The sequence below is a fragment of the Theobroma cacao genome, chromosome 10 (genome assembly GCF_000208745.1).
Source record: "Theobroma cacao cultivar B97-61/B2 chromosome 10, Criollo_cocoa_genome_V2, whole genome shotgun sequence".
In the NCBI taxonomy this organism is placed as follows: Eukaryota; Viridiplantae; Streptophyta; class Magnoliopsida; order Malvales; family Malvaceae; genus Theobroma; species Theobroma cacao.
The window spans coordinates 19,845,106-19,917,194 of NC_030859.1; the positions used below are offsets into that span (position 1 = coordinate 19,845,106).

The 72,089-nt window shown below is 33.3% G+C and overlaps 3 protein-coding genes across 3 annotated transcripts; all 3 read right to left on the reverse strand.

Moving 5' to 3' along the window:
- Positions 17,710-19,334, reverse strand: LOC18587299 (ribonuclease MC). The gene is made up of 3 exons (XM_007011012.2): positions 19,056-19,334; positions 18,736-18,922; positions 17,710-18,326 (listed from the first exon to the last, which is right to left on the reverse strand). The coding sequence occupies exons 1-3, from the start codon at positions 19,317-19,319 to the stop codon at positions 18,064-18,066; spliced, it is 714 nt and encodes a 237-aa protein (XP_007011074.2). The 5' UTR covers positions 19,320-19,334; the 3' UTR covers positions 17,710-18,063.
- LOC18587302 (ribonuclease 1) lies at positions 30,959-32,575 on the reverse strand. The gene is made up of 3 exons (XM_007011015.2): positions 32,231-32,575; positions 31,940-32,138; positions 30,959-31,459 (listed from the first exon to the last, which is right to left on the reverse strand). The coding sequence occupies exons 1-3, from the start codon at positions 32,501-32,503 to the stop codon at positions 31,203-31,205; spliced, it is 729 nt and encodes a 242-aa protein (XP_007011077.2). The 5' UTR covers positions 32,504-32,575; the 3' UTR covers positions 30,959-31,202.
- Positions 66,116-67,360, reverse strand: LOC18587304 (acidic endochitinase). The gene has a single exon (XM_018128715.1). It carries the CDS (start codon positions 67,319-67,321, stop codon positions 66,404-66,406), a length of 918 nt encoding a protein of 305 aa, XP_017984204.1. The 5' UTR covers positions 67,322-67,360; the 3' UTR covers positions 66,116-66,403.

Here is a 72,089-nt window from a genome sequence, read left to right on the forward strand (position 1 = left end):
GCATATGATGAGCTTAAATACAGTTATAAACTATGACATTATTGAAGTTATAGTATTTAGTATTAAATTTGTGTTTATGATTTACCTTCGAGTGGATTATATCTAGTAGTAAGATCTAAAGCTGCGACGAAATAATTACAAGGTTTATCAGGATAATCAGAACACATTACATGTTTTTCCCATTCTTGTCGCCAAAATTCAAAATTCGTATTCTTCTTCAAAAGGGCTGGCCAAAGTTTATCTAGTTTGCCTCGGATGGGTTGCAATTCATCCTATAATTTTACATAAACAAATGAATAAACAATAAAAGTTAAAATAACTTAAATAGGAAAGCAGATGTCGACTAATTTAACTGACATATCAAATATTTCAATAGTACATAAATTTGAAAATGAATTGCTTACCAAAATTCGTTCTGGAGCCATAGGTATGACATCGGTGCATTTTTTTTCATTATACGGAGGAATCGGCTGGTCATCTTCAACAGATTTTGGCCATAAACCATGGATTGTAAAAGTTCGGGGGATGGGTGACCGGCCTCGGCACTGGCACAAACTGAAGGTGGCCATTGGAGACTGAGTTTGTAGAAGAAATCAGGGTAATCAGTCTGACCAGTAACTAGCAAGCTCAATGTGGCTAAGACAGCTGCAACAAGTAAGTGCCTCTGCATTTTTACACTCAAGATCAAGATGCTAAAGTACTCTACATTAATTCAATGTCTGCAATTTATAAGTACTTTCAGTCATGGTATGGTCAGTCAAAACTTAAAAACCCAAAAAAAAAAAAATGACTACTTTGCCCATTATTAATTAAGGTTCAATAGAGAAAAATGATGAAAACCTCATCATTTTGCACCCATAAATTATATTTTGCCACACAGCCATATTGAATTTCTTTTGTTATCTTGGACCATGGAAACAACCAAATTAAAATGTTATCAGACTAATTTACTAAAAGACAAAATTTCAAACATCAAAACCAGGGGTAGAGTTAGAGCATTTTTAAAGGGGGTCAAATAGAATAAGACACTAAACAATAAAAAATAACTTTATATATAATTCAATTCTCATTCATCTAAAAGATTAATTAAATAAAATTCACAAGATATTGGACATACAAAAAAAATGCACATTAACAATAATGATATGTCATATATATATATATATAACTGAATGAAACTATGAAAGCAGTCTCTCCCACTTACTATGTGCAACATTGGAGGGGAAAACAATTTTTCATACTCAAATAAATTGCCTCTTTACTTCGTTTGCTCTTCATGAAGTGGGTAGCTTTCTAAGGAAGCTCTTCTCTTGTTTTCTATTTGTCTCTTAAATTATTAATTAACATATTAGGTTATTGGGTTGAACTATTGAGATATAATATGTTATGATAGGCTATTGGGTTAGACTGTTAAAATATAATATGCGATGATAGATTTAGATTTATATTAAAATTTAGTGGATTTGGGTTAATAGGCTCACTTTTATTTTTTTTTTAAAAATTGATAGGCTTTACATATTAAGTCAGAATTCATTTGATGGGCTTAATTAGAAATATTCTAACTATAATGACTCTAATTCCATCAAACGGTCTGAAAAATAAAAATAATTTTTATATATATCCTTCTTACTTAAAGTTTACAACACACATGCCATAACATATTGGTTAATTTGAATAAAAAATGATACATTGATGAAATTTTAAGTAATAGTGCAACACTGTAACTTATATTTGAAAATTACTTAATAATTTATTGATTTTTAGAAAATTAAATAATAGAAAATAAAATTCACATGACAAAGAAAAAAAAAGAACATGAAAAGTAAAAGATAGAACCTATATATGACATAATAAAAAAGAAAGAAAAAGAATATTACTGATGGTTTGTAGAAATTTGTGGAAGAAAATCTATAAAGATTTAGGATATATGGATAAATAGAATAGAAATAAAAAAATAAATAAAAATAATAATATAAATTAAAAAATTAAAAAAATTTTAAAATTGAATCAAACATATGGAATCATTTTGTTAATCTTTATTTGTATTAATTATTAAATAAAAAAATATTTTGAAAAGGCCACTAAGAGAATTTATAAAAAAGTTTAAAAATTTTATATAACGTGAAAAAAATTTTAAAAATTTTGGGGGACCATGCCCCCATTCCCTTAAGGAGGCTTCACCCTTGAATTCAAAACCTCCATTGTTTCTCTTTCACCCTTAAGACAAAAAATAATTAGCTAATATCAGGACTATAATGTGAAAAACGAGTTAATGAAAATCCAATAGCAATAAGGTTAAGGAATAATTATATGATGGAGATATCTACAAAACATTGGCACCAAGACAACAATTTTTATGTGTTTTCTTTCTAAATTTATCTCTTTTCTTGATAGTACCAAAACAAATGATATATAGGACATCATTATTCTCTTTCAAATTTTTTAGGGCATTGAAGATCAAGTGCATTATTGTTCATAATTTCAGGTGTTATTTTATATATTAATGGCAAAAGCTAAAGAAAACTTTAAAGCTTGAAATACACAAAATTCTCTCTCATATCTTATAAACCTTGTCTTGAATTTCATTCTAGATTTAGACCAAACTTTCAATATTAAGTTTTTAAGTTTTAACTGCTAAAACATAATGCAGATACCCTAGAAAAACTACAGCTTTTTTTTTTTTTTAATCTCTCATGAGAAACGGCATGCAAGTAAGATATGAACACATTTTCAACAAATTGTCTACACCATGGACATAGCACATTGGCTACAAATTGTTCAAAGAAGATTCCTCTAATCTTAAGAAAATTCCTTGTGGGAACGCTTTCCAACATTACCAACCAAAGAAAAAAGCATTGAACTTTAGGCAGAACTAATTATTTTCCAAATAGAAAAATACCAAACCTTATGACATTTCTGTGAGATTGATCTCCTAAAACACCCATAACTTATCGTATCTGTAGTATTAACTGTCAAGAGCGCACATAAAGATAATTATTTATAGTATATACTATAAAGTTTTTGACTAAATTTAGTTGGAATTCCCCCTTCTTTGCAAATTAAAAAAAATATAGAACCCATATACTTATAATATAATAGAAGAATTTATGATTGAGGGTTCTCATTTCACTTTTCCATGTCTTTCTTTCTTTCCACTAAGAACCCACATACTTATAACAAGTCTAAATACATCAAAGAGGTTCCCCCATCTCCTGTTTCAATTAAAGATATTAAACATAACAAGGTCGCCGATAATTAAGGTAGAGACGTCATGTCCTTAAGTTAATTATGATAGAAATTAGGTATAACAGTTTTTTGGCCATTAATTAATTAAACATATACAATATATTTTGGTACACCTACTTTATGAGGATGGAAGAGAAAAAGATGGTGATTTAAAAAATAATTATTGAAGTTGTATTCTTCTTTTTTTTTTATTTGTGAAGAAGGGGGAGTTCCAACCAAATTCAGTCAAAAACTTTGAAATAATTGTCTTTATGTAGGTTCTTATTAATTAATATTATATAAATAAGATAGAAGTAAAAGGAAGCTATGGGCTCATTAGGAGATCAATCTCATGGGGGATGTCATAAGGTTTGATATTCTTCTATTTGAAAAATTACAGTTTTACCTAAGGTTCAAAGCTTTCTCTGATTGGCAACGTTGGAAGGCATTCCTACAAAGAATTTTCTTACGATTAGAGGAATCTTCTTTCAATAAGCTGATGATGTTTTATGTCCATGATGTAGACAATTTGTGAAAGAATGTGTTCGTATCTTACTTGCATTCTGTTTCTCATGGGAGATATGGAGCTTGGTATTTAGTTGGTAGGGTTTTCAGTGGGTCGACGTTCCTTGCTCTATGAAATCTTTAGTGGAATTCCGTGAAAACCTTTTTTTGATTAACACATTGAGAAAGAGATGGATGTCACCGGTGGAGGCCAGAATGTAGTATTTATGGCTTCCTCGAAATGATTTGGTTTTTAATAATAAGAGATAAGAGAAAGATGAAGTGGCTTCTATATTAAAATGAGAGCTAAGTATTGCATTAATGCATTTGAAAAGAAGGATGCCATTGAGGAAATAGGATGGTGTAATATGCCTCAAAAGCCTAATAGACTCCATATAGAGAATAACTCAAGAATAGGGATGGTGTGGATTTCCCCTATGGAGGGTGAATTGAACTATAACGTTGACGGTTCTGTTGGAGGGAAACTTAGTTTGGCGGGTTGTAGGGGAGTTCTTAGAGATTGTTTTGGTAATGTAAGGCTTTCTGTTTGGTCCTTTGGGTGAACAAGAGTTTAATTGTGCTGAAATTTTAACAATTTGACTTTACATTTTTATATTAATTCTCCATGAAAAGGTATGAAATCTTTGGTTATTGAGTCAGATGCTTGTGTTGCGCTTTCATGAATTCTTAACTCAAATACTAGGCTATCTGCTTTGCAGAAGGTTTTTGCTGATATTAATAGGTTATAGAAGATGGTTGGTGATATCAAATATAAATAGATTTGCTCTGTGGATGCTCTTGCAAAATGGGAGTTGCTTGTCTCAATATGTTCAATGCATGTTTTTTTTTTTTTTTTATAATTGGGGGAAAGGGAATTCGAATCCTACACTATAGGCAGAGAATCGTGCACTAACCAATGAGCAAAATGAGAGTTGCTGGCCTCAACACGTTCAATGCATGTTGGTGATTGATTTTATTTTACTTTTTTGATAAGCTATTGGAAATTATAATAATAAATGAGGCTTATCTCAAAACTGTAACCCACCATAGAAGTACAAACAATCAGTTTGCCATCTTGAGATTCTTGTAAAAAAAGAAAATTCCCACCACTGAACCCCTATACAAAAATCTATCATCCAAGCCGAAATATCCCAAAACCCGACCCTGCCTTTGTCCTGTACAAACCACCTAACCCTTCCATGACCTGAAAGTGTCAGCCTAATCAAAAACCACATATTCTTTTTCAATGATAAAGTAATTCAAGGTCTCGTTTCAATCCATAAAGCAAAAGCCATAGTTACCAAAAAAATCAATAAACCCAATGACCTAAATCATTCAACAAAGACAGGCCCCGAATTCTTTCTATCTTTGTCGAATAATTTGTCCATTATTTTGCCGACCCTTGTGCTCTACTTAACCCAAGCCGGGAAATTCTTTTGACACGTTACCTGCTAGATCATTCCACATCCTATATCCTCTCTGCCTCAAAGAAAGAATCCTATACAGAAAACAGAACCACTAAAAGACGTTTTTAGCACAGAAAGCATCAAATTCGCATTTGATCATTCACTCATCCTAACCTCCCCAGAGACTCCTAATTACAAAATTCACAGCAGAGATAACTAACATCAAGCTTGATCCATAACAACAGTTAATATCAAATTTCATAGTCCAATTCCTCCTACTTCATTATTACAAAAATTTTTGCCTTTGCGTTTCCTTAGCTTTATTTTTGCCATTGCTTTGATCCCCACCATCTTACTCAATCTTTTCAGCACCTCTTTATCCCCTCTTACCGCTACTATGCCCAGGGATTTAGCAACTTTCCAACACTCATCCGCTGCAGACTAGATGATATTATTTTGATTTATCACATCACTGTCTGTTAATGACTCATTAACCACCTTCTCTTCGCCTTTTTCCTTTTCAATCTCTTTCTTGCTCTTCCTCCCCTTACTTTGTCCTTTGCTTCTCCCCCTTTTCAGTCCACCTAGCTTTAATTCAATATCATTTATTAGTGACTCAGCAAGTTAGCGTGAAAACAAAGGTTAGCACCCGACTAAGCCTTTAAGATTGATAATCAAGTTTCAAAAGCAGAAACTTAAACTCAAAATTCAATGTTTCCAATAACTAAACTTAAACAAGGTTGTAGCGTAAATGATCTCACTTATCGGGGGTTTTAGGAGGAACTTCGAACCTCTTCAGTAGGTAGTCCTCAATCAGCCTTCATACATAGTGACCCCATAAGACATTCCAATCGTCAATATCCTCAACCAAAGCCAATAGCCAAAGTGTCACCTGTCTTCAGTAGTCTTAGCCAAATAAAGTATTATTCACCATTAAGACAAGTGCCATCTTTGTTGCGTGCCTTAGTTGCTTAAAGTTGCCTCGTTGAAATGTATCAATCACCTCCTGCAAGTTCAAATTGGGACAACTATTCTAGTATAGCGCATGAATGCCTTTAGGGATGACCTCATATGGTCGAAGGAACATATTTGGCAATTGACCGAATTTTAGTCCTGTAACAAGGCAGAACTCCTGCTTGGAGGACTGCGCCTTTGTTTTCCCAATTTCAAACCACAACTCATGCCCTTGAGATTCAGGTTCATTGATTTGACGAATCATGATGTTCTGCATGAGACCAGCGCAGCAGTATCCCTGTGGATGGACGTTCAGCAGAAAGCCAAATCATGTACACTTCACTTCATCATATTCATTCTTATGCTGTCAATGTTGTTGTTGCCTTCATGCCATCGACTGGTAGTTTTCGTGCGCTTCGCTCGACTGCCTATTTAGGGATTTTGATTTTCACTTCTTTTCGATGAAACTCATCTAGTTGAAATGATTATAAAGCGTTCAGCTCCCTTTTCTTCGGATCAATTCCAGCCGTAAGCTTGACTTAAACATCATAATTTCAAAATTCTATGCCTAGGGTTTCATATTGCCTTTTCTTCGATTTTTTTTGGAAACAAGTGTTCTTGATTAGGGAAATAAGGTCTTCTTTTATAAAAACGCGTTAGACAATCTTCAGTCGGCATCCACTCCCCAACAAAAAAAAAAAAACAAAACAAAATTGCATGCACAAAGTTGAGATAATTCTAAACTTTGCTTTGCGGTTTGTTTTCAAGATGTCCCCTCAATGTCTTAAAAACCCAATGCAGAACTAAAATTTTATTACATGATAGTCTAACTTATTACAAGCCATGTAGGTATATTCTCCCTTGCTACATACCAACCTAATGGTATTCAGTTGGAACACGCCATGCGTCATAACGAAGTTACTACACGACTCGCGTAATCACTAAGTTCGGTTAATTTTAAACTACCGATAGGAGACATGAAGATTAATCAGTAGGACTTTTACTCCATTTTGGATTGTTTCTCCTAGATACTATGTATTGATTTTCCATTGCACTAGTTCATTGATTTTAAGTAGCAGGATGTTGTTCGGGAGACTGGCTCGTAACAAACCCTTCGGGATATCTTGTTCCTCATTTTCCTCCTCCTTCTTTGGACTCACCGCAATAACAGGGATATTTGCTTTCACCTCTTCCTCTGTTGGACTCACCATGACCGATACCACCATTTGTTTCACCTTAACATTCTTGTATTCTCTGAAATCCATCTACATCAAAATATTGTCTTGCACATGTAAGCTAGACGCATTGAACAATTAACCAGAGAAGCGCCATGACATTTACAAACATATTTCTTTTGTTACACGCCCTATATAATTTCTATTTTCTTACACACCTTGACTAATTTGTATTTTGTTACATGCCATACCTTTAATCCAATTTTTGTTCTATGCTATTTCTAAATTCATAACATTTTGAACGTAATACATTTTACAACATGATGTTACATGCAATGCCTCAAATTCATTGGTTTCAACACACCATATTCATGCAATCTGTGAAATCACCGATTTGTTACGTGCCGTACGCATTTTCTCTACAGATGCTGTAGCATTCAATCCAAATGGAATTTTTTTGGCCCTTTAATCATTTCTTTAATGACTATTTCCCCTTCAAATCTACCTTATCGCTATTGGAATTTTTTTGGCCGTATTGCTAATTCGTTTTTCACGTTGTAGTTACGAATAAAAAAGGAAATGTGGACGTTGAGTGTTGGAGTAGAGTAGTTGAGTTTTAATACGACTGACATGATTGTCTCAACACAGCAACTATCTGCCTTCCTTGTGCTTCTCAGTTTTCTTATTTTTCACAAAAAATTATGGATGATGTTGATTCTACATACCATAAGGATAACTTACAAAGTGGTCCTTTTGGTTTTTTGGCCGTAGCCAGACAAATTCAGAGTTCCTATCTTAGAAAGCCTTGTATACATTGAATTAATGTAAAAAAAATTGGGTGGTAAGCTTAATTGTTAGCATATTTCTTAATTATATTGGCTGCTATAACAATGCAAATGAGACATTTACTTGCTGATGCTGCAACAGTGACCTTGGTATGAAAATAAAATGACGGCAATGAAAAAAAATATTTTTATAAATTTGAGTGACCACACACCAGTATAGTTTACTTGTAAACATAAATAGATGCTCAAGTCCTTTAAAGTATTCAAAATCGAATATGATCATAAATTCTAAAATGGAGGAAATGAGGTTAATTTATAAGATATTGAAAATTTTTTTCTTATCCTGTAGTTCAAGACTCAAGGTTTGGGTCTTAAAAAAAATTGCAAATTTCTTTAGTTTCTGCTATGAATATATAACATGTGAAATTATGAAAAATGCACTTGATCATCAATATCCCACGACTTGAAAGAGAATAAATGATGTTAAAGAGAAGAGTAAGACTGACTTTACTGTACGGTCAAATAATAAAATTCACAACTGTTTACTGATTTTAATTTTAGATTTTTGTTAACGATTGAAATTGAATGTTATAAATCTAAAAAATTATTATGCAATGATCTTACAATAAGGTCAAATTTCATGACCTTACTATAAATTCATTGATAAAGAAGACATAATATATGTAGGAGTGAGGTATCTAATTAATTGTCCTTTATAAGTTTTCTTTTTGTACTCTCAAGACAAGGGAGAAGAACCACATAACTTTTTGTCTCGTGGATCAAAAACATGAATAAGTTAGATAGGTATCTCCATAATAAATAAATTTTCCTTAACCTTATCGCTACTTGATTCATTCACTTGTTTTCCACATTATGGTTGAGGTAGGGATGAATCTAGAAAATTTTTTGAATAGTGTCATAACTAAAATAATAATAATAATTAAAAAATTTTTTCCTCAGTTCAGGATCTGCCGAAAGAGCACTTAGATCAAATTTAACACAACTTTGTTTAGAAATTGTTGAATACCATCATTAGTTGAATTATGTTGTTGCTCACGATCTGAGTTTCTTGAGACAATTTTTTATATTTTAAAATATCTCTTCTTTTATTTTTTTTAAAAAAGCATATGTGTTTTATTGAATAGTACCTGTACATAAACAAAAAAGGCCAACCAATTTGCTGCTTGTACAAAGTAAAGGGGTCAGCATGACCACCCTTTTCAGCACCCAATAATCTTAATTTTCCCTGGTACAAAACTAAACAAACAATGGAAGGACATGATCTATACATTTCAATCACATGCCATCCATAAACAAAAATTCCCCAAAAAAAAGTTGACTATTAATTTAACAAAGATAAGTTTCAGATCATTCAACATCAACATTTGCCACAAATGACTCATCAATCACAATTCCATTATCCACCCTAGGAAAACATGCAAGGTAGTCACAATAGCAACCATCATTGTCACACAGTTCCAGAATGCATTCAAACTCACAAGAATCACAATGAACTCATCAATCATGTTCCACATCAGTCATCCTTGGGTTGAAAGTGGTTAGCTCTGGTGTGATCCACAGCAAGTTACTTGTCCTTTGAACCCCCTGTTTAGCAAGCTCGTTAGCTTCCTCATTGGATGACCTAGGAATGTGCTCAATACCCTAGTGCTGAATTTTTTTTAGGAAATTTAAAATCAAAATGGCAATAGGCCTCATTCTCCAAGGTATATCAACAGGGTTAGAAATTCATTTTGCCACGTTGTAAGAATCACATTAAAGAAAAATAGGGTGAGATAGTCATCAGTTAGTAGTAGCATAAATTAAGACAGTGTCCTTAAGTGCTAAAAGCTCTATCAAATTGGAATCCAAGTGTCTAATAGATTTTGAAAAATAGGCGAGTGTGTCCCCTTGATCATTTTGAAGAATGCCACAAATTCTAGAATCACCCGGGTTGCCTTTTGAAGCACCATTTGTTTTGAATTTAAGTGCCCCTTGTTCAAGTTTCTCTCACAACACCCTTCTCTTAGCCTTTGGAAAATGCCCTGCTACTTTTATTTGGCTGTATTACTAGGTCATCTATATATAGGTTAAGATCAAGCCACTTGGCATTCATCCACCAAGCAACTCTAACTTTCATAAGCTCGAAGACTTGGCAGCCATCCCATTGTTTACCCTCATGAACAATACCATTTCTAGCAGTCCAAATTGTCTAGATGTTGGCATAGCACACCATTATCCCATTTAAGTCATTTTTCAAAGATTTAGCAAACTCAAACCATAAAAGGAAATAGGCTAAAGGCTTATGGTGGGAGACCCAACTCACATTCCATATAACTCCCCATTGCTACCAAAGAGTCAATGTGTTATTGTATGAAAAGAAAAAGTAGCTAACAGTTTCAATTTCCTTACTACAAAGTGGGCAATTGGTAGTTTGCTCATCAATGATCCTTTACTCACCAATGCTGCCTTGACAGCTAATCTGTCTCGCACTAGCTGCCAACAGAAGATCTTGATTTTAAAAGGAGCAAGATCGGACCATATGAGTTTTCAATGGGGTGGCATAGGTTGTATTGGCATGCATAACTTGTCTACAAAAAGATTTAACTGTGTAATCCCCACTAGTGCTGCCCTTCCATATTAACTTGTCTTGGAAATGTTTATTGAGTGGTTGGTTCTCAATAAGACTAATAAAAGCACTCAATTTTTCATTCTCTCAAGCAAAGATATTTCTCCTACGTTCAACATTCCAAGTCCATTCATCCTTATCCCAAATGCCATAATCATTAACTTTCCCATCCTTTTCACAGCTAAGGCATAAATTCTTGGAAACTCAAATCTAAAGATGCACCCATCAATCCATTCCTCATCCCAAAATTTAATTCTACTTCCATTACCTAACGACACAACAAGACCCTCAATAATGTAAAAACTAAAAGTATCACCTCCATATAAAAAGTTTAACAATGTTTCTCCAAATTTCGGACATTCTAACATTATTTTGGAGACTAGGTGTTAGACTTCTTTGACCCAAGCCTAATTTTTCAGCCACAATACATCTCCAAAGGCCCTTAGGTTCATTCTCATAGTGCCACAACCATTTGTTTAACAAAGCCTTATATTTTACCTCAATGTCTACTAACCTAAGGCCCCCAATTCATAGTAATTACGGATAGATTCCCAGCTTACATGATGTAATCAGCATACAAAATTCGACCCTCCCTATAAAAACCTTTTCTGAATTTTCTTAATTTCATGTTTGACCTTTTTTGCCATCTAAAATAAAGACATGTAGAATAGCGGCAAACTACTTAGAACTAATCTTAGCAAAGTAAGTGTGCCACTCATGGACAATGTCTTGGCTTTCCACATGTATAGCTTGCCTTCTGATCTGTGAATAATAGGCTGCCAAAGGCTGGTGGAATGCAGTGCAACCCTTAAAGGAAGCCTAAGGTAGGTAGTAGGGAGGTTGCCTACTCAACACTTAATAAAATCAGCCTACTGGTTTACCAAGCTTTGATGGATTCCCACACCATAGATATAGTTCTTATTGAAATTTATTTTGAGTCCGAAAATAGCCTAAAAACATTTCAGTAGACGTTTAATATTGAAAAGATAATTGGAATTTGGTTGATAGAGAATTATCGTGTTGTCCGCATATTGAAGGTGGGAAGAAAACATTCCAGCCAAGCCAATGACTATTCCTTTAAATAGTTGTCTGTCAGCTGCTTTGTACACACATGCATTGAAGGTTTCAACCACAATAAGGGGGGAGGGGGCACATAAGGGACTACCTTGCCGAAGGCCTCGACCCATCTTGAGCTTTTTTGTAGGGGAACCATTAACTAGCACAGATACAGAGGCGGCAGTGATACATGACATAATCGACATGCACCATTTGTCACTGAAACCCATTGATTTCATGACAAAATGAAGAAAGCTCTATGCAACACTATTAAATGCTTTTTTGAAGTTAATTTTAGAAATAATGCCTCAATTACCATTCTCTTTCATAGTATCCACTAGCTTGTTCGTTGTAAATGCACAGTCAACAAGCTGCCTCCCTTTAATAAAGGCAAATTGGTTGATACCCACAACCTCATCAATAACTTTTTGCAATCTCAAAGCAAGTGCCTTAGCCACAATTTTGTAAAGGCATCTGACTAAACTGATGGGCAATATTCATTTAATCCACTTAGATTGGCACACTTCAAGACTAAAGTATGGAAGAGGCATTTATCCCTTTTATCAACAACTTCGAAATTTTGACACTGTCACAAAACGCATGACATCCTTTTTAATGACTTCCATTGGCTCTTGAGGAAGCTAAAATTGAAGCCATCTAGTCCCAATGCCCTGCTGCCATCACTATTGCTAATAGTATAAAAAATCTCCTGCTCAGAGAAAGGAAGTTCAAGTGATTTTGCATACCGGTCCAAAAGTTTAGCAATCCCACAGTTCAAATTATTGAGCCTAAGAATCGGTGTGAACTGATAAAGAGTTTTGAAGTGTCGTGCAACCTCTTTTTTGATCTCTATAGGATCCTCAATTGTCTGACCATGGCTGATAATTTTACCAATGTAGTTCCCTCGCCTACTTGCAGAAGCGACATTATGGAAGTACCGCATAATATAATCCCGCATAATATAATCCCCTCTAAGTGCCATTGACTCAAGCTTTTTGTTACCACTAACGCTTTTCAATTCCTAAAAGCTTCCATATCTTACCTTTTAATCTTGTTAGAGCTTTACTTTTGTCTGCATCATGACCATGTTGCTGAATTTCCTTAGACATATGATGTACTTCTAGTTCCAGTTCTATAATTTTTACACTAACACACCATAAACTGACTTTTGCCAAGTCTTAATATTGTTTTTAGTGTGCCTCAGTCTATGCCAAATTGTCACTCTTCTACTGCCAAGATTTTCTATGCCTTTCCAAGTTTCCTTAAACATTTGTGCCTAACTTAGAAGTGGAATGGCTTAAGACCCTAATTTTGTTCCTTAGAACCAAGTAACATAGGGTTGTGGTCAAATATTGAAGCTAGGAGACATTTTTACACAAGATTTGAAAATCTCTCTGTAATTTTCACTAAGATTAAGAACCTATCCAATTGGCTAAACGTAGCATTCTCCCTATGGTCGCACCAAGTAAATCTACCTCCCATCATAAGCATGTCAACGAAACCAATGTCCTCAATAAACCCTCCAAAATGCATCATTGAGTTATCAATATTAGTGCAACCCATGCATTCCTCGATTGACCTTATTATGTTAAAATCTCCCTCCAAGCACCGTAGGACGTCCCATTGATTGACTTTGTCACAACCTAAACCCCGGGGTCCGTGATCGATGCACGAGCCCAATAGCCAAGCCCATTAGACCCGAGCAAATCTCAGAGTTATAACACAAAGACAAGGGATTCCATAATCAAATGTTCACAATAAAACCAAATATAATATATCATCCCTGGCACATAATTCATAAAAATGTTTATAGGGCCATACGTTGGCCTTCCAAGTAGGTTCATACATAACCACATTTACATAAGTCAAATGGCACATTGTGCCGACATACATCGCACCCAACCATATGCGTACGCTTGTGATGGACTCAGAGGAGTGAAAACATCAAAATGGAGACCTACCAAATGCCAAAATCAGTCTATCGCGAGGTGACCTTTACCACATAGCTCTGTGGCCTATTTATCTATACATGGCCTATTTATAAATATTACACTCTCGATGCAACCAGATAATCCAACAAACATCTCCAAACATAGGGCATATCATTGTCCTTGAAATCTCCAATGTGAGGGTATATCATCATCCTCAATGTCTCCAAAAGTCATCATACATACCCTTGAAGCCATCAAAGTTATTCAAACCATTCTCCGCAGTACACTCTAGTTGCTAGAGTATCACATCAGAATCATATCATATTTGTCTAAGCCTTTTACAGCTATCTCACGTCATATATGAATGAGTCAACAAATGGTCCTCCCTTTTACACAATCAAATCATGCTAGGTGGTCAATCGACGGAGAATCAAATCACGCTCAGGGCAAAGCTACTGGCGAAGAAATAGATTACATGCTTGCCGAAGTAATGGGCAGAGAACAAATCACACACAACATCCAAGCAACTAGCAGAGAATCAAATCATAGATCAAAGTAATCTCTTGACTGTTAGCATCACCTGAAATATTCTCAAATGGGTGGCATCAAAGCACTATAGGCGGGAATCACAGGTGGGACTAATACCACTATTCCTACTTATTACCATCCCTATAAGCACACACATAGTCACAAGGGGATGAAACTTCACTCATCCATAAACCAGATCAACGTTCGAAATTCATCCCTTAGACCAAAACACAAATCCACAAATAAGGCCATCATGCTTTTACCATTCACATTTTCATTATCGAACCTCAATTCACATTTATCGAGCTTCAATCGTCTTTAAGCTCAGTTAGGTTCTAAGTGCCTCTGAATCTCCAAGGCATCATTGGATCAATTTCTATTAAAAAGTCCTTCGCTTGTGGAGATTTACTTATAAGGTTCATTATAGCCTCTAGATGCTCTAGTTTAGGTACTCATAACATAGGCCACCATGTGGCTCAAATCTTATCACACAAACACCCATTCCATAGTTTGATTCTCTAGCCTAGGCACTTACATCTAGGCAATCATATATATATATATACATACACACATTCTAGTACCACGGTAGTGCCTTCATCAAGGCATCATGCAACACATGCATTTTAATTCAAACCCACTCACAATGACAAATTAGAATTAATCCTAGCCAAGCTTCGGTTTTTAGCCTCCAATCATCTTTTAGCTAGTCAATGAGTTGTTTTAACTTTGTTTCCCCCTTTAAACACATTATAACATCAATATATTAATCATTCCTAGCTTTCAAAAAATGCTAGCTTTTCCATAGTTAACCAAATCTTAGCAATCTAACTATTTAAGATCAAATCCATCAATAATGAGCTAAACCCATACCTTGTAAGTTGGATTGCATGAATCATGGCTCCAAATTCCAACCAAATCAAGGGAGATTCACCAAAGCTGGAAAAATTAGATTTCTTAGAATCTAACTAATTAAATTGAAAAATAATCAGTAAAAATGTTAAATCTTACCTCTAAAGGTGTTTCCCAAGCTCAGATTAGCTCCAAATAGCTCCAAGAATCTATTTGGGGCTTAAGGTTTTGAAATGGTAGTGAGAAAAAGAGTTTAGGGTTTTTTTAAGGGTCGAATGGCTTAGATCCCCTTTTTATTTTGCCTTTTTTTAGTGATGTATCAATACATTTGGCAATGTATCGATATATTTGCCCATATTTCGACTAATTGTATTGATACATGGGGGCAATTTATTGATACATTTTAGGCAAAATGTTTTTGGGTGTTCTTTGCTTCAAATGTATTGAGACATTGGGACAATACATGTTCATCATATTTCCAAATCTATTGATACATCCTTAAATGTATCAATAGAATTCCTCTAGAACACTTCATATTGTTCTTCTTGTCAAAAATGTATCGATGCATGAAGGGATGTATCAATACATCTTCCTCTGTAGGCAGTTTTAAGGTTCCAAAACTTTCAAAAATTCAAGTCTAACACTCCAATATAATTTCCTGTTGATATCATCTCTCAAATCATTCATTTAACTTAATCCCATATACATATATTCACAAATGTAACGTCAAACTTAGATCAAAACATCAAACTATGGGATTTATCACATATTTTCTCAAAATTTTGCCTAAGTGTCAACATATACACTCTCAAACACTTGGCATACACAGCGTATCATCAAAGTCCTCAAAGTACCATATATTTCATAATTCATTCTCAATTAACTTAATTTACACCAGAAAGTGATGGTGTTACAGATTACAACCAACAGTTCTTCCTAGAAAGACACCTTTTTCCCCTTATCATTAAGAACGTAGATGTTGCCAATGCCATAGGTTGTGTTGCTATCTCTACAACTACCCACTAATATATTGTACCACCTGTTAACTAATGCGTGGGCAACTTGTAAAGTATTATTGCACTAGCAATTTAACAATCCCTCAAAGGCACCAACAGCATCTGTAGCTAGCATCCACAACCCCCTCTGCCCCACAAGGCAACTTGTAAAGTATTATTGCACTAGCAATTTAACAATCCCTCAAAGGCACCAACAGCATCTGTAGCTAGCATCCACAACCCCCTCTGCCCCACAATTTCTCAGATTTTTTTGCAAATTCCAATCCTTTTGTTTGGTTTTTGAATCATCAAAAAGGTTCTCTTGTGCTCCACTGATAGATTTCTTATCGCCTTTTTCTTCTCTAGCCTGTCCAATCCCCTTATATTCCAAGAAATAATGATCATCAGAATAATTAAAACATCACAAAGAAACACACATGACACTTACCTCCCAAAATTGGGCTACATAGAAAACTTCACGACAACCCATTTCTAGATGCTTCCATCGCCACAAAACATTTATCCGATCATTGTCATTGTGATCAAAGTTCATGCCTGCCTTTCTACCCATAACCACTGTGTCCTCCGCCTCATAGATAATAACCGCATTACGCTGGCTATGTCTTCATCATTTATAGGGTCGTCCACCACTTTGACATCCTCATGGGCTTTCTTACTGTTTCTAGTGACAGATCTGCTCTTCTACCCCTTCTACTCTTTGCTTTCCCATTTGCGTTACCTTTTTAAATACTTACAATTGAAACCTAGATGAGTTGTTTTGAGAGAGTGAAAAATACAACCAAGGATTGAGAAGAGGAAGCATTGCAGGTCTCAAAAGTAGGAGTTGGGTTTTTGGAGAGGGAGAGTGAGAGTAGTTTAGGTTTTGACTTTTTTTACCAAAATCTTAAATTACAGAAGGAAATTTTTTTTATCTTTTAGTATTTAAATATTAATATATAAATTACTTTTTGATAAATCTACTTTGACTTGGTGTCTTTGACCCCACTCCCTACAAAATAGTAAAAAATTTAGTGAATTTATTGGTGTCATTAACCATGTAAAACTGTAGATAAGCAGTATACTTAGTATAGAATTTTAGCAATTTTCCGCCCCTGAGTTGAGGCCATTTATAGTTTTTGTTTTTGTTTTTTCTTTCTAAGTGTAGTAGAGGAATGTGGATGTTGATTGTCAAGGATTTTAATAATAACTTTGAATGTTATGCTTATGAAAATTAAAAAAAAAAAAAACTTTTTTTTGCTTGAATAAGTACATTTTATTAATAAAAAGTAAACTTCACAATCCAATATTTGAACTGGAAGAGAAAGCATAACTCACCTGAAACAACACTCAAAACAAAAGGGCTTATAGGAATTCAGCTTTCTAGAATGTCAGATAGGCTTAATGGAACAAAGAGACTTTCCGTAATGTGGTAGGTTGCATTGATTCTTTGGTCAGAGTGGGTGAGGAAACCAGGAAACTGAAATCCTTTGATAGAGTTTTTCTGCAAGTGCTAACCGAAGATGACAAAACCATTCAGACATTGATAGAACTGTGTGAGCTGTACTAAGCTCTTTATTTAATGAAATGACACTCTTGTTTGAGCAGGACATCCAAAAGTGTGATGAGAATGCTTTTAATCTGAACATCAAATTAAATAAATATTAAAGACAATACGAACTGCAAACATAAAATACAATAAGTTTTTATTTAGACAAGTAGAGCATATGTTTATTTATCGATATTAGCAAATGATACAGGAAGGACGTCCAAACTCTCCTGTAGATAAGAAGAGCATCTCTTGTCGTTTCTGCGTAGAGCCTCCCTAAACCACCATTTGTAAACTAAGATATACAGCCAAAAGACAGCATTCTCTCATCCACCACTACGTATACCAGTACGTTCTCCTCTAAGCCATGATCTACCCTAAGTAGAACATTTATTCTTTACAATATTATTTAAGAAAGCAAGTACATATTTAGCTTGCCACATTTATTCTTTACTAATTCCACCCCGCCATTAGCTACATACTTTAAAATTCTAACACTCCACTAGTAGCTGGAGGAAATTTTTCTTGGTTATCGTCATCAGAACATTGATTCGAGTATTTCGTGGGACAGTCTCGAAGGACGACAGGCGGCTTTGCCCTTTCGAAGCATAAGCGGATCTCCTTCAATTGGATTGTGTTACTAACTTTGCCACATGAGATTTCAGGATATTTTCCCAGTTTTGCCTTGATAGCTTCACGTATCTCTATTGCTTTATAAGGATCTTGTCGAGGCTTAACTTCTGTACCTGTTTACAAGACGAAAACAAACATATATAAAACCAGAGCTCTCCTTCTATTTATTCAGAATTTTTGTTTTTTTTGATGAAAAAAGGGTTTAATAAATCATTTTCAAATGAAAACTTTATAAGAGCGTATGGTGATATATGTTTCTTACAATTGGGTTGGGACATGTTGAAATTATTTCAAATAATTTAAATTGTTTGCAAATTTACTTGGACAGAGTTTTGCATGTTCACCTTTATATACAGTCACATATAATCAGTGTTTTTTTTTAATGGAAAAAATCCAAAAAGATTAAGTAGCTTGCAAATTAACTTCAAGAGAGTTTGGCATATGATGAGCTTAAGTACATTTATAAACTATGATATTATTGAAGTTATAGTATTTAGTATTAAATTTGTGTTTATGATTTACCTTCGAGTGGATTGTATGTAGTAGTAAGATCTAAAGCTGCGGTGAAATAATCATGAGGTTTATCAGGATAATCAGAACACATTCCATGTTTTTCCCATTCATGTCGCCAAAATGCCACATTCGTTGTCTGCTTCAAAAGGCTTGGCCAAAGCTCATTTAGTTGGTCTTGGATGGGTTGCAATGGAACCTGTGATTTTACATAAACAAATCAATAAACAATAAAAATTGAAATAGCTTAATTAGGAAAGTAGATGTCAGACTAATTTAGTTGACATATCGAATATATCAGTAGTACATAAATTTGAAAATGAATTGCTTACCAAAATTTGACCTGGAGCCGTAGGTGTGACATTGGTGCATTTATTAGTTGTTGGATTATAGGGAGGAACCGGTCTGTCATTTGTAACAAATTGTGGCCATAAACCATGGATTGTAAAAGTTCTGGGGATGGGTGACCCGCACTGGGAAGGGCCACAAACCGAAGGTGGCCATTGGAGACTGAGTTTGTAGAAGAAATCAGTCTGACCTGAAACTAGCAAGCTCAATGTGGCTAAGACAGCAGCAACAAGCAAGTGCCTCTGCATTTTCACACTCAAGATCAAAATGCTAATAAGTAGTTTACATCAATTCAATGTCTGCAAGGGTTTTTATAACTACTTTGAGTCATGGTATGGTCAGCCAAAACTTAAAAAACCCAAAAAAAAAAAAGGAAATGACTACTCTGCCCATAATTATGAATTAAGGTTCAATAGAGAAAAATGATGAAAACCCCATCATTTTGCACCCATCAATTATTTTTGCCACATCAAAACTATATTGAATTTCTTTTGTTATCTCAGACCATGGAAACAATCAAATTAAAATGTTATCAAACTAATTTACTAAAAAACAAAATATCGAATATCAAAACCTCCATTATTTCTCTTTTACACATAGACAAAAAATAATTGGTTAGTATGTCGACTACAATGTGAAAAACGAGTTAATGAAAATCCAATAGCAATAAGGTTAAGGAATAGTTATGATGGAGATAACTACAAAACCTACTCTTCTTCTTGGTACCAAGACAGAAATTTTTATGTGTTTTCTTTCTGAATTTATCTCTTTTCTTGATAGTACAAAAACAGATCATATGTAGGACATCATTATTCTCTTTCAAATTTTTGAGGGCATTGAAGATCAAGTGCTTTATTGTTCATAATTTCAAGTGCTATTTTATATATTAATGACAAGAGCTAAAAATAAGTTTACAATTAGTTTTAAAGCTTTAAGACTTGAAATACACAAAATTCTCACTTATATCTTATAAACCTTGTCTTGAATTTCATTCTAGATTTCGACCAAACTTTCAAGATTAAGTTTTAAGATTTAATTGCTAAAACATAATGCAGATACCCAGGAAAAATTAATTTTGAGAAGAAAGGAGATGTTTTTAGTTTGCCATTGACCCTGTTGAATATTAAGAGTGTGTTTTTTTATTTGGTCTCTGGTGTGGAAGCCTAAGGTTTTGGCGATGTTCTTGTTTCCAAAAGTTAAGAAAATTCAAAGCAAACTAACAAAGAAAGAAAGAACTATAAGAAAATTATTTCAGCCATTACTGACTGAAATTCCGTCAGCTATTTGGTTCATAAATTTATTGTGTTATCAATTGTATGTTTCGTTGGTAATTTCGTTAGTATATTTTGTCAGTAGGAATTCTTATTGACAGAGTCTTTTGGTTACTAAAAAAATTGGACTTAATGCATTAGTGACATCCATGTCACTAATAAAAATTTGAGTTTTATTGACAGATTTAATTTCGTCGATAATGATCTGTCAAAAATCGTCGATGGACTATCAATCGATTTTTGATCAAACTGTGACATGCACACTACCAACAGAAAAGTTTCCATTATTAATAGGTCGATAATTCTTACTTTTCAAATATATATATATATATAAATTTTTGGTACACAATGAATAGGGAAGATGCAAAGAATGCTGACCAAAAGACTCCAAATTAATTCCATAATATGTAATGATATAAAGAAGACAATAGGTGTACTGTAACTGGTTTCATCATTAGTTAATAACATGTGAAATTTATGGATGCTCCACAAATTGTATAGAGATTTAAAGAAGACAATAAGATTGTCATATCTAATTAAAATACGTTTGTCTTTGAATAAAATGGGCAGAAACAAGGAAACTGTTTCAAACTATGAATATTATATTTTAAACTATCAATTTCATTAAATCTTCAAACAAGGAAACTGTTCTTGCGTATATGAATATTATATCTCCAATTAAATTCTTCAAACTATCAATTTCATTAAGCATATGTGATTTGTCTCATGACCTTGCTGCTTCGTCACATACCCATAATAATGCCATCCAAATCTATAGTGAATAAGGGTGCAAATAACATTGGGTTTCCATAGTTCCATCTACCAACCTATTTCATCAATGGCGTCATTTCCTTCACTAGTTTCGATCCAACATGGATTTCAACATAATAAGGAATGCAATTTCCTTTTCATCCCAAACTTTTTCATTAAAAATTGTATTTTTAAAAATATTAATAACACATATAGACAGGCACTTAGACAGACCTGAACATGTCTATCAATTTGTAGTCTTGGTGGCAAAGTAGGATGGCTCCTTATAATTTCTTGGTGAAATTTTGCTAGACATGCTCCTAATTATACCTGTTAAAATGGGCCTGGCCCAATGGGCCAGCTCATTTTTCATTTAATATGAAGTGGATTGGATCTGAAAATTTAAGTTTATATTTAAATCGAGCCTAAATGGGCCAGCCCACCAAATCAGTGGGTTGAGGTGGGCTGGGGCGGGTCAGTCCTATGGGTCAAAAAAATTAATAATTTTAATTAATTAAATAATTTTATATATTTAATTATATAAAATTAATAATTTAATTATCAATAATATTACTTATTTTATATATTTTAATGTGTTTAATCTTTATTTATCAAATTAATAATTTTAATTTATGAATTAAATCATAAAATAATTTTATTAATAAAAAATTTATTAAGTAAAATTATAAAAAATGAATTTCTTTTTTAAAAAAGAAATGAGCTAGCTCAACCTAGCCCATGGGCTAGCAAAGGGTGGGCTGGGTTGAGGATTTCACAACCCATATAAAAAATGGACTGACCCAACTCGGCCCATATTTTTCAACCCACAAGGGCTGGGGCCGGGTTGGCCCATATTGACAGGTCTACTCCTAATGGTGGTGGCTCCGTGTTTTCCTTTCACTGATGCTCGGTGGAATTAGGATTAGTTTTTGGATATTTTGCATTCGTACTTAACAATTTAAGTTTTTTTTTTGAAAAGCATATGAGAATTTCACTAAGAGAAAGATTTATAAAAACTACCTTGTAAAACCGATAGTAATGCGAAGTCTATATAAGAAGAAATATAAAACCCTTTCTTAGTTTAACTTGCGCATAAAAAAAATAAAATTAAACCAATCCGGTTGCAATGAGATCAAACAAATGCTGAAGGTAATCTCACAAAGTTCCCCTTCACAGGATAAAAATGATCTTGTGAAATAATATCAAATGATCCAAAATGTGAATCCAAATTACTTTTATATACTAAATTAACAATTTTTTATTTTGTTTTATTCACATTTACATAGGTCAATGAGTGATTAATTTAAAACCTTCTAATGCAAATATATCACCTACTAATTTAAATCCTTTAAGAAGAGTAGTTAATTTTACATTAATTCATGATATTATCTAATTGCTTTTTAAAATATAAAAAGATATTTTTTCCCCAATGCAATAGGGCAAACTAAAATTTAAACTAAAATTTTGAATAGTATTACAACATATGATTTTAGGTGGCTAAAGGATAATTATAAAAATAATCATACTATATATATCAAATTTTATACATATATAATAAAAAAAATTAAAAATTGAGGAGTGACGGCTTCGTCGCTACATTCCATTAAGAATAGTTGGTTTTGATATTTTAATTTTTAGTAAATTTGTTTGGTAACATTTTAATATAATTGTTTTGACATCGAAGACAAGAAAAAAAATTAATTATAATTGTGATGTGGCAAAATATAATTGATGGGTGTGTAAATGATGAGGTTTTCCATATATCAACTTCGCCTTCCACAACAAGCTCATAAAAATTGAATTATAACTTTCAAAAAAAAAAATTGAAGTATAACATGTGAAAATTAGGGATGCTCATCAAATTAATTCAATATATGAAATGATATAAAGAAGACAACAAGAGTGTCGTATGTAATTCATCCATGTGAATATATGAATTACCAAGATGCAAATCATGCATTTTACTTAATTTATCATTATAGAATTTACACACACATGCACACTCTTTCTTCGAAAACAATATTATATGAGTACTCTTATCATTACAATTTTTTTTATAAACGAAAACGTGAAATTTTTTGCTGTGCAATGAATAGGGAAGATGTGAAGAATGCTGACTAAAAGACTCCATTGGTAATGGTGCACACTGACTACATACACCGACAAAGTTATCGGCAGAACATACGACTAGTAATATAATGAACTTATCGACCGAATAGTTGACAAAATTTCCATCAATAATGACCTTTTATCCCTTGGTAATATATCTTTTAATAAATTTGTTTGGTAACATTTTAATATAATTGCTTGTATGTCGAGGACGACAAAAGAAATTCATTCTAGCTGTGATGCGGCAAAATATAATTGAAGGGTGCAAATTAAAATGATAGGTTTTTTCCATCATTTTGTTAACTGTTACCAACTTCGCCTGCCACAACAAACTCATATGATTAGAATTCAAAATCTCCAGTTGAAGTTAATCCAATTAATTAAACACGAAACTTTTAGACATTTAGTTAAGTTTAGAAAGGTAGTCAGAGGTTTTCGAGAGAGATCTTCTTTGAGGGTAGTCAACATTTCCTGAGCCATCTCGTGTCAGATTATATTAATTCAAGTAATGATAACATGTGAGATTTATGGATGCTCAACAAATTGTATAGGGATATAAAGAAGACATTAGCATTGTCCTATCTAATTAAAATGCGTTTGTCTTTTTAAAAAATGATCAAAAACAATATCATATAAAAATATCTTTAAACAAATTTGCTAAAATACAAAAATATCAAAAATCAAACTCTACTCGATGTTCGACATCCCCATTTCCTCTTTTACAGTTAAAAAGGGAACTATAATTAGCTGTACCTCAACTTCAATGCGAAAAACGAATGAATGAATCCAATAGCGAGAAGGTTCAGGAAGAATTAATTATGATGGAGATATCTTCTTTAACATCTTTATTTACTTTTCAATTTGTAAGGCATTGAAGATAGGGTGCATTTATTCAAAATAGTATCAAATAAATTTACAATGGAAAGTATTCCGGATTTGAATTTTGAGATGGAATGAATAAGGTCTACAGTCTAAAAAATAGTAGACGCCTTTTTCTTCTCCATGTTTTTTGCTTTTGGACGTCAGATGAGACAATAAAAAAAGGAAAGTAAGCTCTTATTGATGAATCTCATTCTAAAGTGCTTTTGATTGAGTGTGTCAATCTAGTTTGATTTAATGAGATTGACAAATTCAGAAATGATATCGATATGGTAGAATAAGTAAAAGTTAAAATTGCCCTATGATATGTATAATAATAAACAATTTAAAAGAAGTTATAAAAGAAACATAAATAAGCAAAAGTTCTCCTATGTTAAAATTTTGAAAAGGTTATATCTAATAACTTCGAGAAAGTTTCTAGTTGAGAGATTTTTTTTGAATTCTGCCATGATTATTGGAGCATCTAAGAAACATTTCGATTCAGAGGATTTTTTTTTTTTTTGGGTTCAAATGGGGTTATGGCAACACTTTTTGAGATTCTAGAGAGAGAAAGAAAGAAAGACAAAAGAGCAAAAATGGGAAGCAACTAAAGAGAGAGAGAGAAAGAAAGAAAGAGCAAACGAAGAGAGAGATATAAAAGGATTTTTATTTATTTTAAAATGATAAAATAAAATAATTAAGAAAAATTAAATTGAAAGTAGAGAGATAGAGTCCACTTAATAAGGCTAAAAAGATAACACATAATTAATTAGGTAACATTTTGAATGGGCGTTGTAAGAGTGCTAATACCTTCCTCACACGTAACTTTACTTCTAAACCTAGTTTGTTTTGAAAACTGGACCTTATTTTTTTCTAGTGAACCTAAGTCAAGCCTAAAACCTCATTAGACAAAGATCGATTCATCTAGGTGGTCAATCGCACCTAAACAAAAAATATTGATTACTAATCCTCTTATGTCAAATGGATGAGTTTTAAGACTCACACTTTGTGACAACTTGGTGACTTCACTAGAGGCTTTTGAGAGTTGAGCCAATAATTAATTATATGTTATCCTAAGCTTTAACTAATTGATTCTAATTCAATATTTTGTTTAATTTTCCTTAATATTGATTTCGATAACTTTGTTTGTATATATGTTCATTATTTAAGATTGGTATGTCCCCTTGCACACACTACACCTTTGCGTACATGCACGAACCCTCTACCTAAGCTTTGTCTTTTAAGAAAGATGTAAAGTACCCAACTCTTCTAAGGTAAAAACTTTCGTGTGGGCTTGCAAAATATTTCTACTCAAATTGAGCCTTTTCGTCAGTAACCTATGGTGGGTGAGCACTGAGGAGCCTTAGTAGTCTAGAATGAACAGCAGTGAAGAACAATTTCGAAACCTTTGACTTCATGTGAGACTATACCCAGCATATGTTAAAACCGTAAAAGGCCAAATCTAAGCAGAGCATGCCCAACCCATTGCATAAAAGAGCACCCAAAGTTAGGTACACATGATAATTAAGTACCATGAAATGCATTCATTAATGCTTTATTCATAAGCATGCATGCTTATTCATTTTGGGTTTGTAAACAGTTCGATAATTGTTAAAAATGAAATAATCATTTTATGGCAAAAGCACATTCTGAGCCATGTTTATGGTAATAAGAAGGTTAAAAAATAGCTTGACCACTGAAAATCCCGAGCCAGCTTGCTCATCATTCATATAATACTCAATTGCTGGATAAGATCAGAGTCATAGAAAACAAAAAATCAAGTAGAATAGATACAGTCGAGAAAACTCAAGAGAAGAAGATGGAAAAGTTTACAAGATTAACGAAAATGATGACTTCCATTGAAGGAAAATAAGTTGTTGAAGGATCTTCTACTCAAAATACCTTTCAATCTCAAGATGAGGTTAGAAGGGAGCCTTTATATCTACCAAGACTCACTCCACCCCAAGTGCATTTCCTTCAATAGACATACCAGATGCCGAAGCCAGCTAGTGGAACATATCCATTCCTTAGAATGCAACCATTCGTGGGACAATTGCCAACCCAAAGGAATACAATGCCAACTCCAAGCACAAATCCTTGTGACCTAATTTCGGTGCCTGACTTGGATGATCCTATAGAGCAAGAAATATTGACAGTAGCCTGAGTGGCATAACAGAAATATGACCACCTAGAGGAGCATTTTAGAGCTGTTGAAGGCTTGGATTTCTATACCACAACTGACGTTGTAGAATTATGTTTAGTTTCCGGTGTGGTGATCCTATCCAAATTCAAAATCCCAGATTTTGAAAAGATGATATTATTTAGCAACATCCCAACACTCATCCGCTGCTGACAAGATGATATTATTTCAATTCATCACATCGCTGTTTGTTAATGAGTCATTAACCACCTTCTTTTCCCATTTTTCTTTTTCAATCACTTCCTTTTGCTTATTCCTCCCCCTATTCCTTCTTTTGCTTCTCCCCTTTTTCTGTCCTCCTAACGTTAATTCAATATCGTTTATAAGGCCATGCTTTTTGTTTCTTTGCTTTGGCTACCATGAGATTTTTGATAGGATGTGCCCTTCTTCTATCTTCTCATTTGTTGTTGCAATAGCGACACATCTCTCTTTCTCCTTTTTTTTTGGTTTCTCCTTCTAACCTCCTTTCTTTCCTTGGCTTTTTTCTGTCTACCTTCATTTTCTTTATTCTGGCCTTCTATAATTTCTTCAACTGGGCCTGTATCTTCCTTTCCCAATCCACTTCCTTTACTGACCTGATTAATGTTTGACCGTCCCTCTTCTAATCCATTGGTTCTAATTGTTGGACTATCCCCATTTCCTTCTCCATCCATTTGCTCCTTCTGGCCCATATTTTATTAGATCATTTTATCTCTTTTTTGTCCAACATCCACCAAGTCCACTTATTCTCTGTCCAATCCATGCTTACCGTTTATTCACCCCTTACCCCATCATTTTTTGTATTTTTTCTTACTCTCATGTTTTCTCCGCCGACACAATGTCACGTTCCCCCCCTTTTTCTTCTTCTTCATTTCTGTGCTTTACATCTTTTTCAATTACTACCTGCTCACTTCTCTTATCTTTGTTTGGAGGTGATTTTGAATTTAAATGATGCCCCTTTCCCTCATGTTCTTCTTGGCTTTTCTCTCTCTCTTCCTGCTTTTCACGTGTTACCACATCCACCCACGTTTCTACCCCACTTGCCACTTCTGCCTGCCTTCCTGCCATGTCATATCCCATCTCCACATTACCCCTTTCTTCTTCCTCATCCTTGCAACTCGCCGAGCTCTATGATGGAAAATCTTCCCATTTTCCTACTTCCTTCTATTCCTCATCTTTGCTTTCGTCTGTCTTTAGTTTTCTATCCACCAATCCATATGAACTTCATTCACCCATAGTCGAAAGGTTTTATCCTCCACCTTCGTTTCAATAGTTTCTTCTATTCTCCCTTCCACCATTGGTGATATCATCAACATGCATTGTTTATAATTTTGTTTCTTCAAGCGTATTCTCCTTCACTTCCACCAATTCTGCCCAACATTTTACTATATTTCGGAATGTCTTGTAGCACCAAAAGGAAGTTGGTAGACACCTCACTGATATTCATTTTTGGTGCTGTAGACACCTCATTTTGTCTTAATATTTTATTTGTTTTTTCCTTTATTTTATTTATTTTCTATCTAAAAGGCTATTATTGAACTTAATTTTCTCAATCGCCATCATAATTCTTCATGCACCTTATCACTAGAATTCTTTTGGCTGTATTGCCAATTCGTTTTTCACGTTGTAGTTGAGAGACGCGTAAAAGAGGAAACGTGGACGTTGAGTATTCGAGAATAGCAGTTGGAATTCTTAGGACGCGAAAAATAAAGTGGTACTTTTGGTTTTATGCCCAAAAAGGGGTTTGATGTCTTTATGCCTCAAGTTGTAATTAGGCATAATGACCTCAAACCTCCACAAGCATCTGACCTGTACATGAAAATGTCCAGACACAAAATAAGGGCCTGACTCCTCAGCACAACTAGACGACCCCATCTCTATACATATCAAACCAAATGAACCAGCCCCAATTATGTTGCGTGACCACAGCAGCAGCCCAGCAAGAACCATGACTATACAGACCATCATTCGAAGAAAAAACAGGAAACAATGTTCATACATCAAAACAAATGACTTAGTCGTTAGGCCGATTTTCTTCACACAAGACCAGCAATTGACAATCGAATCGTTTTTGTTTTTTCTCAGCCAATCCTGGTAAGTTCATTAAAATAAAAGGAGTGAAAACAAGAAAGTTTTCCCAAAAAATATTAGGGAGGAGCAAAGATAAAATAAGCATCCTGCGGCTCAACAGATGAAGTGCATCAGATCAGCAAACTGATGCAGAGTAACGGGAAGAATAAAAACCAAACATAAGAAAACAAAGGACAATCAAATCACTTCATCACTTGACTCACCAAACACAGTCAGCAGGCTGGTGGCACGTTGTACCCTTGTTTTCATCTTCCAGCAACTGAATTGGCCTCTCTAAGTGTGTGAATCACCTTCCAGCTCTTCAATTGGGTTTTCATCACCTGAATGTGGTTTATCCACTTTCGGACTCTCCAAGGGGCACTTTCGGCTAATGATAAGAGACGTGTGAAAGAGGAAATGTGGACTTTGAGTGTTCGAATAGAGTAGTTGAGTTCTAAGACGACTAACATGATTGTCTCAACACAACAAATATCTGCCTTCCCTGTGCTTCTCAGTTTTCATATTTCTAACAAAAATTATGGATGGTGTTAACTTATGAGGTTACAAAGTGGTCCTTTTCGTTTTTAGGCCGCAGCCAGACAAATTCAGAGCTCTTATGTTGGAAAGCCTCGTATTCATCGAATTAATGTAAAAGAAATTGGGTGGCAAGCTTAATAACTAGCATATTTCTTAATCATTTTGGCTGCTATAACAATGCCAATGAGGCATTTACTTGCTGCTGCTGCAACAGTGACCTTGCTATGTAAATTCTTGATAGAATTCCATTAGTGATTAAACGACATTGATCGAGAAACGTTAAATTTTAAAAACGTTAATATTTATCAAAACTTAATTTCCAAAATGATGGCAATGAAAATAATATTTTTTTATAAATTTGAGTGACCATATATCGGTATAGTTTACTCGTAAACATAAATTGATGCTCAGCTCCAGTTCGGTATTCAAAATCAGATATTATCGTTATGCCCCATTATCATCTACGATGACATGTTAATATACAATATAAGCATCATAAGGACATAAAATGACAATTGATATTTTGATTAATAACAATTAGTTAATTAATAGTCATAAAAACTTTTTTGACTCAACACAAAAATACAAAAGTTTAATAGAACATAATAAAAGAATAAAGGTTTATTTGATTTTTTTAAATAGTTAAAAAACTTTGTTTTAAGTATTATGCAATGAATTTAAGGCACAAATAAAAAGATACCTTTGATGCTCCTAGGATTAGTATTTGTTTACATAATTTTCTCTTCCTAATTACTTACTCTAGTTGTAAGTACAAGGAAATTCTTGTTCCTTGGTTATTGTAATGAAAATTTTACCTTACAAAAAAAAAAAAAAAATTGGCTCCAATACAAAAATGTTGAGTATGCTTCTCTACGCTCACAGTGAGGTACCGGTCTATAATTCCTTATCTCTTCTCAGATACCTTTTAATTCTATGAAATAAGCATAAACTATTCTGGTTCCTTGAGTGTATTGAAGATTACATACTCTAGTATCATCAAGTTGAGCAAAGTTCTGTTTAAGAGTGTTCCACATATCATGAGCAAACTCCGTATAAAAAATCGTTGATGCTATTGGTTGTAAAACAAAATCAAGCAACCACGCTACAATAAGATTATTGCAGCGTGTCTATGACAGAAAAAATGGCTCTCCAATCTCAGGTTTATTTATTGTTCTATTGATAAAACCAAGCTTGTTCCTAATAGGAAAAGCAAGAAAAAATAATATGCTCCAAGCCACATAATTATCTGTGGTGAATTTAGGGTTAATGGATACTAAACCAAGATGATCTATGTGGAGTAGATAATAAGGTGATTGGCGATCAACTATAGGTGGGATTTGATTGACTTGAATAGTGGTTTGTGTGGTGGTCCGTGTAGTTGCTTGTGATGGTCTTGACTCAGCTGATTCAACCATAGCTCAAGTAACAAGGAAATACAGTGATGAAGATGAAAAGAAACAAGTACTGATAAATTTAAGATGAACTTACTAAGTAGTAGAGAGGTAACAAACTCGATTTCCTCATTTCGTAAGAAAATGATGTTGATATTTCACTGTGCCCTTGAATTGAATGGTTCTAATACCATCAAAAAATATGGTATAAAGAAGAAAGGCGGTGTAGTACTGATGAGAGAATGATTACAGAATTCTCATTGAAAACTATAATATAGGGTGTAGTTCTAGTGTTAGAATATATATAGTGATTATAAGTGAAAAACTAAGAAGGAAAACAAGTTTAATTCTTAACTAATAAGGCCTAACTAAATTAACTAACTTTCAATCAGGCTTATTAACCAAAACGGTGTGTTTCACACCCACATGTTGTTTTCTTCTTGTGTTTAGTGAGATGGTGCGTTTAAGGCACTATCTATCCTGCTTATGGCCTCTGTTCTTTTTCAACCTTAATCTTTGCTTCTTCAAGCTTTAGCTCCTTCTGCTATTTATGATCTTCACTGGACTTATTCATTCTTCATTTCTGATGATACAAATTTTGACGTTTTTAAATTATGATTACGTGTTTTCCTGATGTGCAATAACGTTTCATATAACTTTTTTTTTTAAGATGTATTTCTCATCCAACAAGTTTGCGATGTCAAATACTTAATAGAATTGAATAAGATCCAACAATAAACACACGAAATTTCATTAAAAGTGCATTCGAAATACAGGTAAAGTGATTCGTACTGCCAAGCACCAGTGGTAGTAAAGCCAATTAGATAGCTTTTAAGGGTGTGACAGAGTTTACGAAATCATTGCTAGAAAGCAACTTACGTACATAGCTTTCCAGGTTTATTTATTCTTACTTACTACTTCACAACATCCCCACTAGCTTGGGAACTAGCTAGTTCTACTTCTCATTTAGCCAATTAGGTGAGGAACGAACGAGATTTCGTCAGTGCCATCTGAACATTTATAAGCATATCTTATGGGGCAGTCTTGAAGGATGGATGGTGAGTTTTCCCTGTCCCTTTTAAAGCATAACCGGACCTCCGTCAGTTGGACTGTTCCGCCCACTTCGTTACAGGCAATTTGAGGATACACACCAAGCCTTTCTTTGATGGCATCTGATATATCTTTTGCTATATAAGGAACTAGTCGGGGTGTGATTCTGGTGCCTGCAGGTTGGAAAGGAGGAAATATAACATGTGAAAGTTATTAGATTTCAGTTATGTAGAAAAAGGTAATGTCCTCCCATTTCATATAATGAAATTTTAAATTCTAACTATTAAAATATCTCGTTATCAATAGATTTCGTTGAAATACATTGTCTTATGATATTGGGCTACATAATATATAGGAGATAACCCTCTTCCATTCTCTGAATATCACTTCATCATCTTAGAATTTGAGTTTGAGACTTTCACTATGGAAAACATGTTTTAATGGTGAAATTTCAATTTTTTAATTTAAAAATTCCAAAAATTTTAAATAGCTTGCAATTTAACTTTGAGAGTTAGGTATATGGTGAGCTTCAAGTCCCCTTATCTATTGTCATGAACCCTCAATTAAATAAGGTTATATATAAATAATTAAAGTTATAATTAATAATTTATAATTATCGGCATATTTAGTATTAAATTGTGTATATACTTTACCTTTGAATGGATCAATGTACTTGATGCCGAGAGATACAGCGGTCCTGAAGTAACTAAAAGGATTGTCAGGATAATCAGAACACATTCCATGAAGTTTCCATACATGTTTCCAGAAATTCTCATTCAATGTCTCATTCTGATAGTCTTTATAGTTTGGCCAATATTTCCTTAATTCCTCTATGAGGGGTGTTATTCGCCGCTACAAGTTTGAATAAACCAATGGATAAGCAATAAAAACCAATGGAAAAAATATTAATGAATACATCAAAATCCAAAAACAATTTAACTTACGAATAATGGGTCTAGATCGGTCACAGGAATGACATCGGTGCATCTATTTGTGTCCGGATCATAGGGAGGCACCACTTTGCCATCGGCGAATTGTGGCCATAAACCATGGATGGTAAAAGTGTTGAGAACGTGAGGTTTACATTCGAAGCTTGGTGCATCACAGTGAGCAGGTGGCCAACGCAGACTAAGTTTGTACGTGGCAAAGTTAGTCTCACCTGCCACTAGCCAGCTCACTGTGGCTAAGACAGCAGCAACCAGGAAATACCTATGCATTGTTACAGCCAAAGAGAATATGCTATTAAGCTTGCCAAGTACTCTCCAATTTTTGCATTGATTCAATGAACATAATCAAGGGTTTTTATAACAACTTTGAAGCGTTCTCAATCCTAATTTTGGTAAAAAGTGCCAATAGATCACCAATAGGAAAGTATTGCCGCATTAGGAGTGATTGCTAAATCCACATTGCTGATATTTTTGGGTTGTGGTTTCCACTTTCCAGGTGGTAGCCTCATTGTGCTCCACTATCACGTCAATTTTATACTCCCTTTCATCTCATTTTTTTCTCTTTATTTAATTTTCATGAAATTTAATTTTATTTATCTCTGTTTAGTTTTCACCAAAAGATACATATAATCATTAGTGGTCGAAAACAATTACAATTTACATACTATTAGAAAAATAAATTCTTTCGCAGATTCTCTAGTCAAATTTGGTGCTGATGGATAAAATATATTTTATACTTGATGGTAATTTCAGAATGAAAATTATATATTTTGTTTCGATTTTTGTATATTTTGGATAAGTTTATGACAATGTAAACTTTTTTCTTTAACTGTCTGTGTATCTCAATTTTATTGAGATAAGAACAAGTGTGTCAGTGTTTTGGTATTAATAAAATTATTTTTTAAAAAAAGCATATGAGATTTTATTAATTAATAGATTTACAAAAATTACTCGATAAAATAGTAATGGTACAAGATTGTATAAGAAGAGACATAATTCCTCTTTCTTCACTTAACTGACATATATAATAAAGAACAAACCAATTTGATTGCAATGAGATCATACTACAACTAAGACAATCCCACAAAGTTCCCCAACTCAAGAGTTAAAGGAAAAAACCGAACCATCCCACCACATCCAGAGTTGAATCTTCGTGTACATAAAAACAATTGCAATTTGCAAGAGTATATAAGTTAAAAGTGCCAATATTCAAATTATTTCAAAGCACAAGTTTGCAACTTCCAATCATTTTCAAGCAAAGTCCCCGTTTAACTGCACCAATTGAAACCTAGCCAATGGAATTACCGCACTAGGACTAGTAGTGATTGCTGCATATATATGTATCCACATTAACTTTTACTGTTCCTTCCACATGGGCTGGTGGTTTCCAGGTAGTTGCCTCGTCGGTCCTCCATCATCAAGCCAATTGTATACCATCTCCATACCATTCATTTTGATATCTCTTTTGCTGTGTAAAGATCTTCTATTGCAGTTCAAATCCCATAATTAGGCGCAGCCAATGCATTCTTTATTTGAACCAACAATATAATTAGGCACAGGTATGGGCCGACCCATGTTGGAGAATCTTAAAATGTTGTAATTTTTATTCTATTTATCTAGAATGTAAGGTAGTCAATATCCTAATGAATCCATTATTTCTTTTACAATTTTATAGAGAGTTGGGTCAAAGACTTCAACTAAAAATGATTTATCAAAAAGTAATTTATGCATTAATATTTAAATACTATAAGAATAAAAAATTTCTTCTATAATTTAAGATTTTATTAAAAAAGTCAAAACCTAAACTACTCTGTCTATCTAAGAATTCAAGTCTTTTCCCTACTCGGTCCTTGGCTGTGTTTTTCACTCTCAAAACAAGTCATCCAAGCTTCAATTGTAAGTAATTTTCAACTCAAATTACGTTTTTAAATACTTCATGTCTAAATTATTTTTTGATTAGTTTGATAATTTGGGTTCATAATTATAATCTAGTTAATAAAAAATAGTATTGCATGTCAAATAATATATTGAAATTAAGAGTCTTTTTTTTTTAATTTACTTTGTAGATATATTATTTGATTATTTGATTTTTGTATTTAACTTTATATGGTTTGTGGATGATTGTATTTAGTTTTGATCAATGAAGAGAAAATTGTCATATTATTAGTTACTAAACCTGATAATTTGCTATGTAAGGTCATATTTTATTTAATTTTAATATTTTAATTCATACTAATGAATAGTAAATTTTAACAAGTTTTATAATTTTAGATAAATAAACCATGAGAAGATATTTAAAAGAAAAGAAATTGTCTCATTAGACTCAAATTCCAAGCAATAACAGCAAAATTTTACTAACAATGGTACTCAATAATATTCTTCTAAACAAAATTGTATTGAATTTGATCTAAGTACTCTCAACAAATCTTGAATTAAGAAAAAAAATTTATAGAATATCATCTTAATGATACCACTCAGAAAAATTTTTGAGTCCGCAACGTGACCACAGCAACAGCCCCACAAGAACCATGACTATACAGACCATCATTCAAAGAAAAAATAGGAAACAATGTTCATACATCAAAACAAATGACTTAGTCGCCCGACTTTCTTCACACAAGACCAGAAAAGGACAATCAAATCGTTTTTGTTTTTTCTCAGCCAATCTTGGTAAGTTCATTAAAATAAAGGGAATGAAAACAAGAAAGTTTTCCCAAAAAAAAATAGGGAGGAGCAAAGATAAAACAAACATCCTGCGACTCAATAGATGAAGTGCATCAAATCAGCAACTGATGCAGAGCAATAGGAAGAACAACAACCAAACATAAAAAATAAAGGACAATCAAATCACTTCATCACTTGACTCACCAAACACATTCAATAGGCTGGTGGCATGTTGTACCCTTATTTGGAAGGGTTGTCAATAACTAAATTGGCCTCTCTAAGTGTGTGAATCACTTTCCAACTCTTCAATTGGGTTTTCATCACCTCAATTTGGTTTATCCACTTTTGGACTCTCTAAGGGGCATTCTTGGGTTGTTAAGATAGTCTTGAATTGTAGTTTGATTAGGATTGTTTAATTCTAATTAAACTACTATACCTTTTTGAGATGACCTTTAAATATAGTTAGACTAGAATAACATATCCTAATTGTATTAGGATAAGGTTATTGTATTTGGCCCTATAAAAGGATCCTATGTGGTTAAAGAATGGTCATCACCTAGATTTAGAGAGAGTGACTTTGGTGTGTGTGGGATAAAGGTTGTGAGTGTGGGATTGTTTTGGTAATCTCTTTATTTTTCTCTTAGTGAATCTTTATTTGTTACTATGCTTGTGGACCATCAAAAGACCGAAGTACGTAAATTCTTGTGTTATTGTGGGTGTGCTTGATCTCTTTCTTTCTTTATTCTATTGATTGGATAAGATCTTAGATAACTCTTTAAAGATAATTTCGTAATTTTCACAATAAACTAGAATCAGAGCTTTAAGGTCTTGAGTCAATTTGAATGTTGCGATGGTAACTTCGTCGACCAAGTATGAGATTGAAAAGTTTAACGAAAAAAATGATTTCGGCCTGTGGCATGTTAAGATGCACGCACTGCTAGTGCAACAAGGACTGTTGAAGGCATTGAAGGGAAAAAACCATATTCCCTTGAATTTATATGATGGGGAGAAAGATGACCTTATTGAGAAAGCACATAGTGCTATTCTCCTAACTTTGTTTGATGAGGTGCTAAGAGAAGTCACGGATGAAGAATCTGTTGCTGCAATGTGGCTTAAACTCGAGAGTATTTATATGACCAAATCCTTGACGAATCGGTTACTTTATATGAAGTAATAATTGTATACTCTTAAGATGTGTGAAAGTACGTCCATTAATACCCACATTAATGAATTTAATAGAGTTATTCTTAATATAAAGAATATCGATGTTAAAATTGAGGATGAAGACCAAGCTTTAATTCCTCTATATTCTTTACTTCCATCATATGAAAACTCTATGGATACTAAGTTATATGACCGAGACACTCTCACTTTCGAGGATGTAAGGGCATCTTTAAATTCCAAAGAATTGAAGAAGAAATTGGCGGTATCCAGAATGAAAATCAAGCAGAAGGCCTAAATGTGAAAAGAGGAAAAGATAGAGAGAAAAGCTTAAATAGAAAAGGTAAATCTAGAACAACAAGGAGCACTTGCTAGAATTGTGGTCAAAAAAGGCACTTTCGTCAAGATTGTACCAAATTCAAGGATGATGAAAAGATCAATAATTCTGAGAATATTACAAATGTGGTTGGAGATGACTTTGATACTTTTAGGAAAACTGATAATGTTCTTGTAGTTACTATTAGTAACCTGATGGATACATGGATCTTAGATTTAACTTGTTGCTTCCATATATGTCCTAGGCGTGATTGGTTTACAACTTATTAATCTATTGATATGGGCACTATATAATTAGGAGATGATTTCTCTCTTTCAGTTGTTGGGATTGGTACAATTCAAATCAAAATATTTGATGGTATGATAAGGACACTTGAGGTGATACATGTTCCAAGCATGAAAAAGATTTTGATATCTTTGAGTTTGTTAGATAAAAAAAGGCTACAAATATAGTGGCCAAGATGGTGTCTTGAATGTATCTAAAGGAGCTTTAACTATCATAAAGAGCCAGTTATCTAAGGACCTTTATCGTCAGTGGGAAACACGGTCATTGAAACTATTATCATAGTCTCATCCAATGATCTTGATGATGATGTAACACGTTTATGGCATATGAGTTTGGGTCATATAAGCGAAAGAGGGATTAAAAAACTGAGGAAGCATAGTTTGCTATGTAGTCAAAAGACTGGAAAGCTAAATTTATGTGAGCAACATACAATGAAATTTAGCACTACAACTCATTGAACCAAGTGTGCAGTAAACTACATCCATTCAGATTTATGGGATCGTTTTCCAGTGGCATTAAAAGGTGGATCATTATACATGTGGACCTTTATTTATGATTTTTCAAGAAAGGTATGGACGTATTTTTCAAAGGCTATGAGTGAAGTGTTGACCACCTTTTTGCATTGGAAAGCATTGATCAAGAAGTAAACTAAGAAATGGATTGAGATCTTTATAACAAACAAGGCTTGGAATTTTGCAAAATTGAGTTTGGTTTATTTTGTAAGAATGAGGAAATCATTAGACATCGCAATATCGTTAACACATCACATCAAAACGGCGTTGCAAAATGGATGAATAGAACACTTTTGGAGAAAGTAAAATACATGTTCTGTAATGTTGGCTTAACCAAAGTATTCTAGACAAAAGCTATCAACATGGCTTGCTACTTGGTAAATCGATCTTCATCAACTGTAATTGAATTTAAGACTCCCAAGGAAGTTTCGTTTGGTAAGCCTGCTGATTACTCTATATTGAGAGTATTTGATTGTCTTGTTCATGCTTATGTAAGTGATGATAAACTTAAGTTGAGAACAACAGAGTGCATATTCCTAAGCTATGCATATAAGGTGAAGGGTTATTGGTTACGGTGTATTGGTTGTAAGTCCCCCAAGTTTATAGTGAGTCTAGATGTTACCTTTGATAAAGCTATATTACTTCATGGGATAAAGTCTAAAATTGCAAACACATCAGACCAGGAAGTTGGCAAACAAGTGGAGCTTGAAATCAACGTTCCCGAGACAATGTGGGATGATAGTGAAATCTAGAATAAACTGCAAGAGGTACAAGAATTGATATCTCAACGAAGTATTACTTGTACCAATGGTGATTTTGATTTTTATGTTTTATTTGTAGAAGTAGAGATTGATGAACCTTACTTTTATCGTGAGGCAATTACATATACTGAGTCTTCTAAGAAAATTGAGTCTCTACACTAGGATCAAACATGGAGCTTGTGAAACCACCTAAAGGTACTATAGATGTTGGCTTAGTGTGTAAAGTAGGTGCAAACAGTAGTTGTAATGTGATTAGCTTCCCCAATTCAGATTTTGTTGGTGATCTAGATAGTAGAAGATCTTGAATGGGGTGTGTGTTCATTTTCTAAAGGTTTGCAATCAATTGGAAAGTAGTAGTTGCTTCATCTACAACTGAAGCTGAATATATGACGGTGATCAAGGTAGTGAATGAGGTTTTATGGCTTTGAGGCATGGTTAGTAATCTTGGTTTTGGACGAGCATATGTACTTGTATTTTGTGATAGTCGAAGTGCCATACACTTGACAAAAAATCACATGGTTCATGAGAAAATCAAACACATCCAAGTCAAGTGTAACTTCATTTAATAGACTGTTTCTAGATGCGAGATTGTTGTGAAAACAATAGCTACAGCTGAAAATCCAGCAAATTTGTTGACTAAGTCAGTTTCTAGGATAAAGTTCAAGCATTGCTTGGACTTGATCGGTGTTTGTAGTTCTTGAGGCCTTTTAGGGCAATGGTGGTGTCGACAGAGATTGGTTCGTAAGGTGGAGCTTGATGAGTTCAAGCCTAAGGTGGAGATTTATTAGGATAGCCTTGAATTGTAGTTTGATTAGGATTGCTTAATTCTAATTAAGATATTATACTTTTTTGAGATAGTCTTTAAATCTAGTTAGACTAGAATAACATATTCTAATTGTATTAGGATAATATTATTGTATTTGGTCCTATAAAAGAATCCTATGGGCTTAAAGAATAATCATTACCTAAATTTAGAAAGAGTGATTTGGGTGTACGTGGGATAAGGATTGTGAGTTTGAGACTATTTTTGTAATCTCTTAATTTTTTTCTTAGTGAATCTTTCTCTGTTCCTATACTTGTGGACATAGGTCATAAAAAGATCGAATTACATAAATTCTTGTATTCTTGTGGGTGTGCTTGATTTTTTTTATTCTATTGATTGGGTAAGACCTTGGACAACTCTTTAGAGATAATTTCACAATTTCTACAACACTAGTAATAATAAGAGACGTGTGAAAGAGGAAATGTGGACGTTGAGTGTTCGAGTAGAGTAGTTGAGGTCTAATACAACTGACATGATTGCCTCAACACAGCAATATTTGCCTTCCCTGTGATTCTCAATTTTCATATTTCTGACAAAAATTATGGATGATGTTGATTCTACTTATGGGTTTACAAAGTGGTCCTTTTGGTGTTTTGGCCGTAGCCCTACAAATTCAGAATTCCTATGTTTGAAAGCCCTGCATGCATTGAATTAATGTAAAAAAAAAAAATTTGGGTGGCAAGCTTAATTATTAGCATATTTCTTAATTATATTGTCTTCTTTATATCATTACATATTATGAAATTAATTGACGAGCATCCATAATTTCAACATGCTATAATTAATTAATGGAAAAAACTATTACGCCTAATCTCTAGTATAGCTTGAGTACACAACGTTTACATTGAAACATCTTTTACGTACTTTAGTTAATATAATCAATCAATCAATTACAGGAAATGTTCACTACCCTAGAAGAAGATCTCTCGAGAAAACCTCTAACTATGTTTCTAAAGTTAACTATATGTCTAAACGTTTCGTGTTTAATTAATTGGATTAATTTCAAATGGAGATTTGAATTCTAATCTTATGAGCTTGTTGTGGCAGGCGAAGTTCATACAGCTAACAAAATAACGGAAAAACCAATCATTTTAATTTGCACCCTTCAATTATATTTTGCCACATCACAACTAAAATTTGGTCCTGGTGCCAGGAAGAAGAGATATCTCCATTATTATTCCTTAACCTTATCTCTATTGGATTTTCATTAACTAAAATTTGATATTTTGTTTTCTAGGGGATTTGTTTGATAACAAAAGAAATTCAATATAGTTTTGATGTGGCAAAATATAATTGACGGGGCTTTCATCATTTTTCTCTATTCATAACGGGCAGAGCAGTCATTTCCTTTTCCTTTTTTTTTCCATTTTGTTTTGGCTGACCATACTTTGACTCAAAGTACTTATAAAAACCCTTGCAGACATTGAATTGATGTATATAAACTACTTATTAGCATCTTGATCTTCACTGTGAAAGTGCAGAGGCACTTGCTTGTCGCTGCTGTCTTAGCCACATTGAGCTTGCTAGTTTCAGGTCAGAATAACTACCCTGACTTCTTCTACAAACTCAGTCTCCAATGGCCACCTGCGGTTTGTGCCACTTCCCAGTGCCGGACACCCATCCCCGGAACTTTTACGATCCATGGTTTATGGCCACAATTTGTTGAAGATGACAGCCCACCTCCTCCCTATAATCCAACAACTAATAGATGCACCGATGTCACACCTACGGCTCCAGATCAGATTTTGATAAGCAATTCATTTTTAAACATATGTACTATTGATATATTTGATATGTCAACAATTAGTCGACATTTACTTTTCTAATTAAGTAACTTCAATTTTTATTGTTTATTGATTTGTTTACATAAAATCATAGAATCAATTGGAAGCCATCAAGACGGCCTAAATAAACTTTGGCCAAGCCTTTTGAAGCAGAAACAAATGAGGAATTTTGGCGACATGAATGGGAAAGACTTGGAATGTGTTCCGGTAATCCTGATGACACTCGCAGTTATTTAACCATAGCTTTAGATCTTGCTACTATATGCAATCCACTCAAAAGTAAATCATATACACAAATTTAATAATAAATGCCATAACTTCAATGATATCGTACTGTACAATTGTATTTAAGCTCATCATATGCCAAACTCTCTTGAAGTTAATTTGAAAGCTATTTAATCTTTTTGGACTGTTTCCATTTAGAAAAAACATTAATCATATATATGTTTGGTTTCGTCTTCTAAATAATTGAAGGACTTGAGCCCCGACGAGATCTTTATAAAGCAAGCGAGATAAGGGATGCTATCAACAAAAAACTGGGAAAATATCCTGAAGTCTTATGTGGCAAAGTTAGTAACACACTACAATTGAAGGAGATCCGCATATGCTTTGAAAGGGCAAAGCCACCTTCCGTCCTTCGAGACTGTCCCAAGAGCTATTCGAATAGATGTTCGAATGGCAATGACCAAGTAAGATTTCCTCCACTTACTAGTAGAGTGTGAGAATTATAAAACATGTAGCTAATGGCGGGGTGGAATTAGTAAAAAAATAAACGTGTCAAGCTAGATATGTACTTGCTTTATTAAGAAATAGTGTCATGAATAAATGCTTTTCTTATCTAGAGGAGAGCTACCCTGTCTTGTATCATTTGCTAATATCAGTTATTTAAGAAGTACCATCCAATTATTTCTGTCTCTTTTCTCTATGTATCTCCCATCATTCTTGCAATAATCATATCTTACTCTCGCTATTAGTTCTCTTCCCTCACCTTAGTGCTTTCCTTTCACCACACCTCCAGAACTACCATCCTGCTTCTACAAGTGAATAAAGCCATCCAAAAACGTGCCCTAATCTCCCCAACGTAGACACCAATTTCTATTTTATGTTTACCACTTTAGTTATTTTTATTATTTTTTGGTACATTTTTATTTTATTTCTTTATATTATATATGTATAATAAAACTTCTATAAATCAGTACCTTTGGGAACATGAAAATTTATTGATTAATGGAGATATTATTTAATCGATAAATTAATAATTTATTAATTTATTGATAATTCTATTTTATAGAATTATTTTACTCCAATTTTGTTATGAAATATTAGCTAAGTCCTCAATTTTCAATTATAATTTACTTATTTTTAATTATTTTTATAATTAGTTTATTTTTAAGTGAATTATTTTAATTTTATGTTATTTCTTTTAATTTGTTTATTATTTATTAGTTTTTATATTTTTTGTAAGAACTAAAAGAATTGGTTTAATTTTGAAAAGTAAGGTATTGAAAGATCCAGAATCTGTTTGCATATGCTTCAGTGTTTTGACTATAACTTGAGCTACAGAACTCCAAATGATGCAATTCTTGAACCATTGGAAAGCTAAGAGACAGAGCTTCAAATTTTATGAGATCATTTTACCCAGTTCTGCTTCAAAGATAGAGAAAATTTCATCAGAAAATAGCTAGATGTACTATATCGGGAATAGAAATTTGTAAAGACTGACAATTGATTTTTGGGCCTCCCATTACACTTTTAAGCCCAATTAAACCCCAGGTCAATTTAAGGAAATATAGGTTAAGTTATTATAAATAGGATAGTTTGAAGAACATTAGGACAGACAACCTTTGAGAGATTCAAGAAGATAGAAGTTGAGGCTGAAACTTAGAGATCAAGGCAGCAAATATTGTTTTGCTTTCTTCCTTGGCTTTTATTTTTCTTGTTACTTTCAATAGTTGATTTAGATACAATGTTATTTGTTTTTGCAATTATGAGTAGCTAATTTTCTTTGTCTAGGATTGCAATTGAACTCACATGCAGTCTAAATTTTTAATCTCTTTCTTACTTATTTTTAATGGGATTTGAATTATTTATTCCAATTTTTTCTTAATGCTTTTAATTGTTTGGCCACCAATTAAATTGATTTAGGAATCTAAACAAACTTAGGAAAGGGAGTTTAGTATAGATTAAAATTGAGATAGCATATGATCATATTACTTGATTTACGCATAAGATAGGGATATACCTATAAGCCATATGTAGATTACAGCCTGAACTTAATGAATCTGTTTTAATTTCAATTCACATAGAGATATAGTGTTTTGATTAAAATATATATTTTTATAAGATGAGTCGGGAGATCCTTATAAATAATTTAGGACTCTAGGTTAGTAATTCAACCCATTGAAATAAGTTAAGGAAGAGAGTTCAGATTTAGATGAAGTGTGAGGGATATTGTAATCTTAGGTTTGTTTGATTTGATATTTTCTCAAGTTATTATTATTTTGATTTTTCTTGTTGGTTTAAATTTTAGTTAATTAGTTTTAGTTAATCAATTAATTTTGAGTGTTTGGATAAGATTAATTTATTCTAATTTTATTATTTGTAAAATTTTAAATCAATTTCCTGTGAGATCGATACTCTACTTGTTTATATACTATTTGCTTATATATTATTTATTCGATACATATACTTACGTAGTAGAAGTTTAACTGATATTTATATATTTTTTTTGAAAAACAAATCAATACCTTTGGAAACATGAAAATTTATTAATTAATAGAGATATTATTTAATCGATAAATTAATAATTTATTAATTTATACATTTTTTATGAAAGATGAATTTTATTCCTCCATCATCGGCAATGTCATGACAAGTCTTTAGCCTAATTGACAAAAATTTTTGTGGCATGGAGCACCTGCTGAGGGTAAAATAACTGTAAAATTGCAAAAGTTACACTGCACATCCAACAAAGGTGGCAGACAAAAGCAGCGGAGGATACTAAGCAAGGCCAACCAAAAGCAAAGGGTCCTATAAAGGATATAAAAAATAAAATAAAATAAAACCTATAACAAGCAGATCTCTCAGCTAGATTCCTGTTTTGGACTAAACGTAAAAGAACCTCCTAATAAACAAAAACTAAGTAAAAGAGTCTCAGTAGCACAGAGCTGGAGCAAGAATCTCCCATCCGATGAAAGGTCAACAAGAAAAACAAGCAAACCTAAACGTGAGAGGACCAGAACATGTAACATCCTTCATCTGATGATCAATTCAAAAACCTTTGTGCTAACCAACTAACAAGAGAACAAGCACCTTCAGCACGATTCAACCATCCTGGAAGCCTCTAATGGTCATTGATTTGTCATGGCTCCCTAAGTTCCCCTTAATACAACTCAACCATCAGCGTAAGGAGCATTCACACGATCCTACACAAGGAGTCTTCGATCATGAAGAGAGAGCTGCTATATAAGCCTCTAACAGCTCTAACACACAAAGTCCATATAAGCCTCAGTAGCTTCAAAACACACAAAGGTGTGGTGATAAAAATTGTTAAACATTTTCTTCTCCTTTTTCTCTCTATTTTTTTTCTTTTTTCTCTCTTTTTCCTTTTTTTTAATTTATTCTTCTCATCTTTTATTTTATCCTTTCTTTTCTCTTTTTTCCTCTTTTTCTTTTTTTTTTCTCTCTTTTTCTCGCTTTTTTCAATTTTTCTTCTTCTTTATTTTTTATTTTTGTATTTTTTTCTAAGAAAAAGATAAAAATATAAAGAAGCCTCAAAGGTGATCCGTGAGAGCACACGGCCCCAAAAGAAAACCATCTAATACCTATCACAAACACCAATGACAATCAAGAAGAAGCAACACGAGTCACAAAAAGTCCCCCACCAATCCCAAGGAAACAAAAAGCAAATCCACAACTTTTCAAGCCTCAAAACCCCCAACATTCCCCACTCCCCACAAACTCAAAAAACAGTACTCTGAAGAAGGGTCATTGATCACTCAACCCATACTAAACCACATGGAGAGAAAGATGTCCTCCATCAGCCTCAAATGACATCATTTCCCAAAGCAAAGTAAGCAGAGACTTGCAGCACGCCAATCAAAAGAGTGAAACATCCAACCCAAATCCCAACCCACAGACATGACAGGCACACCAAACCCACAAATCATCACAGCAAAGAAATCACTGCTTCCCAAAAAAAAAAAAATAGTCTCATCCAAAATACTCACCAACAATTCTCCACAGGGACGCTGCACAAATTCATTCGCTGCATCGCAAAATCATCGTGCCTCTTTTGTTTTGTTTTTCTTCATTTTTTTTCCATTTTTTGATACTTTTTCTCTCTTTTTTTCCTTCTTTGTATTTTTTTTCTTTTTTTTTTAATTTTCCTTTCTCTTCACTTTTTTCTTTAATTATTTTCCTTTTCCGTGGTCCTTTTTCTTTTTTCCTTAAGTTAAAAGCTACTCACCAGGGAAACCGGAAGTTGCTTCCCGCTCACACTTCACTTGACTTTCTATTCATAGAAGCCTTGCCTATCAATCAAAAGCACTAAAATAAGAGGTAAAAAACAAACTAGCAGCATGCAAATAAAACCATTGGCAGCACCAATATCCTACCACTGAACACTTTTCAACATACTCCCCTACTCAACAACTAAAAGCAAACACTCCTCTCTCTCAACTCCCTCTTAGCGAGGTTATCAACAAGCTCATTAGCAAGTCTTGGGACTTTTCGAACGGCCCACTCTTCGACTCTTCTCTTAAGCTCCTCAATTCCCTGAATAACCCCTCGCATTCTCCATGGAGCCCTTTCAAGGTGGCAAACAGATTCGACGGTATTACTAGCATCACTTTTGATAACTTGAAACGTCCAGCCCACTTTGATGCCCCATAAATTTTGAAGGCTTCCTTGATTGCTAGAATTTCTACCATGCTTGCATTGATACACCCAATTGCCTTGAAGAAGATAACCATGACGGATCCCTCCTCAATTCTAAGCACACCTCCAATGCGTGCTAGGCCCGGTGACCCACGTGCAGACCCATCCATGTTAAATGTTAGGATAGTCTTGAATTGTGATTTAATTAGGATTGTTTAATTCTAATTAAATTTATATACCTTATAAAATAGTCTTTAAATCTAGTTGACTAGAATAACAATTCCTAATTCTATTAGGATAAGATTCTTAATTATATTAGAATAAGGTTATTGTATTTGGCACTATAAAAGGACCCTATGGGTTAAAGAATAATGATCACCTAGATTTAGAGAGAGTGATCTAGGTGTACGTGGGATACGGGTTATGAGTTTGAGACTGTTCTTGTAATCTCTTGATTTTTCTTTTAATGGATTTTTCTCTGTTGCTGTGCCCGTGGACGTAGGTCATCAAAAGACCGAACCATGTAAATTCTTGTGTTCTTGTGGGTGTGCTTGATTTCTTTCTTTCTTTATTCTATTGATTGGGTTAGATCTTGGGCAATTCTTTAGAGACAATTTCGTAATTTCCCAACAAACTGGTATCAAAGCTTCAAGGTCTTGGGTCAATCTGAATCTCGCTATGTCAACTTCGTCGACCAAGTATGAGATTGAAAAGTTTAATGGAAAAAACAATTTCAGCCTGTGGCGTGTTAAGATGCTCGCATTGCTAGTGCAACAAGGACTATTGAAGGCACTGAAGGGAAAAGAGTATCTTCCTTCGAATTTATCTGATGGTGAGAAAGATGACCTTATGGAGAAAGCACATAGTGTTATTCTCTTAGCTTTGTCTGATGAGGTGCTAAGAGAAGTCACGGATGAAGAATCTGCTGCTGCAATGTGGCTTAAACTCGAAAGTATTTATATGACCAAATCCCTAACGAATCGGCTTTATATGAAGCAACGATTGTATACTCTTAAGATGAGTGAAGGTACGTCCGTTAATACCCACATTGACGAATTTAATAGAGTTATTCTTGATTTAAAGAATATCGATGTTAAAATTGAGGATGAAGACTTAGCCCTAATTCTTTTATGTTATTTGCCTCCATCGTATGAAAACTTCGTGGATACTATATTATATGGCCAAGACACTCTCACTTTCGAGGATGTAAGAGCATCTTTAAATTCCAAGGAATTGAAGAAGAAAGTTGATGGTATCCAGAATGAAAATCAAGCAGAAAGTTTGGTTGTGAATAGCGGAAAAGATAGAGAGAAGGGTATAGACAGAAAAGGTAAATCTAGAGCAAAAGGGAAAACTTGCTTGAATTGTGATCAGAAAGGGCATTTTCGTCAAGACTGTACCAAATTCAAGGATGATGAAAAGTTCAATAAGTCTGAGAATACTGCAAACGTGGTTGGAGATGACTTTGATACTTTTGAGGAAACTGATAATGTTCTTGTAATTACTAATTGTAACCTGATGGATACATGGATCTTGGATTCGACTTGTTGCTTTCATATATGTCCTAGGCGTGATTGGTTTACAACTTATCAATCTGTTAATATGGGCGCTGTACAATTAGGAGATGATTTCTCTCTCAGAGTTGTTGGGATTGGCACAATTCGAATCAGGATATTTGATGGTATGGTAAGAACACTTGAGGTAAAACATGTCCCTGACATAAAAAAGAATTTAATATCCTTGAGTTTGTTAGATAAGAAGGGCTACAAATATAGTGGCCAAGATGGTGTCTTGAATGTATCTAAAGGAGCCTTAACTATCATGAAGGGCAAGTTATCCGGTGACCTTTATTGTCTAGTGGGAAACACGGTCATTGAAACTGTTTCTGTGGTCTCATCTAATGATCCTGAAGATGATGTAACACGTTTATGGAATATGAGATTTGGTCATATGAGCGAGAGAGGGATTAGAAAACTAAGTAAGCATAGTTTGCTGTGTGGTCAAAAGAGTGGAAAGCTAGATTTCTGTGAGCAACATAGAGTGAAATTTAGCACTAAAACTCATCAAACCAGGGGTACAGTAAACTACATCTATTTAGATTTGTGGGATCCTTCTCCGGTGGTATCAAAAGGTGGATCATTATACATGTGGATCTTTATTGATGATTTTTCAAGAAAGGTGTGGACGTATCTTCTAAAGGCTATGAGTGAAGTGTTAACCACCTTTTTGCATTGGAAGGTATTGATCGAGAAGCAGACTAAGAAAAGGATCGAGAGCTTTCGAACAAACAAAGGTTTGAAATTTTGCAAAGGTGAGTTTGGTCTATTCTACAAGAATGAGAAAATCGTTAGACATCGCACTGTCGACAAAACACCATATCAAAACGATATTGTAGAATTGATGAAGAAAACACTTTTGGAGAGAGCAAAATACGTGTTCTCAAATGTTGGCCTAACCAAAGTATTTTGGACAGAAGCTATCAACAAGGCTTGTTACTTGGTAAATCGGTCTCCATCAACTGCAATTGAATTTAAGACTCCCAAGGAAGTTTGGTCTGGTAAGCCTGCTGATTATTTTATATTGAGAGTATTTGGTTGTCCTGTTCATGTTCATGTGAGTGATGGTAAACTTGAGTTGAGGGCGACAGAGTGCATATTCCTAGGCTATGCATATGGGGTGAAGGGTTATTGGTTGTGGTGTACTGATTGTAAGTTCCCCAAGTTTATGGTGAGTCAGGATGTTACCTTTGACAAGTCTGCATTACTTTGTGGGATAAAGTCTAGAATTGCAAACACATCAGACCAAGAAGTTGGCAAGCAGGTGGAGCTTGAAATCAATGCTCTTGTGACAGTGCGAGATGATAGTGAAATCCAGAAAGAATTGCAAGAGGTACAAGAATTGGTATCTCAACGAAGCATTACTTGTATTGATGGTGATTTTGATTCTTATGTTTTATTTGTGGAAGTAGAGATTGAAGAGCCTTACTTTTATCATGAGAAAATTATATATGTCGAGTCTTCTAAGAAGATTGAGTCTCTACACTGGGATCAAACATGGGAGCTTGTGAAAACACCTAAAGTTACTATTGAAGTTGGCTTAGTGTGTGAAGGAGGTGCAAACATTAGTCGTAATGTGGTTGGCTTCTCCAAATCAGATTTTGCTGGTGATCTAGATAGTAGAAGATCTCAAACGGGGTATGTGTTCACTCTCTCAGGATCTGCAATCAGTTGGAAAGCAGTTCTTCAATCAACCTTTGCTTTGTCTACAACTGAAGCTGAATATATGGCTGTGACCGAGGCAGTGAAGGAGGCTTTGTGGCTTAAAGGCTTGGTTAGTGATCTTGGTTTTGAACAAACACAAACAGTTGTGTTTTGTGATAGTCAAAGTGCTATACATTTGACTAAAAATCAGATGTTTCATGAGAGAACCAAACACATCCAAGTCAAGTGTAACTTCGTTCGAGAGATTATTTCTAAAGGTGAGATTGTAGTAAAGAAAATAGCTACAGATGAAAATCCGGCAGATATGCTAACTAAGTCAGTTTCTGGGATAAAGTTCAAGCATTGCTTGGACTTGATCGGTGTTCGTAGTGCTTGANATATTAGAATAAGGTTATTGTATTTGGCACTATAAAAGGACTCCATGGGTTAAAGAATAATGATCACCTAGATTTAGAGAGAGTGATTTAGGTGTACATGGGATAAGGGTTATGAGTTTGAGACTGTTCTTGTAATCTCTTGATTTTTCTCTTAGTGGATTTTTCTCTGTTGCTGTGCCCGTGGACGTAGGTCATCAAAAGACTGAACCACGTAAATTCTTGTGTTCTTGTGGGTGTGCTTGATTTCTTTCTTTCTTTATTCTATTGATTGGGTTAGATCTTGGGCAATTCTTTAGTAACAATTCCGCAATTTCCCAACATTAAATTTCATAATTCCTAATCTTGGGCATTCTCATACCTTGTTTCCCTTTTCCTTCTTTTTGAGTCTTCTAGTAAGACTTGCTGCTGGGCACCTGATCACATCCTCCAAAGGGCTATATTCCTCATGCCACTTCGCCTTAGCCCACCATGCTAACCTAATTTTAGCTAAGTCTAAGCATTGCTTGCTATCCCATATTTTTCCTTGAAAAACCATCTCATTTCTCATCAATCAAATTGTCCATGTGATGGCAAAAAAAGCCAACCTCCATAGCGGTCTATCACTATCGTGCACTAGCTCATTCCACTCAAAGAAAAAAGAAATCGAAAAAAAGAAATCGCTGAACCTTGGGCCACCCAGCTAACTCCTCAAACTTTGCACCATCCTGCCCACACCTTCCAACTTTTCGTACACTCAAAAAATAGGTGGTCAAACGTCTCCACCCTTTCTCGCCAAAGCATACACATAAGGAGTTCTTGCCTAAGAAGTCCTCTCTTGAGCAACTCTTTTCACTGCTATCTTACCTCTTATTATTCTCTAACAAAAAATTCTGATCTCGAGGGTAATTTATGCATTAATAAATAAAAAAATTAATTTATTAAAATATTTTTCATATTTTTCCAAAACATTAAACTTTTTTTAAGGGCATTGATTTTGTTAGCTTTCTTTACCGTTATGCAATCATCAAGTCTGTAGCATGATCAGTAAAAGACTTTTCATGGCATAAAGAGATGGTAAGGGCTTTGAGAATAAGTACAATTACAAAAGTTGATTGCCACTCAAAAATATTTTCGCAACACTAATCATCAACAACCTATGCACCAACAATGCAGCGCCCTTAGAACAAAACCTGGGCCTATAATTGAAGAATTCAACTTAAAACCACCCATGATGATCCTACAACAAATTCACGAAAGTCAAAAAAACAACCCCAATACAATCCACTAATCATTCCAAGACCATTATAACAACCCCAAGATCCCCTACTTAGAACTAAATATGAAAAATAGAACCCAACAAAACCCAACATCAAAAATAACCCAAAAAAGTACCATAAAAAATAGCAAAAGGCTTTAGACAAGTGCAGCCCCGCAACAACACTCTCAAGCATAAAAAATATGTCATAAAACCCTTAGATCAGCTAGCACAAAAGTCATACCTCATCCGCAAGAAGGCAACAAAATCAAGAAGCTGATGGATAGATTTCCAGGCTCAACTTCCTTTTCAAATCTTGAAAGGCACACAACAAAAAGCTCTTCCTTTATCTCATCAGAGAACCCTCCCAAAGCTCGGTATCCGCTCATCTAAAATTTCCAATGATCACACATGAAAACTAGCAAGCTCCAAAGCATTGAATTTAATACATGTATTATTAGGGTAAGCCTTGCAAGCCAATCAGTTTTGTACTTATAAAACACTACATTAATTAGTCATATTTCATGTTAAATACATTATGAATATTTTATATAATATATAAGGTATTTCTTTATCCATGAGCTTATTTATAAAGAGTTATGAGAGACTTATGTAGATAGAGTCCTTCGAACATAATAGCCTTGTAAAAAAATTATAAAGGTTATAATTATGAGATTCTTATGCATCAAAGCTTTGTTCCTAAATATGTTCTTGGTCGTTGTATTGTCAAGAATAAGGGCATCAACAATGCTCAAAGACTGGTACATGCAAAGCCTCCTTACTTTGGAAGTAATCAACTAATCTCATAAGTTAAAGTATGTGAGATACTTGGGGATAGTATGTGGGTGCTTGTTAAGGAACAAATTCACTGAACATGATCTGTTATAAGAGTTTCATTTGGTATTTCACTCAAGAGTCTATAGAAATACTCTCATGTGTTAGTAGTGTAAGTAATCCTTAGACTTAGGATATTAGATCATCTTGTATGTGAATTGTCATGTGTTGATTTCACCCCTACGACTTTAAAGGCAACCAGATGCCTAAATATGATGCTTTGGGTATGGCATGATATATGTGAAGATGAATGAGTAGTATAGAGAGGATTCATCACCCAAAGTGCTTTGAGGAGACATATCTTGTTCGCTCCTAACTTATATTAACAAAGTCTTTGGCCGAGGTGATCTTGATAGGTCAATATGATGCTTTAGGACTAATATGGGATGTCATAAATAGACACTGTACCATGCTTCATGACATATTTAGGATATTTGATAAAATGATCAAGTTACACCGAAATCTTGTACATTGAAAGGCTAGTCAAACCATATTGACTCTCTCGACATTTAGATGGTTATGATGTATTACTAGATCCCATTCTTGACCTATAAATATAAGTATTTGGATTAATTTATATTTATTGTCAACACGTTGGGAGCTTAATGGGCACACATAATAAGTTGACAATGTGAAATTAAAAGGAGATTTGTACTAAATAAGAAAATTAGAATTTTCAAAATGGACTTAATTAAATGTTTTAATTAAGTATAAGGGTTAAATTGTAATTAACTGAAAGTTGGATTAGCAATTTAACCTAACTATAATACTTAAATGTGGATGCTGCACCATATGAGAAGAATTAGAGGTGAGAAACAATTGACAAAAAAAATCAAAAAAGCTCCCTAAGCCAAAAAAATGTTTTTTTACGAGGGTTCCAAGAATCATTTATCTTTGTCATCTTTTCTACCAAAACCAATTCTTTGAAAGGTGAGATTTATGAAATCTTGGCCACTAGCATCGCTTCACGGCATACACATAATCCCTACTTTGAAGAAGGCTTTCATCTATCACCTGTGTGGATCATCGTTAGACGTTGGACACATGGACAGCTTTGGTTTGTGACAACCGGGCTTTGGTATGCAATCAAAAAAAGGGGTCATGACTTGTCATTTATTAAAATCACTACTAAAGGTATGATTTTGATCATTTGCTTGTATGGATGAATATTAATCTGATCAAATTAAAAAACAAGTGATCTTATGGAAGTTTTGATTTTCTATGTTTATTTTCATTGCGTTATTCAATATTAATTCTTAATTTTGGAATTGCATTCTTCCCTTTAAGTGTGGCCCAAATCTAGCATTGGTATTAGAGTCACCTTGTATTTGCTTTTGATTGGATGACGCTGTAGTTGCTACCAATATGAAGATATCGGTTTTGCCCCAAAACCCTAATTCAAGTCGACATGTATGGTATAATTGTCAAAATTGTTTTCATTAATTTTAAAATTCAATTCCAGAAAGTTAACCATGATTTGAAACTTGATTTTAAGTATTTAGATACTGATTTGATCAAAGTTTTAAAGGTTGAGAGAATAGGGCTCAAAAATTGGAATTGTTCCATGCGAGTTTGAACTTGATATGGTGATATATCATGCAAAAAAAAATCTGATTTTTCTAGGGTTCATGGAGTTTGTTTTGAGCAACTTCCAAACTTGAAAATTATGCTACATTATTTAGTATATGTTTTGGAAATATCAAATTATGGCTGTTCATGAAAAGGTTTCATGAATAACCCTAATTTCTTAGTACATGCATTATCCAGGCATTAGTCAACTACTGGATTTTTTAACCAATATTTTGGCAGCCATGAGAGATAGTTAGCCACCACTTTTGGGGTTTGAAAAGAGTCCTTGTGCCATCTCAGTTGGTCTTGGTTTGAGAAACCTTGACTAATTAGAAAAAGGAAAGAAAAATCCTTAAATTAAGGAATTTCGGTTGTACAAGGAATGTGATTCCTTTAATGTCGATTTCTTCCATGATTTAAGGGATTGAATTTTCTCATCTTTAATTGGATTAAATGTGGATATTAATCACCAGTAAATTTAGGCAATTAAATTTCTAAAATGGTTTTGGAAATTAAACATATTAGCTACCTAAAACAGTTAGGAAACTGATATAAGATAATTACTTAAAATTTAAGGTTACCGAATTATTATCAAGTTCCTAAAACTTAGGAAAATTAGTCAAAATTGTTTGAACAATTAATTTAAATCAGAATGATTAATATTTAAATGAAAACTTCATTAAACCTAATGTGATTGGGATTTATCTTAATTAGATTAAGGAAAATGTTAATTAAGTAAAGGATTGAACTATATATGTCGTGATTGGCAATTAGATACTAAAGCATGTGTAATTTTAATATGTTCATGACATAATTATGGATGTATAAGGATGATTAAGGACTTACGTCCAATGTGATTGTGGATGGTTAAATTTTTTTTATGATATTTATTTAATTAAATAAGGTCTGCGTATCTTACCTTATCTCTTAATTTTCTAGATTTGTAAATTTTTTCCTCACCTAATTCCCCTCAAATGTAACTTAAGGTTTTTTTATTATAAATGTAATTAGATACATCGAAGTGTAAAATTAGGTTTAGTTAAAAAATTATTTTGTAACTCGAAAATGCAAATCCAAAGGTGCCATGAAAATGCAAGGAGATGACAAGCAAACTTGAAGAAGACTATGTATGTAATCACCTAGGATTTGACCAACTAATTTCCTTCAATGGCTCAAGGAGATTAGATTAGATAAAAGTCCATAATCATCCTAGTAGTATGCATGTAATAGATTTATTTTATGTGATATTATAAATATTATGCATGCTAAAATCAATGAGACTTAAATAACAAGATAAAAACAACAACAAAACCCTCATTAAAATATTGAGTCACATGCATTGCATGATCAAGTTGTCTTCCACCATATAGCAAGATAACTACGCTGCTCTTTTAATTGGAGGCTTGTTGAGTCACTCTAGGCCAAACTTTTACACGAGTACGTTTAAGCTATAGGTAGGTCTTACTAAAAAAATACTGTCATTTGAGTGTGTCACACTTGACCATATGGTATTAAAGGCATAGTTAGGCGAAATGCATATGATGTATTTAGACAAGGAGTTATCACCTAACTAATATGGGATTTGCATGGAGATGCAATCGATAAACTATGTTATCTACCCCATTAGGCTTATTGTGATTTGTTGAGTCACTTAAGGTTGCAATAAGTTGAAAAGGGTCCTAGCCCACTAGAAATGCCTAAAAGAGATTTTCAAGTAATAATGAAGGCTATTATTACAAAAACTTAGTGGGAGAGCCAACGCAAGATTTAATAACTTGTCTTAAATCAGTTAATAACTTAAAGACTAATACAAATACTTTTTCTATATTTATAGGTTGTTGGAATAGGCATAATGATAATTACTACTTTACTTGGCATACTTGATGCCATCAGCCCAAAATGTTTGGACTGTTATATCACTTTGATAAAAGTTCTCAATAAATGGAAAGGTGCAATCTTGACAAGCAAAGAGATAACTTTAAATATGATTAAGCTTAACCTTCCTACTACCAATCCTAAATCTTGGATAATAGATTCAAGATGTGGATAGCATTTATGTACTAACATAAAGGCGTTAAGGGATAGTAAAAGGCTTACTAAAAAAGAGGTACTCCTATGATTGGGCAATGGTGCAAAAATTACAGCAATTGCCGTTGGGACTTGTGGTCTCATTTTCCCATTGGGCTTAGTGTTGAAGCTAAAAGAGTGCTACTGTGTACCAACATTAACTAGAAATATCATTTTGGTTTTATACTTAGCTAAGAATAATGATTTTGAATTTACTATGAAGGGCAATTGTTGCACTACCATTATGAATGATAACTTTTATGGATCCGCAACATGTCATGGAGGATTTATGTTATGGATCTTTATAGCCCAATGCTCAATATAGATGTCGAGAAAGCTAGACAAGACAATCCAAGTCAAACCTTCATCTGGCATTGTAGAATTGGTCATATCAATGAGATAAGGATAACTAGTTGTATAAAGAATCTTATCTAGATCCATTTGATTATGAATCATATGGAATTTGTGAATGTTGTCTCTAGGTTGCTTGATCACTAGTTGAAATGATTAAGTTGTCTATATGCAACTCGACGAAGGGAGTTTAGACTAGACCATTTGTCACGACCCGATACTCCCTTCGAGCCCGTGACAAGCGTCGCCATGTCTTGATAGATATTTATTACTCGGAATGTCAATCGAAGCTCGCAAGGCTCTTGCATCAATTTTGTGTCTCCCCTGTGAGCAACGGTTACTAAATATCATGTTTGAAGGGAATATACACTATTTTTAAATCAAAAACAAATAAAAAGTAATTTCTACCACACATGGGTATTTTGGTCATTTTTACCCAAAAATTTTGAAACCTGGTGAAAATATAGCATACGATCGCAAAATATACATTTCCTATCTAAAAATAATTTTAGTAATCTAAATCATCAATTTAAAATGAAATTATGGCTAATCAAACTAAATAAAAATATTAAGTAAAATATTTCATTTTCTTATAAAACAATATTTATAGAATCATGCATAAACAATTTTTGTAGCGTAAGAGCAAAATAAATTTATATATATAATAGCACACTAAACCAGGTATACAAAAATATTCTACAATGACATGTGGGCTCCAATATAACCGAAAATATACAAGACTTTAGATCTTCGATTTTTAAGGATGCAAATTCAAAAGCAATCCTCAACAAAATCAGCTATCTACAGACTGTCTTGAGTCTAAAATGGGTAAAAAAAAAGGGTGAGTTTTTTTATAAACCCAGTGAATAAGCAAAGTTCATCTACAACATCTAAAGCCGAGTAAATGGAGACAGTTAAATCATCCCATCATAATATGATTCATAACATTCCAAAACTCATATCAATTCATATAAAACAATTACATTTCATCAAAATAATCAACAAGGCTTATGATTCTCTTAAAAACTTAGCTTATGCCAAAACTTGTACTCGGTGACACCTTGGTCCGGGCATCCAACCGAGTCCGCCAAGGACATTAAAACGACATATACCCATAAAACATGTTTTTTTACTTTTAAAACATAGCCATTCCTTGGCGATGGCTGAGTTTCATCCTCACGTGGTGGTTCGGCATGAAGTGAACTCTAAACTTACCTTAGGAGATACCCTCCACACCTCTCGTACTAAGGTAAAATATAACGGGGTTTACCGTGCCCCTCTAATAGGCTGGTCCACGGAAACCCAACCACTGCAGTAAGCTAATCAAAAAACCCACCCAATCAATAAAAATTTCAACAGCATGATATGACTAATATAATATTACCCAGCTTATCAAGGTAAAACAAAACAGTTTATATAATCCACAAGCCACAAATCCAGCCATTCATGCCATCACATTGTCATAAGCTATCAATTTAAACCATATATATATATATATATATATATATATGATAACACAAGTATATAGTCTCCTACTTACTCTAATTTNTGAATTGCAAAACAATTTATAAATCTCATTCATTTAGCCATCACTTAACTTATAAAACATAAAAATCTACGGTTTAAGTTCATTATTCTTTAAAATCATAGAAACGGATATAAACTACTTTAGATAGTTAAGATTAACATTTGATTACTCATAATAACGGGAGTTTGGAGTACTCCTATTCTTGGTCCTCAGGTACGATATCTTTACCCTTATCAGAGGGCTCACCACCTATACATGATACACGACATGTAATTCAATATATTTGTGCCAAACTGTTATAAAACTATTTCAAGCTCTATATGAATGCATGAAATTGAATGAGAATTGTTCGAATAATCACTTAAAGACGGTGTTTTACGTGGGTTCAATTATGATCAAATTGAATTTGTATTCGACCTAACTTGAACTATACACTGTTGAATTAACCAAAACATCCGATTCAACTTCAAATATATTCATTACACTTCCAATATTCCAAATACACCAAAGAACCTCAATGAGCTTGATTGTGACTTAATTCATCGTAACTGAAATTCATTCTGATTTTGAACTAACGTGCTAATCAGTGTTAACACAGTCCAATAAATCCATCTACATCATTAGGAATCAAATCCAAGTCCATTTACCATGATTTTCTCATTATTGTTCAAGTCGTTTACTAAAGGAACTATACTTTTCGATAGCCGTTTTCGATATCCAATATCGTAAATCATCAATTACGAGCTAAATAACATGAAATACAACAAAATCCATCATCAACATGTCATCTATAAAATTCGGCCAAAGAGGGTTGTTGAAGGGCATGTGATTTTCTTGCTTGTTTTTCATGTCAAACATCATCAAACAACTAAAAACACTAAGATATCATGAAATCTAGCAAAATCCATCATCAAAACCTCTCTCCCTATGTTCAGCCAGCAAGTATTCTCTCATGGAAACTTGTGTTTCATCCATAGAAAATGAAAAAGAAAGCATGGGAAAGGTAGATCTTAAGCTAAAATTGAAAAATCTTACCTTTGATTATTTTGTTCTTTGAAAGTCAACAAATTTCTCTTGAATTTTCCTCCCTACGGTTTGTTTCTATTCTTTTCTCTTTGTTTTTTGCTTTGGCTGGCCATGAAGAGTGAAATGGGAGAGTTTATGTTGAGTTTATAAAGGAAATTATTAAAATATTAAAACTTGACATGTGTCACCATGTGATTGGTCCATGGTTAAAACTTAACAATTAAGCATTTTCTCACCACCACATGTAATCTCTTAATTATCCAAAGTATAAAATAATAATAAGTGAAATTCATGGGCTTGGCAAGTGTTATGGTGGTGTAAAATTCCAAAAATTTCAATTACGTCCTCGTGAACACATAAAATGATTGTTTTGCCCTTATGTTCGAAAAATTGTCGAAATTAAAATTTTTCATTTCTCAAATTCAAATCATGCTCCAATTAGTCAAACTTGGTCAAAAATTTCATCTAACATTCCAATTTTGCCCTCTAGTGGCAAAATGACCATTTTGCCCTTACGTTATGAAAATTCCTAATTTAACTCCAAATTAATCCTCGAACTTCGAATCACCATATTAAAACATTCTAAGATTCAATAACTCTCAAATACATCCTAAAATCTCTATTCAAACTAGTTCGAGATTTTAATCGACTTAATTGTATCACTAGGTACGATACCGATTTTTAACGATTCTCCGAGGCATCCTAGTATGTAGATATGCTATCAAGTACATGAATGACATGACAAGAATATAATAGAGTAGGGCTTGACACCATTGATTTGAATAGCTTATGTTCGATTCATTTAGAGTTAGGTGATAGATTCATTTTTAGGATAGACACATACTTAAATACCATAGGCAGCCAAATTAAGATATAAACTTAATGAGCTTTTCTTAATTAATTTGCATAGACATATGGGATTAATTTTGAAAAGTATGTGTGCAAGAATTTCAACAAAGACTTTTACATAAAATTGGATTTTAGGCAAGGGCAGAGTTAATTAATTTTTGTTAGGGGGACAGTAGACAAAAAGGAATAAAGGCTAAAAATTTTTAAGACTAATACATTAAACTTAACCAACAATTAAAAGATTTATAATAGACCCTAATTTTATATAACATGTAAATAAAAAAATAAGTAAAGAAAAATTTACAATATTTTTTTATAAAAGTTGAGCACGACGATGTTTCTTGAATTCAAATTTACCAATTATTGAGTCTATACTAAAAAGGTTAGTAACGTCTTCCTCAATATAAACAACTAAATTATCTATAAGAAACTCATTATCTAGGATCCAAAGTAGTATAGTCAACATTCAATATTTTTATTTTATTTCTATTTAAATTTAAAATACAAATATAAAACTATAATACATAAAATATAAATAGTTAAATACGATATACAAGATTTCACCAAATGGTTAAATATAGAAATAGTTAAAAAATATAAATAGAAGGAAGAAAGAAAAAAAAATACATTACCTTCTCTTAATTTCACACTATGATGGTGAATGATCTCCCTTTTTCCTTATCCAAGCTCAAAAGCTTATAAATCTCTTTTGAAAAATGAAATATGGTTTAACGGTGAGTTATAAAGAAAGAGTAAAAAGTAAAAATAAAAGGGCAAAAGAGGAGAAAAAAGGAGATTCATTTATCACTTTCATCAGTAAATTTCTTAACTTTCAAAGACAAAAAAAAAAAAAGAGAAAGAGAAAAAGAAAGAGAGAAAAAGGTGTGGAACAACTTAAATTAACGTCGAACAAGATTTGTAGGGTCATTTTATTATTTTTTAGTTGTGTTAATTATTAAATAAACAAATTATTTTGAGGGGTATGAATATTACGTTCAATTAATTCCATATTTTTTTATTTTGAATCAAATAAGTTTTTGTATTTTTATTTTAAGTCAAATAAGTATTTATAACTAATAATTGACTTAGTTAAAATATAATTTGTTATTCTATACCGTATGGCATTGACATGGAATAATTGATGATGATATGGTATGTTGACATATCATAAATGATAATAACGTGACATGTTAATTTGACATGACAATATGATCATGTGTCATTTTTTACTTAAAACATTAATGCCGTATCATTATTTCTTTTTGGCAGAGCCAAAAATGATTTCATTAACCCTGGAGGGTTTGAGAAAAGATCACCTCCAGAACATTGCATAATATCAACCGCTGTTATATCTCCCCAACCTTCCTCTGAGCTTGCCTACTCTCAGTCCTGTACACGAAAACAGCAAAAAGAACTACGATCCCAGCACCTAAATTTCCATGCCAGACGAATTCTCGGAAAAAAACAGAAAGCCCCCTATACATCATTCAACACTTTCTTTAGCCATCAAATTCAGTAAACACAACAGACAAGACACCACCACAGTAGAAGAGACCCTCATAGCCCTCAAAACACCTATCCAAAAACAGACTTGCCAAACTGGCTGTGTATCGCTCAATTGATCATCTTCAGGTGTTTGCTTAGTTTTTTTCTTCCTTCTGGGTTCCCCTGGTCCTGTCCCTGTTTTCTTTCGATGACTTTCCACCTGTTTTTTTGTCTCGGTCCTTGTTTTATTTTTGTCCTGCGTTGGTCTTAAGAATTGTTTCCATTTGTTGTTTGCTACTGTTCGTGGCGCCTTGTATTGAAGAGATCTCATCTGCTGATGAGGCTCTGTCATTTTATTAATATATGATGCCATTCAAAAAAAGAAAGTATTTCAAAAAAAAAATCCCAAATAAAATATCCTAAAACAACAATATGTCTCTTGTTGTTTCCTTTTTCATTGTCTCCTCTGACTTCCAAAAGCAAAAAACATGCAAAAATAGACTATAACATCTCAAAATTCAAATCCGGAATACTTTCCATTGTAAATTTGTTTGATAATATTTTGAAAAAATGCACTCTATCTTCAATGCCTTACAAAATTGACAAGTAAATAAAGATGTTAAAGAAGATAATATTGGAGTGAGGTATGAAATTCATTGTCTTCTATAACATCTGTTTTTGTACTCTCTCTAGCCAAGGGAGAAATAAGAAAACAAATAAAAAATTTTATCTCAGTAGAGTTTGATTTTTGATATTTTGTATTTTACTGAATTTGTTTGATAATATTTTGATACGACATTGCTTCCATGTCCACAAGACAAAAGAAATTCAATATAGTTAATGATGTGGCAAAATCGAAGTGCTAATTTCATCACTTTGTCATCATGTGTATATATATCTCTTATTCTTTCATCATTCATATTGCAATTTATAATTTTTATATTTTTAAACAACAATATAACAAATGTAATAAAGTCAAATGTTGTTCTTAGGTCTATGCCAAAGTCAAATTACTTTTCTTAACACGCATCGAATTGCTTGCTTCCTCATTGTAAGTTGGGGTCAAAAAATTTGATTGTTGAATCTGATTCTGTTAGGATAGTCTTGAATTGTGATTTAATTAGAATTGTTTAATTCTAATTAAATTAGTATACTTTATTAAATAGTCTTTAAATCTGGTTAAACTAGAATAATAATTCCTAATTATATTAGGATAAGGTTATTGTATTTGGCACTATAAAAGGACCCTATGGGGTTAAAGAATAATAATCATCTAGATTTAGAGAGTGTGATTTAGGTGTATGTGGGATAAGGGTTGTGAGTTTGAGACTGTTCTTGTAATCTCCTTATTTTTCTCTTAGTGGATTTTTCTCTATTGTTGTGCCCGTGGATGTAAGTCATCAAAAGACCAAACCACGTAAATTCTTGTGTTCTTGTGGGTGTGCTTGATTTCTTTCTTTCTTTATTCTATTGATTGGGTTAGATCTTGGGCAATTCTTTAGAGACAATTTCGTAATTTCCCAACAAACTAATATCAGAGCTTCAAGGTCTTGGATCAATTTGAATCTCGTTATGTCAACTTCGTCGACCAAATATGAGATTGAAAAGTTTAATGGAAGAAACGATTTCAGTCGGTGGCATGTTAAGATGCACATTGCTAGTGCAACAAGGACTGTTGAAGGCACTGAAAGGAAAAGAGCATCTTCCTTCGAATTTATCTGATGGTGAGAAAGATGACCTTATGGAGAAAGCATATAGTGCTATTCTCCTAACTTTGTCTGATGAGGTACTAAGAGAAGTCACGAATGAAAAATCTGCTACTGCAGTGTGGCTTAAACTCGAGAGTATTTATATGACCAAATCCCTGACGAATCGACTTTATATGAAGCAACGATTGTATACTCTCAAGATAAGTGAAGGTACGTCCGTTAATGCTCACATTGATGAATTTAATAGAGTTATTCTTGATTTAAAGAATATCAATATTAAAATTGAGGATGAAGACTTAGCCCTAATTCTTTTATGTTCTTTGCCTCCATCGTATGAAAACTTTGTGGATACTATACTATACGACCGAGACACTCTTACTTTTGAGGATGTAAGGGCATCTTTAAATTTCAAGGAATTAAAGAAGAAAGTTGGTGGTATTCGAAATGAAAATCAAGCAGAAGGTTTGGTTGTAAATAGAGGTAGAGGTAAAGAGAAAGGCTTAGACAGAAAAGGTAAATCTAGATCCAAATCTAGATCAATAGGAAAGACTTGTTGGAACTGTGGTAAAAAAGGGCACTTTCGTCAGGACTATACCAAATTCAAGGATGATGAAAAGATCAACAAATCTGTCAATACTGTAAATGTGGTTGGGGATGACTTTGATACTTTTGAAGAAACTGATAATGTGCTTGCAATTACCAACGGTAACCTGATGGATATATGGATCTTGGATTTGGCTTGTTGCTTTCATATATGTATTAGGCGTGATTGGTTTATAACTTATCAATCTGTTGATATGGGCACTGTACAATTATGAGTTGATTTCTCTCTCTCAGTTGTTGGGATTGGTACAATTCAAATCAAGATGTTTGATGATATGGTAAGAACACTTGAGGTAAAACATGTCCCTGACATGGAAAAAGAATTTGATATCCTTGAGTTTGTTAGACAAGAAGGGCTATAAATATAGTGGCCAAGATGGTGTCTTGAATGTATCTAAAGGAGCCTTAACTATCATGAAGGGCAAGTTATCCGATGACCTTTATTGTCTAGTGGGAAACACGTTCATTGAAACTGTTTCTGTGGTCTCATCTAATGATCCTGAAGATGATGTAACGCATTTATGGCATATGAGATTGGGTCATATGAGCAAGAGAGGGATTAGCAAACTGAGTAAGCGCAGTTTGCTGTGTGGTCAAAAGATTGAAAAGCTAGATTTCTGTGAGCAACATATAGTGAAATTTAGCATTACAACTCATCGAACCAAGAGTGCAGTAAACTACATTTATTTAGATTTATGGGGTCCTTCTTCGGTGGCATCAAAAGGTGGATCATTATACATGTGGACCTTTATTGATTATTTTTCAAGAAAGGTGTGGACGTATCTTCTGAAGGCTATGAGTGAAGTGTTAACCACCTTTTTGCATTGGAAGGTATTGATTAAGAAACAGAGTAAGAAAAGGATCGAAAGCTTTCGAACAAACAAAAGTTTAGAATTTTGCAAAAGTGAGTTTGGTCTATTCTACAAGAATGAAAAAAATCGTTGGACATTGCACTGTCGTCAAAACACCACATCAAAACGGTATTGTAAAATGGATGAAGAAAACACTTTTGGAGAGAGCAAAATACGTGTTCTCTAATGTTGGCCTAACCAAAGTATTCTGGACAAAAGCTATCAACAATGCTTGCTACTTGGTAAATCGATCTCCATCAACTGTAATTGAATTTAAGACTCCTAAAGAAGTTTGGTCTGGTAAGCCCACTGATTACTCTATATTGAGATTATTTGGTTGTCCTGTTCATGCTCATGTGAGTGATGGTAAACTTGAGTTGAGTGCGACGGAGTGCATATTCCTAGGCTATGCATATGAGGTGAAGGGTTATCGGTTGTGGTGTACTAATTGTAAGTTCCCTAAGTTTATGGTGAGTCGAGATGTTACCTTTGACAAGTCTGCATTACTTTGTGGGATAAAGTCTAGAATTGCAAACACATCAGACTAAGAAGTTGGCAAGCAGGTGGAGCTTGAAATCAATGCTCTTGTGACAGTGCAGGATGATAGTGAAATCCAGAATGAATTGCAAGAGGTACAAGAATTGGTATCTCAACGAAGCATTACTTGTATTGATGGTGATTCTGATTCTTATGTTTTATCTGTGGAAGTAAAGATTGATGAGCCTTACTTTTATCATGAGGAAATTACATATGTCGAGTCTTCTAAGAAGATTGAGTCTCTACACTGAGATCAAACATGGAAGCTTGTGAAAACACCTAAAGGTACTATTGAAGTTGGCTTAGTGTATGAAGGTGGTGTAAATAATAGTTGTAATGTGGTTGGCTTCTTTGATTCAGATTTTGCTGGTGATCTAGATAGTAAAAAATCTCAAACGGGGTATGTGTTCACTCTATCAAGGTCTGTAATCAGTTGGAAAGTAATAGTTGCTTTGTTTACAACTGAAGTTGAATATATGGCTGTGACTGAGGCAGTGAAGGAGGCCTTATGGCTTCAATACTTGGTTAGTGATCTTTGTTTTGGACAAGAATCTAGATGTGAGATTGTAGCAAAGAAAATAACTACATATGAAAATCCAGCAAATATGCTAACTAAGTCAGTTTCTGGGATAAAGTTCAAGCATTGCTTGGACTTGATCGGTGTTCATAGTGCTTGAGGTCCTTTGGGGCAATGGCGGTGTCGACAGAGATTGGTTCGTAAGGTGGAGCTTGGTGAATTCAAGCCTAAGGTGGAGATTTGTTAGGATAGTCTTGAATTGTGACTTAATTAGAATTGTTTAATTCTAATTAAATTAGTATACCTTATTAAATAGTCTTTAAATCTGGTTAGACTGGAATAATAATTTCTAATTATATTAGGATAAGGTTATTGTATTTGGCACTATAAAAGGACCCTATGGGGTTAAAGAATAATAATCACCTAGATTTAGAGAGAGTGATTTAGGTGTATGTGGGATAAGGGTTGTGAGTTTAAGATTGTTCTTGTAATCTCTTGATTTTTCTCTTAGTGAATTTTTCTCTGTTGCTGTGCCGGTAGACGTAGGTTATCAAAAGACCGAACCACGTAAATTCTTGTGTTCTTATGGGTGTGCTTGATTTTTTTTTCTTTATTCTATTGATTGGGTTAGATCTTGGGTAATTCTTTAGAGACAATTCCGCAATTTCCCAATAGATTCTAAAATAGTACTATCTTGGATTGATGAGAAAAATTTCATCCTTGAGACAAGTGACACATCTTTAATGAGATTAATAATTTGAAAATACTTATTGAGGATGTTGTTTTCATTCATGAGCTCAATGAAGCTAATGCTTTAACAGACTCCCTAGCTAAATTTAACGTCCACAGGTTGAAAATGTCCTTTGCATTGTGGTAAGGCTAGAGCATTACTATGACCCAAGTATGGTTGATTTAATAAAAAAACCCATAGAAGATTTAAATTTTAGTTCAAATATAATTGAAGCATATATATTTCATTTCTTAAAAGTATTTAAACAAAAAGATTTAAATTTGTAATTGAAATATATCATTAACTGAGAATATTTTTTATTTGTTTTAAGCATGTGGTGTTAATTAGAAGAAAGACATCCTAAATTTCTGTACCTGGTACAAGGAAAACAAACAAAATTAAAGCTTTCGTTTTGTTTCTAGGATTTTGAGGTTCCTCACCCATTGCCATGCACTGTTAAAACAAAGGGTGAATCTGAAAAACTATTTTCATGCATGGTTTGATATTTTCCAGGCAAAGTAATGTCTATCATATATGAATTAGCAAGCGAGACGTGGGTAACAGTAAATATTATATAATTACTTAGTAATGGGTTATTGTAATCGCCAGAGAGGCATAAGGCTACAGTGAAATAATTATATGAATTAATAGAATAATCAGAACATATTCTATGTGCTTTCCATTCTTCTTTCCATAAATTTTCATTCATGGTTTCATAGTTCACAAGGTTTGGCCAAAGTTGCTTCAATTTGTCTTGAATAGGCTTCGCTGGATCCTCCTAGTTCACGTACTCCAATGTTTCCTTAATCAATCCGTCTTCTTTAACCTGTAAACTACAGCCCTTTATAGCTAATATCAATAAGTCCAACAGTCCGTGACCATTTGTCTGTAAGCTTTTTATCTTTTTCAGCTCCTTATGTTTCCTTCCTTCCTTTTCATGTAGATACAAATATGTCATTGAAATCACCTGCATCCATTTGAGGTAAAAAAACTTGTAAACTAAAATTTCAAATTTTAATCGAAAAACTTTAATCTATGATATATCGACACTGATTTGGGCTACTATTGTTATTTGAATAGAGAATGCAGCAAGAATATTGAAACATTTGACTCAATTCTTTCCAGAAATTATAATTAGGGAATAGTGGGGCTGATTGCTTTTACATATCTCTATTTACTTTTGAGATTAAAAGTAATTTATATTTTATTTAACATTACATTTATTATCAAATTTACTGAGAGACTTAAATACATAAAATCCAAATCATGGATAATTATACAATCGAAGGATCTCAATATTTATTGTTCAAGGACAAAACTAAAAAGGAAAGGAAAAAACAAGAAAGAAAGGTTACCACATAATATTTATTTACTTATTGCTGAAAGACCAAACAGGATTGGAATCCAGCAGGCGTCCTAAAGAGTACATTTATTTAAACTGGATTACTTCCAGCTCCATCATCTAAACTCTTATTAATTAAGAAGAGGACACTAAGCCATCCCCAAGGGTAGAAGATTTGATAGAAGCACCATACCCAGTTTGCACATCATAATATCGACTCCAAAGCATTACGCCTCCATATTTGGCTGTGCTTTCTATCACCGGAAGAACATCAGAAATTAGATTGTCTACTGGAATATACCCTCCAGAAGGAGCCGCATTCTCAGCCGCCGGTAACCCCATAAATAAATTCGTCACGTTTATCGAGGTAGTCCACTGATTCCATGAGTTTATAAGGTCGTCGGTGACACCATCACTGTACTGGCATGGGGGATTATTATAAAATTGAGTCCAAACAGTGTCAAAAAGGCCAGTAGCAATGGCAGCCCCCATATAATAATCAGGGAATGGACATTGAGGAGCTGCAGATAAGTAGACGCTTTCGCTTTTTTCTTTAAGGAAGCGGGCAAGATCATCGTAGTACAAATTCGAAATCCCTTCTATGTCAAAATCAATACCATCCAACGTGGCATCTCCTAATGGACCAGCAGATGTTCTTCCTCCCAAAAATGTGTTCCATAAATAATCTGCTACACTTTGGGCATCATCTTGAGAACTTAGATAGTAATTACCCGCTGCACCACCAAGTGAAAGCAATATCTTGATTCCTAGTCCCTGGCAATATGTTATTTGTTCTCCGAATATGACGCATGTGCCGCTTGGTGGGTCGCAGTGACCGGCAAGGTTCAGAGACGGAGTTTGGCCGCCACCAAAAACGTTAAGGAAAGCTAAGTTTATGATATCATATATTCCGGTGTCACATGCTTCCTTCAGGGTTCCCTCATAAAGATTTTGACCCCAGTAGGTGGAAATGACAGTGGCATAAGAGGTTTTGCTTAGTGCTGCAGCTACGAAGAAGATGAGCAAGGCTATGGTTTGTGATTTCCGAGCCATTTTTGCAAATGTAGGAAGGAATGGTCTGAAATTGCAGGTAGTGGTGTGATCAGACCATGCTAACTCTTGCTACATTTTATAGAGTTTCCGGGGCTGATGATGACAAATGAAATGATTTGATTTAAGCTTTGAATTTTCTTCTTTTGTTTTTTTGATAAAAAAATGATATTGTAGGCACGTGTTTAATTTATGAACCAATAGTAACTATATGTGGTCATTAATCCTTATCCAAAAAGTTGTGTTGAAATTTCACATTCTCCGTAAAAGAACAATCAATACTAAAATAGTATTCTATTTTGGACCGTAAAAGAACAATCAATACTAACGTTACAAACTTAATTTTTTTTGAAAAATAAAAATTACCGGCCTATTCACAATGGAACTTTCTTGTCAGTAGTGTGCATATCACTGTTTGATCGAAAATTGATTGGCAATCCATCGGTGATTTTCAACACATCATTATTGACAAAATGGAATTCGTCCATCAAATTTAAGTTTTTTGTGTAGAATCGACGCCACTGATGGATAAAAGTCATATTTTGTTATAATGATCAAAAGATTCTATTGATAATGATTTCCATTAACAAATTATACTAACAAAATTACTAACGAGACATACGATCAATAACACAGTAAACTTATCAAACAAATAGTCAACGGAATTTCTTCTTGTTTTTTTCTTTCTTTGTTAGTTTGCTTTGAACTTTCTTAACTGTGGGAAACAAGATTTCTGTGGCTGCTTGAGGATTTCGGATGTGCTCTTTGGGTAGAGGCCGCCCCTCCGTTTGGCTTTTTGGATGTTTTGGCTGGTGCTTCTGGGGTTCTTGGATCGGATTCGATGGTTTGTGTCAGGATGTCCAAGGTTTCAAGACCTCGGCTGGGTCCGAGGAGTGTTCCTTTGGCTTCGGTTTTTTGATCTTTTCACGTTCGGATCATTTGCTTGCTGGCTTGTCTTTGCTCCGGTTGTGTTGTTGAAGATTTTGTGTTTCTGCAAAGGCGTTGTTTTGCTGTTTCTTATGGCCTGTTAAGGCTTTTTATGTTGTCAGGTTACTGCTTATTTCTTTTTAAGCAGTACTACTCCTTGTGTAATTGTTCAGGATCTTTCTTAGCGAAGCTAGTATTCTTATGCCACGACAAGTCTCTTCTAACCGGTTGAAGACTTGTTGTGGCATACAAGTTTTGTAGTTATCGCCATCATAATTATTCCTCGACCTTATTGCTATTGGATTTTCATTAGCTCGGTTTTCACATTGTAGTCGAGATACTAGTTAATTATTTTTTGTCTAAGTGTAAAAGAAAAACAATGGAGGTTTTGATGTTTGATATTTGGTTTTTTAGTAAATTAGTTAACATTTTAATTTGTTTGTTTCGATGGTCCATGATAACAAAAGAAATTCAGTAAAGTTGTGATGTGGCAAAATATAATTGGTGGGGTGCAAAATGATGGGGTTTTCATCATTTTTCTCTAATAGTAAATATATGTGGTCATTAATCCTTACCCAAAAAGTTGTGTTGAAATCTCACATTCTGGGTAAAAGAACAATCAATATTGAAATGCATAGTATTCGCGTAAAAGAACAATTAATATTAAAATGCATAGTATTCTATTTTGGACCGTAGAAGAAATGGTTATAATTGCGTTCAATCAAGTCTTATACTTTTATTTTGAATTAAATAAATTCTTATGATTAATGGTTGAATAATTATTATTAGTCAAAATATGACTTATCATTTTATATCTGTATGGCAATGACATGACGTTAATGTGTAAGATAAAAAATACTACATGATTATGTTATTATGCCAAATTAACATATTACGTCATCATTATTTATGATATATCAACATGCCATATCATCATCAATTATGATATGTTAACATGTCAAGTCAGCACACGCAACATAGAATGACAAATGACTTTTTCATTAAGTTAATAATTAGTTATAAAGGTTTATTTAATTCAAAATAAAAGTACAAAGGATTATTCGATTCAAAATAAAAACATATGTACTTGATTAAACGTAATAAAAGTATAAAGGCTTATTTTAATTTTTTCGAATAGTTTAGATATTTTTTCAGATATTATGCCAAAACAATAACATGTTTGGTTCCAAAATATAATGGAATAAATTAGGTATTTTGTGCGAATAGAATAAGGTAGGAATAAAATGGAAATGTTATTATCTAGTTTGGTTGATTGAATGGAATAAGGTAGGAATTACTATTATAACTTATTGCAATATTTAGTTGGTAAAAATAATTTTGGAATAACAAAAAAATAGATGATAAAAAGATAAAAATACTATTTATTATAACATATGATTATTTTATTTTTATTTTATTTTTTAAATATTAACCGTTTATAATTATTTAAAATATTAATAATTGATAATTAATATTAATATTTATTTATAATTTAATCATTAACATTTTAAAATATTAATATTAATATTTTATTTATAATTTAAAATTAATATTTTATTTATAATTTAAAATATTAATAATTGATAATTATTTTTAAATTTAAAATATTAATTTTTTATAATATATTATTAAAAACTTAAACTTTTTTTCTTTTTTATAATAATATTAATAATTGATCATTTAAATATTAATATTTTATTTATAATTCAATCATTAATATTTTAAATTATTAATATTTTATTTACAATTGNTATTAATAATTGATCATTTAAATATTAACATTTTTAAGTATTAATATTTTATTTATAATTTAATTATTAATATTTTAAAATATTAATATTTTATTTATCATTTCAATATTATTATGGTTAAAATATTAATAATTTTAATTGATTTTTTAGATTTAAAATATTAATTTTTTATAATATAAAATTAAAAACTTAAACTTTTATTTGAAATTCTGTTTTCTTTTTTTTTTCATTTTCACTTATAAGTGTCATTTTTGTCTTATTAATTTTTGAATCTAATCCCCCACCCATAGAATAGCTTATACCACAGGAGTTGGTATTAGTTATTCTTTAATTTTAGGTGATTTTAAGGAATAAAGATTCCAGAGGAATGGCTATTGCTTGAAACATTTGACAACCAAACAAAGGAACATATCATTAATGAAATTGAAAGTTTGAGAAATTTAATTGGAGATATAATATTAATATACACATCCATGAAGCTAATGCTTTTGTGGATTCCTTAACTAAATTTGAACTGCTGTAACTTGTTGTTCTATGCTGAACGATTGAGTATTATCTACGTTTTGTCTCCAGGGAGTTTTGTTGTAAACTTCAATCTGATCTAACTTTGTTTGATCAGACTTTGTATCAGTTGAAGATACTTAATTAATAAAACTGTTTATGATTGAATAAAAAAAATGTAGTGAAAAATAAAAGGTTTTACACGCGTATGTGTGTTTATGTATAGAAAGTTCAATGAATTCAGGAGTAGTGTTTGAAAAAGTTGAGCATCCATAAATTTCAAATGTTATTAATTAAGAACAAATGCAGTTACAGTACACCTATTGTCTTCTTTATATTATTACATTATGGAACTAATATGGAGTCTTTTAGGCAGCATTCTTTGCATCTTCCCTATTCATTCTGTTTCAAAAAATTACGAACTTAAGTTTTTTTGAAAAATAAAAATTACCGGCCTATTAACAATGGAACTTTCTTGTCAGTAGTGTGCATATCACAGTTTGATCGAAAATTGATCGGTAGTCCATCAGTGATTTTCAACATATCATTATTGACAAAATGGAATTCGTCCATCAAATTTAATTTTTTTATGTGGAATGGACGCCACTCATGGATAAAATTCCAATTTTTTTATAATAATCAAAGATTTCATGGATAATGATTTTCACCGACAAAATTACCAAACAGACATACGATTAATAACACAATAAACTTATCGACAAATAGTGAACGGAATTTCTTGTTGCTTTTTCTTTCTTTGTTAGTTTGCTTTGAACTTTCTTAACTGTCGGCGACAAGATTTCTGTGGCTGCTTGAGGATTTCGGATGTGCTCTTTGGGTCGAGGCCGCCCCTCCGCTCAGTTTTTTGGATGTTTTGGCTGGTGCTTCTGGGGTTCTATGGATCGGATTCGATGGTGTGTGTTAGGATGTCCAAGGTTTCGAGACCTCGGCTTGGTCTGAGGATTGTTCCTTTGGCTTCGGTTTTTTTATCTTTTCACGTTCGGATCATTTGCTTGCTGGCTTGTCTTGGCTCCGGTTGTGTTGTTGAAGATTTTGTGTTTCTGCAAAGGCGTTGTTTTTCTGTTTCTTATGGCTTGTTAAGGATTTTTATGTTGTCAGGTTACTGCTTATTTCTTTTTAAGCAGTACTACTGCTTGTGTAATTGTACAGGATCTTTCTTACCGAAGCTAGTATTCTTATGCTACGACAAGCCTCTTCTAACCGGTTAAAGACTTGTTGTGGCATACTAGTTTTGTAGTTATCTCCATCGTAATTATTCCTTAACCTAATTACTAGTGGATTTTCATTAACTCGTTTTTCACATTATAGTCCACATATTAACTAATTATTTTTTGCCTTAAGTGTAAAAGAGAAACAATGGAGGTTTTGATGTTGATATTTTGTTTTTTAGTAAATTAGTTTGATAACATTTTAATTTGTTTGTTTCAATGGTCCAAGATAACAAAAGAAATTCAGTATAGTTTTGATGTGGCAAAATATAATTGATGGGGTGCAAAATGATGGGGTTTTCATCATTTTTCTCTAATAGTAAATATATATGATCATTAATCCTTACCCAAAAAGTTGTGTTG

Coding starts and splice junctions, on each gene's coding strand:
- LOC18587304 (XM_018128715.1), bottom strand. CDS start 67,321: ATGGCTCGGAAATCACAAACCATAGCCTTGCTCATCTTCTTCGTAGCT.
- LOC18587299 (XM_007011012.2), bottom strand. CDS start 19,319: ATGCAGAGGCACTTGCTTGTTGCTGCTGTCTTAGCCACATTGAGCTTG. Junction 18,923..19,055: donor CGGCTCCAGGTCAAATTTTG/GTAAGCAATTCA, acceptor GTAAAATCACAG/GTTCCATTGCAACCCATCCA. Junction 18,327..18,735: donor TACATACAATCCACTCGAAG/GTAAATCATAAA, acceptor TCTTGTAAACAG/GTACAGAAGTTAAGCCTCGA.
- LOC18587302 (XM_007011015.2), bottom strand. CDS start 32,503: ATGCATAGGTATTTCCTGGTTGCTGCTGTCTTAGCCACAGTGAGCTGG. Junction 32,139..32,230: donor CCGATCTAGACCCATTATTC/GTAAGTTAAATT, acceptor TCAAACTTGTAG/CGGCGAATAACACCCCTCAT. Junction 31,460..31,939: donor GTACATTGATCCATTCAAAG/GTAAAGTATATA, acceptor TCCAACCTGCAG/GCACCAGAATCACACCCCGA.